The sequence below is a fragment of the Apium graveolens genome, chromosome 9, assembly GCF_009905375.1.
Source record: "Apium graveolens cultivar Ventura chromosome 9, ASM990537v1, whole genome shotgun sequence".
In the NCBI taxonomy this organism is placed as follows: domain Eukaryota; kingdom Viridiplantae; phylum Streptophyta; class Magnoliopsida; order Apiales; family Apiaceae; genus Apium; species Apium graveolens.
The window spans coordinates 119,552,356-119,624,444 of NC_133655.1; the positions used below are offsets into that span (position 1 = coordinate 119,552,356).

The following is a 72,089-nucleotide window of genomic DNA, read 5'->3' on the forward strand; positions in this document are numbered from 1 at the left end:
TTGGATCCTGCCTTGTTAGCTTTCTTCGTTTGTTTCTTAGGTTTGATCTCATTTAATTTGGGGATATTAGATTCATCCTTAGTCATCTGAGTTGGACCTTTGAAACCAGTCATTAAAACAGAATTATCATGCATATTTTGATTAACAGAAAAAGGTATGCTATTTGCAAACATGTTATTCCAGTAAGGCATGCTAAATGGCATTTGAGGCATACTAAATGCAGCATAATAAGGATTAGGTGAAAATGGCATATTAGCAAATTGTGCATTCATATTCTGTGCAGACATAGCATTCATAGGCATATAAAGCATGGCATTCATATCGGGAAAAGAATATGGTACAGATATAGGAGTAGGCATAGCAAGTTTGCAATTAACAGATAGATGATTAACACTACCACACTTAACACAAATTTTTCTTGGAGCATATTTATCAGGTGTGTAGTTGTTATGTTTGTTAATCCCTACTTTCCCATTTCTATTGTTTTTCTTTTTAGTTTCTGTTTTAACCTCAATCTTTTCTAATCTGTCATTCAATTGCTTGATGGACAGATGACCAACATTCACTTTCTTCTCCTTCTTCACTTGACTTGATTCTCCTGGAATAAAGTTTTTGAAAACTGATCCATATTTTTCATTTAACTTAGCCAGTTTGTGTCACATGTTTGCTTATAGCCGACGGATGAGGATTTGTGTCACTCGGCGGATAATCCTTTTATTTATCCGACGGATGACTCTCATCATCCGTCGAGTCAACATCTGTTAGAAATACTTCAACCAAATTGGAATCCAGCTTCTCCTTACTCTTTTTCCAGGCTGCATCACAAAAGGACTCAATATCTTAAACTTTGGTGATTTGAGCATGAACATCTCTAGATGATTTCCATGCCTTAATCACCTCATGTTCTCGTTCAAGTTGCTTCTTCAAAATCTCTTCTTTCTTCAAGGACTCAGTTAATTCATCTTTAGAAATCTTACATTCTATTCTCAATTTTTCAAATTCAATAAACTGAGACTCTAGCATATTATTCCTCTCACTTAAAAATAGATTGTTTTCTTTGATTTTAGCATTTTCCTTAGTGAGGGACTTAAGTGTAACATGCAAATGATATAGTTCTGTAGACATGTCATTAATTGCATCATTACACTCAGCTTTAGATAAATGTGATAGGTTAGTGGTGATTACCTGATTACTTGAAGAACTTGTTTTTGTTTCATCAGACTTGGCCATTAGGGCTAGATTGACATAGATGACATCTTCATCCTCATCTAGTCCATCTGCTGCCCAGTCATTTTCTTGTGTAATGAAAGCTCTTTTCTTTTGCTTGAGCAACTCAAAATACTTCTGTTTATAATCCACAGGCTCAAACTTCTTTTTGCTGGAATCTGACTTTCTACACTCACTGGAAAAATGCCCTGCCAAGCCACATTTGAAATATTTGAATTTTGATTTATCCACCATATTTCTAATTGGCTTAGCTGCTCCAAAGTTCTTCTTGAACTTGAGCTTGGAAAATCTTCTGAAAAGGAATGCAAGATGTTCATCAATATCATCCATATCATCTTGGCTCAAAGAATCTTCATTTTCAGCTACTAGCCCCTTGCCCTTGTTTTCACATACCTTTGTAGTAGGCTCAACCGTTTCTACCTTCTCCTTTTCCAACTCATCAACCAGTGCTATGAACCCTCCTTTCTTCTTTCCTTTCTCCATCCTCTCATCTTTCTCTATTTCAAGCTCATAAGTTTTCAGGATGCCATACAGTCTCTCCAAGGTAAACTCCTTGTAATCTTGAGAATTTCTCAGTGAGACTGTCATTGGTTTCCATTCCTTTGGAAGAGATCTAAGGAACTTGAGATTTGAGTCTTTTGTATGATAGACTCTTCCATGCAACTTTAGAGCATTTAGTAGCTTTTGAAACCTACTAAATATGTCAGTGAGAGTTTCACTGTTTTTACAATGAAAGTGCTCATATTGCTGAATTAGCAGATGCATCTTATTTTCTCTAACTTGCTCAGTACCATCACAGATAATTTGGATGGTGTCCCATGTGGCGCCCTCCAAACCCGGGTCAGAAGTTTGGGGTCCACACACATACCTTAATTATAACCTGCTTATAACAATAATAAAGATAATAATAATATATACAGTGACCCTACTTACCAACCACCACGGACCGCAACAGGTTAAAGTATGCACACAAGCCACACACACTAATATATTACAAACCGTTCAAATCCCAACTATTTCAAACTCAAACTGAGTATTAAACATTATTACAAACTTTTACAAACTTAAATTATTCCAAAAGAAACCTACTAGCTCAGTTTCCTCAACCTGAACCCCTAGCTCTCGCGCTGGACTGGGGATCCTCTTTACCAACTGGTTCCTTTTTAACTGGAAAGAATATAAACAACATCGCACAAATGAGCTACTAGCTCAGCAAGTCACAATGATAAAACTGAGAATAATGATCATCAGATGAATATGGTTATGATATCAAGTGAATAATGGATTATGATTTAGAATTGGATATTATACTTTTAATTTAAAAACCAAGGTTAGGCTGCTGATCAGTCATGCACTAACCCCGAGCAAGGCACACAGCATTGCTCTAACTACTGGATCCAAGGCACACATTGGCCTAACTTGACCATTATATGGTCTGACCACGAATCTGGTCCACAATTTTATAAAAACAATCCAATTCTAACATAATAACAGAATATGCAATAATAAACAATAACCGAAATCATTAACAACAATAAATGTTTAACAATGAAAGGGTTTAAATCCTTGTAAGGATCAACAAGGTACTTTCCTTATTAATCACCATAGTTTGTTGGGAAACTATGGTGTGGCTAGGCTTGGGTACACTTACTTCTCCATCCTTATTCTTGGGGTTTCTTTGATGTTCACCCTGTACCTCACCTACCTTACCACCCTTCACACTCCCCTCTTTAGTTTTGGTAGATTTTGCAACTGGTTTCTTTCGAGAGAAACCAGAGGGGGTTCTCTTTGTTTTGGATTTTGAAGTTTTTGTTTTGGTGGCTTGGGTAGGCATCTGTTGGGTCATTGACACAGATGTCATAACCACACTCAAAGGCAAAGAAATTTGGGAGGTTGGAATAGTAGAGACAGTGGTTCTTACCTCACTTACCTGAGGGCCCTCCATGATTGGAAAATAGAAAAGGGGCACCTCATTGTGATGACTTGCTCTGTTAAGATCTGCAAGCACTCTCCTTTCTTGAACCCAACAATCCAGTTTGTTGGTTGGGTTCTCAATAACAATATCCTCAATAAAATGGTTAGCAAGAATCATAAAGAATCTAGCATAATAGACATTTTTAGTTCTCTTTTTAATTTCCCCTAACTTGTAACCTAACTCAAACATGATCATGTCACTAAAATTATGGCACTTATCAGTAACTAGCATATAAAGCATGTTAAGCATGGCAGTGTTGACAGAATCAAAATTACTTATCTTACCAGAAAATACCTTGGTAACTACATCACACAAATAACTCCACTCTTTTATAAGACCTAGCCTTCTAATCTCACTTAACTTAGTGGTAGGAAGGGCATAACCAATAGAATTAAGCATGGTAACTAAATTAGCATATGTGTGTGGTTCAGTAGTAGTGTTCTCAGGAATCTTAAATCATGCTTGAATACATCACTATTAATGCAGAATTGCTTACCTTTAAGAGTAAAAGTTATGATTTTGTCAGTAGACTAGTACACAGCAGTTGTCCATATCTCCTCCACAACTTCACAGTAGATTGTGGGTGATTCCAACATGGCATAACTGATTTTGTATCCCTTCACAAAGTCCATCATTTTGTGAAAATCTTCAGATGTAGGAATTTCTTTGTTCACAAGAGCAGCGAAGTTATTTTCTCATAGATGAACCCTGAAAGAGACATGATTTTGACTACTGGAGCCATTTTTAAAGTGAGGAAATTTGCAGTGAGAAAGAAAGGATTTTGCTTTGAGGAAGAAGATAGCAGTTAGTTGCAATAGAGAATGATAAAAGTTAAAATAAACTTGAAGTGAGGCTTATATGTATTCTCAGATTAAAATGGAATAAAAATTAAAGTTAAAAATTAAAGACCCAATCAAAATTGCCCAAAATAGCCGTTTAAAAATAAAATAAAGTGTCAAAATTCTGTCAATCATCCGTCATGATATACTTACAGACTGTAAGTATATCCGATGGATAATGTTCAGTACTTTTAACGGCTAAGATGTAGACAATTCGACGGATGAGAATAAAGCAATTATCCGTCGGGTATAAAATAATCCAGAAAGGTAATTGATTTTTACCAAGCTATTCTAATTCGACGGATGATCAAACTCAATGGATAATGAGCATCCGTCGAGATGTAAATATATGATTTAGCCAAAATTTCATTTAAAACAGAAAAATCAATTAAGTTTTTAGCTGCATCACAACTTGCAAAATTATCAGAAATAATTTAAGAATAATTTAGCATACCTAACTCACTTACCAACCTAGTAATGGTGGATTCATCAAGTGGATTGGTAAAGATATCTGCAGGCTGCTTTTCACTTGGAACAAAATGAAGTTCCACAGTACCATTCATCACATGTTCCCTAATGAAGTGGTACTTAATGTCTATGTGCTTTGTTCTTGAATGCTGTACTGGATTTTCAATGATGGCAATTGCACTAGTGTTATCACAGAAAATGGGAATTATGTCCACTTGTAGACCATAGTCCAACAATTGGTTCTTGTTAGGTCACACAATACTGTAGAAGGGGGTTGAATACAGTGTTTATACAATCAAATCGATTTAACACAAGTATGTAACAAAGATCAAGTATATTTAATAAACTCTGTTACAATATGAACTGTTGTTCTCTCTCAGTGATGAACAAATATCACTAAGTGCTGCTAGGTTACAATATATAATCTTCTCGATAATGATAACACATATAGTGTAAACCCGAAGCTGTGTTTATATAGTAGATAGTTACAAGATAACTTCTAATTGATATGGAATATAATTCTGTCTCCTAAAATATAACAATCAGATATCTTCTACAATTCTTCTAGTCATCTAACTTTTTCCATGCATATCTTCTATTGTTTTAGTCTCGATCTTCTCCTGTAAATCAGCTTCATTCCTTAACTGAAAGTCTTCCTGCACTTAAGTTCTGATATGACCTTAAGTTCTGATATTAAGCTCTGAATTCAGTAAAACCTGATTTCAGTAAGTCCTGATATGTCCTTTTGTTAAGTTCTGAAAACTAAACACAAATCATATTATACATGACATCTAAAATATATCTAATAATCTCCCCCAACTTGTAAATTATGCAAAATATACAAGTTAATAGATTTGATGATGTCAAAAAACATTTAAAGTACAAATGCAATAAGAGTTTAATTAAATAACTAACTACAACTTACAGTCCTTGTAGCTTTTACCAATCTCACTGAGTCAATCTGAATCCAAAGTGATTCTTGACAAAGTTTGATATCAGCTTTTCTTCTTTATTCCTCTGGACTTGAGCTATTGTAGTCTTGAATTGCTTCATCTCTTCATCTTGACTTCCAATCTGGTAGATTGCTGTAATATCTGGGATATATCATATAATTATTTTTGCTAATAAATAAATATTATGTATGTTCAGTATTTATTCTGTGAATTATTTGTTAAGTGGTATATGTGTTTGGATATTTAAAAGTAATATAAATTGAGTATTTTAATTTTTATATGTCCAAAATAAAATATAGATAATTGTCATATCTTCCTATTTATTTTTATGTTGATTTATGATTTTATAGAAAATTTATGGATTTTATAAATTCTTTTTCGAGTATTTATAAACTATTTTATATAATCGGGAACCAACCGACTTCACCCGTTTTTACGTTTTTATAACCCGAAACTCTTCCGAGAACTCCTTCCTAACCTAATTGCAATATTCCGAGCATTTTCCATGTTTCGACTTTTTCGATCCGGCGTACGGTTTGTCCTGTGCGGGTCTCGGCGCAATATTTTCGATACAAAATTCGTTTCGGTAAATCAATAAAACTCGTATTTTCGATAAACGGGATATTTCATTAAATTATTATAATTATCACCTCGTAATATGTGTAACCAGGTGCTGAGACCAAGACCGCAGTACAAATTGTACATATTTGGATAATTATCCCGAAAACCGGTACCGTTTGGATCTGTTTTTATAAATAAATGTACTATTTTATATCCGGAATGATCCAGCGGGATACTATTTTCCGTAAATATAAATAGCCTTTACCGTAATTATTTCCGTACCGAAAATCATTTGCAAACCAGTAAATCTTTATAAAACGGAGAAAATACTATATTCATTTTCGTTCTTCATAATCAAACTCAAATCCGGAGGCGTTATCGATATCCAATTTTGGCGTACATATACTCAAAACGAAGCTACTGAAATCTAGAATCCAAAATCTTTCATCAATTTCAATCCAGAAATATCAGGTCATTTTCTATTTAATGGTTTTAATTCGAATTTCTTGATAATTAAATTATGAATTTTTGTTCGAGCTATTGTTTGTATGTTTTAATGCTTGCATGTTGTAGAGTTTTTGATGCTGATCATTTTGGTATATTATACTTCAAATTTGGAGTTCTATAATGTGTCCAATTTGTGGTTAGATTATCGAATTATTGAATTAGGGTTTTCTTGATTTGAATGTTTTCAATTCGATTTGAGGTTTTCTGTATCTGGGGTTATCTGTTAAATTTGATGATTGATATGTGTTCCTGGTTGAATATGGAATCGTTTCGTATATAGCATAGCAACTGACGATTCCCAGAAGTTTGTAAATCAAGCTCGCCGGCCCTTCGCCGGTTTTACTTCGATTTTCGATGGAAAATGAACTGAGATCATTGGTGGTGTTGTTTGTGACCTGATTTGTGATCCTGAAGCGATGTAGAATGAAAACCGTGCTTGAATCACATCAAACCGTCCCGTTTTGGTTAAAATTGGGGCTTCACCGGAGGATGTTCCGGTCACCGGAAACTAGGTTCTTCACGACTGGTTTCTGTTCTTGGTGACCTGGATTCCTGACCAGGTTTGACCCGGTTTTGATCCAAATTTTTGTAAAATCAATTTCTAATTCCTGTTTTTACAGTTTAGTCCCCCAGGGTTTCCCAGCTTTGCAAAAATTTGATTTCTGTTTCAAAAACTTTTAAAAATCAGATTTCTTTTATAAATTATTTTCCAAAATTGATTTTTATTTTCAAAAATTCCAAAAATCATTTATTTTAATTCCAAAATTTGTTTTTAATTTAAAAAATAAATCTAAATTACTTAGTTAATTAATTTTAATTAATAATTAATTGATTAATTAATCAATTAATTTAAATATTAATTGATTAATTAGTTTAATTATTTATTAATTGATTTTAATTAATTATTTAATTGGATTTAATTATTTATTATTGATTTAAAAATTCCAAAAAATAGGTTCGAGCTCTAAAATATTATTTTAAATTGTTTTCAAGGCTCGATAATTATTATAAAATTATTTTAAAGCCAGATTTGGCCAACCGGACCCTGTTATTGCTTTAAAACTTATCCAACGACCCGTTTTGACTCCGAAAAATGTTTTAAAAATCATATTAAATACCCAAAAGACTGTTTATGACCCGAGGCTTCCTTATAAATGAAATTTCATTGATTGTTTGACGTGTTATGTGTTATATGTGACTTGTTTGTTTGACTGTCGGTCTATATGATTAGTGTTTATTTGTTTTTAACATAACTTTCAATCTGTTAATCGGATTTGGGTAAAATGAATGGTAGATATAAGTATATACCGAATAGAATCGTATGAGCTGAGTATTGATAGATACTTATAATATGTGAGCAGAAGTGGAAAGGCATAGGAAAGGGAAGCAAATAGTCAAGGAATATGAGATTGTGATTGGAAGTTAGTGAAGTATAGCAAGCTAATATCAGGCAAGTGTTCTGAACCTTCTCGAGATATTTTGTAGATAATTGATAATCCAGTTTTATATTGCAAGTGCTTTGAAGCACTGAACCCTAAACCTTGATTCCAATTATTGATCTTTGAGCCGTAAACCTTATTCTTTCTGAACCATTGATTGTTGATTACCTAAATACAAACCACTGAGATACGATACTACTCCATAAATAAACACAAACTAAATACCAAACACTAAACCAAGATTGCTTATATACTCAAACCATTGTACCTTATGCATTGAAAGATCGAATCCTTATAACCTTGAAACTTTAATTCTTTTGTTATCCAATTCTTTCACCACCTGATAGCCATTCTTTGAAATTGCCATATTGTTCCTTTGTGAAGATTGAAAACATCTCATTATTAGACATCCAATATTGCTTATGATTCTGTTTATTGCTTTACATTATTTATTCTGTTATTATGATAGAATTGGATTGTTTTATAAAATTGTGGACCAGATTCATGGTCAGACCAGATTGGTGGTCAAGTTAGGCCAATGTGTGCCTTGGATCCAGTAATTAGAGCAGAGCTGTGTGCCTTGCTCGGGGTTAGTGCGTGACTGATCAGCAGCCTAACCTTGGTTTTTAAAATGAAAATATAATATCCAATTTTAAATCATTACCCATTGTTCACTTGATACCTTAACTTATTCCATTTGATCATTATTCTCAGTCTTGTCAAAGTGACTTGTTGAGCTAGTTAGCTCACTTGTGCGATATTATTTATGTTCTTTTCCAGTTAAGAAGGAAACTGTTGGTAGCGAGGATCCCCAATCCAGTACGAGAGCTAGGGGTCCAGGTTGATCGAGTTAAGCTAGCTGACAGCTTTTGAGATAGTTGAAGTTTGTAAAGTTTGTAATAATATTTAATATTCAGTTATAAGTTCGAATAGTTGGGATTAGAGCGTTTGTAATATAAGTGTGTGTGGGGGGGGGCTTGTGTGCATATTTTAACCTGTTGTGATCCGTGGTAGTTGGTAAGTAGGGTCACTACATATTATTATTATCTTTATTATTGTATAAGCAGGTTATAAATAAGGTATGTGTGTGTATGGACCCCAAACTTCTGACCCGGGTTTGGAGGGCGCCACAATTGCAGTCCTTAAAGCAGAAATATGGTTTCTTTCTAAACCATCATCCAGTCTTATTACCCTTGGATGAGAAGAATCTTCATTGTAGCATAGACATTTCTCTTTCAGTATCATTTCAAGTTTACCAGAATCCTTCTTCATTGGAATTTCACTTCGATCATCTTCAACAATATTAAGAATGAATTATGTAACCCTTGAACCAGAAAGTCTAGCTTTATCTCTTATGGTATTCATTATGAAAGTTGACCATCTCCTGGTAATATCAGACTTTATCTCTAGAAGATAATGAAAGAATTGAAGTTCTTTCAGAGATTTGTTTAGCATATCTGATTCTGACATCTGATATGTCCTTCCATCTTCCAATAGTCATCAAATCAAACAACAATTGGCTTTTCTTTGGATTTGATGGTTTGACATTTTTCCATAGAAGTTTCTTTTTATCAACTACTTTCAATTTGTCTAAATCAGCTTGAGCTATGTCAGAGGTTGATGTCTTGATAACTCTATCATAACTTGTTGTTTCTGTTGTAGCTTGCAGTTCTTCACTCTGAACAACTTGAGTACTGTCAGAGGTTGTCTTTGATTCTTTAGAAATCTTCCTTCTTTTCAGAGTTTGAACATCTTCATCTTCAGCAAGAGTATCATCAGTAACTTGAACCATTTTGCACACTGGTTTCATCAGTATTTGAGGAATTTTCATCTCCAGTGGCTTGGTTGGTTCATCAACTTTTCCCTTCCCTTTGTCTTTGGGATCAATCTCAGTATGTGATCTTGTTTTGGGCTTTGATGCCTCAGTATTTGATTTCTCCTTGATCACAATGCCTTTTTCCTTAGGCCTTGGAGGTTTCTTTGTAACAGAAGCTTTTGGCTTTAGATTTGTCTTTTCAGCTTTAAATCTAGCTTCTTCCTCCTTGAGATTTTCTAAATCCATTACAGGATTATGCTTCAGAAATAACCTTCTAGCAATTTCTTCATCAAGTGTCTGAATCTTAGGATCCTTGTAGTAGACAATAGTCTTCTTTCCCTTGAGCTTCAGAGTTTGCAGACACTTCTGAGAGTCTTGACTTCCACCTTGAATCAGAACATCAGGCTTTGTCATCAGACTTTGCTCATCAGAACTTGATATCAGATTTTGATTATTAGTACTTGCCATCAGATTTTAAGTTTGAGCAGCTTCAGAACTTTTCTTATTTTGAGTAGAAGATTTGCTTATCAGATTTTGAGTTTGAACAGCTTCAGAACTTGTCTTCTTTTGAGTAGAAGATTTGCTTGCATCAGAGATTAGTTTCTTAGAAGAAACCTTGCTGCTCTGCCCTTGACCTTGACCTCTACTCTTATCAGAGTTTTCCTGGTCATCACCTTTATCATCCTTCTTCTTCAGTATCTGAGTGATTGAGCATTTGGACTTACTTACCTTCTCCCCCTTTTTGGCATCATCAGGTAGTAGGAGAGAGAGAAGAAGTTCAACTAAATATTGGATTTCATCCAATTGAGCTTTTTGAGAAGCTTGATTCTGCAGGACCTCAGTGATTTGGGCCTGTTGTTGTTCTTGAATCTTCTCAATGGCTTCAACTTTCTTAGAAATAGGTTTGATAAACCTCTTTTTATCAAGCTTGGTCTCCATATCCAACTTTTTAGCCTTTTAAAGAAGTTTGTCAACCTTTTCATGAGTTGTAGAGTGTTGACCTTGAAGAGTCTTGACACTTAGAGTTATGACTTTGAGTTGAGTCTTAAAATCAGAACTTGGCATCTGCTCATCAGCCTTAGCAATATGCTCTGTCAGAACTTTAGAGCTTGGAATAAGATTAGTTTCATTCCACTTCTTGGTCCACTCCACACCTCTGTGAGTATCTTCCCAAGGAATATGAGCAGCTTGCTCAACAAACTTCTCAATAAGTGCCTCCTTTCCTAGAATGGGAGCTAGAGTATCAACAGAAACACTGTCTTCAGAACTTGAAGAAGACTCATTATCTTCTGACAGTACAAGAGTATGTGAGGCAACTGGAGATTCTGGAACAACTTCATCTAAATTCTGATCATCAGAATTTATCTCCAGAATAGGAGTTGTTGGTATCTCAGCCTGTAGAATAAGAGAATTGACTGTAGATGGCTGAGCTGTTGTGGTTGGAGCTTCCAGAAATAAAATAGTAGGAATAATCAGCCTTTGAAGGTCAATTTCAGGACTTAATCCTGAATCTTCAACTGTTGTTTCTCTGACTGGAGAAACAGTAGAAGTGATCACTATATCATTAGCAGTGTCTTTGGCTTTAGCTAGAGGTGGCAGAGATTCAATCACAATTGGCTTTGAGATCAGAGATTCCTGATCCCCTTCCTCAGCTTCAGTAGTATCCTCAGATGGAGGCTTAGCCATGTGCCTTTTTACCCTCAATTTATTTAATCTCCTTGATTGTGAAGGAGTTGCTTGATCTGCATCAGAACTTACAGTTTTCCTCTTTAAATTACCTGAACCCGCAGCTTCATCTAAATTCTGATGGGTTGACCCTTCAGCTTCTTCAGTCACAAGTTCTGATGCATGAACCTGTGCTTCTTCATCATCTGACCCATCCCTTAGAATCATCTTCCTTCTCTTTGGTGGAGGTTGTGAAACAGACTTTGCCCTCTTAGGCCTGGAAGATGAAGGTCTGATGGTAGGTGTTGATGGTTGTTGTTGTGAGGATTGAGCTTGTTGGAAGTATGTTCTGATGGTAGGTTGAGTTGGTTGAGGTTGAGAGGTGGTTGATTGTGTAGCGGTTGGAGGTGTTGATGGAGGTTGGGATGGTTGGACATCAGGATATATGGAGGTATAGGTGTTTGGGTCAGAGTTTACCAAAAACTGTTTGACTGATTGTGAAATTTGGAGGGGTCTTAGAACAATTTTCTTATTATCAGTTTATAATAAATCGGTAAAAGCTCTTTTAGCAAGTTTAAATGGTGAAATCAACTCACTTTCTAATTGGGGTGCATCAGAGCAACGGAAACTATAAATAAGTTGACAGAATCTAGCAAAATAGATTGTATTCCTATCTTCTGTCATCCTATCACCTATGAATCCTAGTACAACATTAGCATAATCAAAATGAGATTGAGTAATCAGGGCATACCCAATTTGCTGACTTGGGATAGGAATTGCATCAAAGTTTGAACACTTGTTTGCAAAGGTTCTTGTGATGCAGTCAAAGAAGAAGCTCCACTCCCTCCTGATGTAGGGTCTCTTCAACTGCCCAAGCTTTGACAAACTTTTCTCATAGCCCAGATTGGCTATTAGCTGTTGAAGAGCTGGCTCCTCAACTGTTGAATAAGTGCAGTTTTCTGGCAATTGGAGTGCTTGTCGAACTGTGGCCGAAGTCACCACATGTGCATCCTCCCCTGTTCTAAATATGATGCTTAGGGACCCATTAGCACCACCATCATCATAAACTCCTGACCTCTAGAACTCCAGCACCTGAGTCCCTGAGATTACTTCAGGTTGGGTCAAAGCATACCCAATCTCACTTCCAGATAGAAAATCTTGGATGAAGTGAAGTTCTGATGGGGCTTTATCCTTGCTCGGTATAGCCAAGTAGTTGTTAGGAACAAACTTAGCTCCATTGAAAATGATGTCTTTGGGTGCCATTTATGTGAAAAATAAGTGAGAAAATAGAGTGTACACAAGGTGTTTGATAAAAGGCCTGTAAGAAAATAGCTTCAAAGAATATTAGCGAGAGAGAGAATAAGAGAGATTAGAGAAAGAAAAGTAGGTAAAAGATTATAAAATCTTTTAACTCCCATATATATACTCTCTTTTTGACAACTATTATGATTGAAGCAGAACATACTTTAGACACATGGCAGCATATCATTAGTCAAAAAATTATTAGTGGGCACAGGTATTAAGCAATAATAAATATGCGCATGCAGTGTTTTAAGGAAAACACGCTTCCCACTTACTAAATGATTATGACTGTTTTTATCTAACCTAATTATATTCTGATAAAATATGACCGTTACAGTATTTACCACAAATAAGTCAAGTAAATAAATACTGCCACGTAAGCATCAGAGTTTGCATCAGGATTTAATATCAGAACTTGACTATTATCAGATTTTAACGGTCATCAGAACATGGCTTCTGTACTCAAAAAGTGAATGTTTGTATCTATGATTCTTCATACAAATACTGACTTGTTTCTTCAGAGTTTAATCATCAGAACTTCCATCAGAACTTGTCCTCCGAATTTATGCATATGACACTTAACTGTTTGTCAAAAACAACTTAATCACCACATTAATTTTCATCATTCATATGGAATAAAAGTGTGTGCATTAGCAAAATATCAGATAAAGATTAAAGTCTGATAAACTTCAGTACATCTTAGAAATAAGGCATAACTAAGAAAAGTGCTTAAAATATGTCATTAATAATGAAGTCTACTATAGGATAAATTTATGCAAGAATCCACCTCAACTGTTTGTGCTCATTTTATGCATCTTTTGTAATTCCTTTTTATAGTGGATTCTCAGTGTAAGTGAGTCACAACTGCTATCAGAATTTATGCTATTATCAGAGTATTTCTCCAGTAATCAGTGAATGTGAAAAGTCGCCAAGAAAAATTTATTTGCTTTTCTAATGCATATAACTTAATACTAGCAATGCACTAGGGTCTTCCCTTCCACATATTTACTCTAGATCTCAAAGGAGTACCTGACTTCAATTTTCTTTTCTTTTCTTTTCTTTAGATAAGTGAGGCTTATCAAGCATGTGGTTCATCCTTAAAATTTACTGACATCAGAATTTGACAGATAAGAAGCAAGAATCTAGTTTGTGACTTAGTAATAAGATACACAAAGTAAATTTGACTAAGCTCAACATCAGAATTTGCTTGTGTTAATGAATTTCCACATAAATAACTAATTCAAACCTGGGATTTCTAGTATGTTAAAGACTATCAGGTCAATATCTAGAACAGTTATCCTCATTGGATTGAATAGTCACAGAACATTCAAAACACTATCTGAGTATATAGATCCACATCAGATAACAATCAGTATTTAATGTATTACAATTAAAGCACATATTACATGAAGATAAGACAATCTGTAAAACACTGATCATAAAGTCTGATGCATGAGAACAAAAACTAAGCAGATTTAGAGAAAAAACCTGAAACCATTCCAAGTTCATTTACCAATCTTGTAAAAGTAGCTTCATATAGTGGTTTTGTGAAGATATCTGCTAGTTGTTGATCTGTTGGAACAAAATGCAATTCCAATGTACCTTCCATCACATGTTCCCTTATAAAATGGTACTTAATGCTGATGTGCTTTGTCATTGAGTGTTGAACTGGATTACCTGTCATAGCAATAGCACTTTGATTTTCACAGTAAATAGGTATTTTAGAAAATTCTAACCCATAGTCCAGTAACTGATTCTTCATCCAAAGAATCTGTGCACAACAGCTTCCTGCAGCAATATATTCTGCTTCTGCAGTTGATGTGGAAATTGATTTCTGTTTCTTGCTAAACCAAGAAACCAATTTGCCTCCAAGAAATTGACAGCTTCCACTAGTGATTTTCCTGTCTATTTTGCATCCCGTATAATCTGCATCTGAGTAACCTATTAGATTAAAATATGATTCTCTAGGATACCATAATCCTAGATCAGTTGTACCCTTGAGGTACTTGAAAATTCTTTTCACAGCTATTAGATGAGGTTCTCTTGGATCAGCCTGAAATCTTGCACAAAGACAGGTAGCTTACATGATATCAGGTCTACTTGCAGTTAAATAGAGTAAAGAGCCAATCATACCTCTGTAGTTAGTAATATCTATTGATGAACCAGTATCTTTATCTAACTTGATTACAGTGGCCATGGGAGTGGATGCAGTTGAACAGTCTAGCATTCCAAATTTCTTCAGTAAATTTCTGGTGTACTTGGATTGATTGATAAAAGTACCTTCTTCATTTTATTTGACTTGAAGTCCCAGAAAATAGCTAAGTTCTCCCATCATACTCATTTGATATCTTGACTACATTAGCTTTGCAAACCTTTCACATAGTTTGGCATTTGTAGAACCAAATATGATATCATCAACATATATCTGTACCAAAAGTAAGTCATTTTCATGGTTGAGGTAGAACAGTGTTTTATCAATTGTACCTCTGTGAAGTCCACTTTCCAGAAGAAATTGAGCTAAAGTCTCATACCATGCTCTTGGAGCTTGCTTAAGGCCATAAAGTGCTTTATCAAGCATGTAGACATGATTTGGAAATTTTGAATCTACAAAGCCTGGAGGTTGTTCAACATATACCTCTTCTTCCAATTCTCCATTGAGAAAAGCACTTTTCACATCCATTTGAAAGACTTTAAAGTTTTTATGAGCAACATAAGCCAAAAAGATTCTTATGGCTTCAATCTAGCAACTGGTGTAAATGTTTCATCATAGTCAATGCCCTCCTGTTGAGAGTAGCCTTTGGCAACCAGCCTTACTTTGTTTCTTTTAATTATGCCATCACTGTCAGTTTTGTTTTTGAACACCCATTTTTTGCCAACTATTGATCTGTTATTTGGTTTTGGCACTAGGGTCCAGACTTTATTTCTTTCAAATTCATTTAACTCTTCCTGCATTGCTTGCACCCAATCAGGATCTTGAAGAGCTTCTTCCACTTTCTTTGGTTCGGTCTGAGATAGAAAAGAATGATAGAGACATTTATTTGATATTGTAGTTCTAGTTCTGACACCTGCTTCAGGATCTCCAATTATTAAGTCAGGTGTATGTGATTTGGTCCACTTCCTTGCAAATGGAAGTTGATTTCTACAACTGGATCCTCCCCCATGATCCATGTTGTCTCCATCAGCATTTTATGATGCTCCCCCTATAGTTATGCTCTCTAAGACTTCAGAATTTGAGTTGGATTCTTTAGGATTTGAAGTATCAGAGTTTCCATAATTATTAAAATTTGGCTCATCAGAACTTGAAGAGCCAGTGACAGGTTCTGATGCTTCTTGAGAGTCTTGAGTTGTGGTAGGATCTGCAGCTTGCTCCCCCTGGACAGGTGCATTTTCCCTTAGAGTAGTTACCACAGTTTCAATGACATCAGAACTTAACCCGTCAGAACTTACAGGATCAGGATTTAAGTCATCAGAATTTACAGAATCAGAATTTAAATCTTCATTTTCAAATCTCAGCTGATCATGATTATTGAAATCTTCAAGTCCATTAATCTTCTTATCATCAAAAGATACATTGATAGAATCCATGACAACCCTTGTTCTTAAATTGTAGACTCTGAAGGCTTTTGTGAAAAGTGGATATCCAACAAAAATTCCTTCATCAGCTTTTAGATCAAATTTTGACAGCTGTTCAGGATGAGTCTTAAGAACAAAACACTTGCAACTAAATACATCAAAGTATTTCAGATTTGGCTTCTTTTTCTTCACCATCTCATATGGTGTTTTTCCATTCTTGTTTATGAGTGTAGCATTCTATGTAAAACAAGCAGTCTGCACAGCTTCAGCCCAAAAGTAGGTTGGTAGCTTTGCTTCATCAAGCATAGTTCGTGCAGCTTCAATGAGAGTCATGTTCTTTCTTTCTACAACTCCATTTTGCTGTGGAGTTCCAGGTGCAGAAAATTCCTGCTTTATTCCATGCTCTTTGCAGAACTCTTACATGATTGAATTCTTGAACTCAGTGTCATTATCACTTCTTATAATCTTGATAGAATCTTTGACCAATTTATCCAGCTGTCTGACATGATCAGTTAGAGTAGATGCAGTCTCATTTTTCTTGTGCAAGAAATACACTCAAGTGTACCTTGTGAACTCATCCACTGTAACCATAGCATATTTCTTCTTTGAAATAGACATGACATTGACTGGACCAAATAGATCAATATGCAGTAGGTCATAAGGCTCAAGAATTGAGGATTCAGTTTTGCTCTTGAATGAAGATTTTCTTTGTTTTGCCTTTTGACATGAATCACAAAGGCCATCAGGAGCAAATACTGATACCAATTGTTAGGTCACACAATACTGTAGAAGGGGGTTGAATACAGTGTTTATACAATCAAATCGATTTAACACAAGTATGTAACAAAGATCAAGTATATTTAATAAACTCTGTTACAATATGAACTGTTTTTCTCTCTCAGTGATGAACAAATATCACTAAGAGCTGATAGGTTACAATGTATAATTTTCTCGATAATGATAACACATATAGTGTAAACCCTAAGATATGTTTATATAGTACACAGTTACAAGATAACTTCTAATTGATATGAAATATAATTTTGTCTCCTAAAATATATCAATTAGATATCTTTTACAAGTTTTCTAGTCCTCTAACTCTTTCCATGCATATCTTCTATTATTTTAGTCTCGATCTTCTACTGTAAATCAGCTTCATTCCTTAACTGAAAGTCTTCCCGCACTTAAGTTTTGATATGACCTTAAGTTCTAATATTAAGCTTTGACTTCGGTAAGTCTTGATTTCAGTAAGTCCTGATATGTCATGTTGTTAAGTTCTGAAAACTAAACACAAATCATATTAGACATGACATCTCAAATATATCTAACAATTCTTCATCCATAAAATCTGTGCACAACAACTACCAGCAGCAATCTGTAGAAGTAGAAACTGAATTTTGCTTTTTACTGAACCAGGACACAAGCTTGTTCCCTAGAAATTGACAGGTTCATGTTGTACTTTTTCTATCAATTTTACAACCTGCATAATCTGCATCTGAATAACCAGTTAGATCAAAACCAGAATCTCTAAGATACCAAATGCCAAGTTTTGGTGTTCCCTTGAGATATCTGAAAATCCTCTTAATAGCTACTAAGTGAGATTATCTAGGATCAGCCTGAAATCTAGCACAATACAAGTAGCAAACATTATATCTGGCCTACTAGCTATTAAGTACAGAAGTGAGCCAACCATGCCTCTATAGCTTGAAATATCCACAGACTTTTCAATAATGATTAATTCAAATTTAGTTGCAGTGGTCATGGGAGTTTTTGCAGATGTGCAATCGATTAGATCAAACTTCTTTAAAAGATCATAAATATATTTGGTTTGACTAATGAATATTCCATCACTAACTTGCTTAACTTCTAAACCATGAAAGTAAGTTAGTTCTCCCATCATGCTCATTTCATACTTACTTTGCATCAATTTTGCAAACTTCTTGCAAAGTTTTTCATCTATAGAGCCAAATATAATATCATCTGCATAAATTTGAACAAGTATACTAGAGCTATTAACATTTCTAAAGAATAAAGTTTTGTCAACAATACCTCTTGTGAAGTGATTTTCTAAGAGAAACTTTGATAAAGTATCATACCAGGCTTTAGGTGCTTGCTTCAATCCATATAGTGCTTTCAAAAGATAGTAGACATATTCTGGGAAATTTGGATCTTCAAAACCAGGAGGCTGACTGACATAGACTTCCTCCTCCAAATCTCCATTCAGAAAGGCACTTTTGACATCCATTTGATAAACTTTGAAATTGGCATGGGCTGCATAGGCTAAGAAAATTCTGATGGCTTCAAGTCTTGCAACAGTAGCAAAAGTTTCATCAAAATCTATTCCTTCTTGTTGACAGTAGCCCTTAGCAACCAATCTAGCTTTGTTCCTGACAACTATGCCATTTTTATCCATCTTGTTTCTGAATACCCACTTGGTGTTAATTGGATTCTTTCCTTTAGGTTTGGGTACCAGCTTCCATACCTTGTTCCTTTCAAATTGGTTTAGCTCTTCCTGCATAGCTAAAACACAATCAGGATCCAATAGAGCTTCTTCTACCTTCTTTGGTTCTTCCTTATAAAGAAAGCTGATATATAGAAATTCTTCTTGAGTTGCTTTCCTTGTTTGAACTCTAGAAGATGCATCACCAATAATGAGCTCAAAAGGGTGATCTCTAGTCCATTTTCTCTGTTATGGTAGATTAGCTCTAGATGAAGAGGCCTCATTATTGTCTTGATGTGTGACTGAGTTTTGATTATAAGAAACTCCCCCTGAGTTTATGGATCTTTGACTTAAAGATGGGGTTCTTTCTGTAAGTGATCTTTTTTTACTCTCACCTTCTCTCATTGTTCCGACGGATGATGCACTTTGTATCTCGATGAATGAAGCTGATTGTCTACCGACGGATGAAGCATTATGTAATTCGACGGATGTTGAATTATGTGCTTCATTAGTTGTAGATTTTTCTGCATTGTCCTTAGCCACTATTTCTTGATCACTTTCATCATCACTGTCATCACTAACCATCTCAACATTATCGAATTTGAGGCTTTCATGGAAATCGCCATCTTGCAGTCCTTCAATCTTTTTATCATCAAACACGACATGTACAGATTCCATAACAATGTTGGTTCTTAGATTGTAGACTCCATATGCTTTTCCCACGGCATATCCAACAAAAAATCCTTCATCTTCTTTGGCATCAAACTTTCCATGTCGATCAGTTTGATTCCTTAAGATATAGCATTTGTAGCCAAAGACATGTAAGAAATTTAGAGTTAGCTTCCTATTCTTGAACAATTGGTAGGGTGTCATGCATTTTTCTTGACTAACCAAAGAAATATTCTGAGTGTAGCATGCAGTATTCACAGCTTCAGCCCAAAAATATGTCGGTAACTTTGATTCTTCTAGCATTGTTCTTGCAGCTTCAATAAGAGATCTGTTTTTTCTTTCCAACACTTCATTTTGTTATAGAGTTCTAGCTGTAGAAAACTCATGCATAATCCCATTCTCTTCACAAAATGATCTCATCACAGAATTCTTGAACTCAGTTCCATTGTCACTCCTGATTCTTCTTATTTTGAAATCAGGATGATTGTTGACTTGCCTTATGTGATTGATGATGATTTCACTAGCTTCATCTTTGGATTTTAGAAAAATGTCCAAGAGAACTTTGAGAAATCATCTACAATTACTAGGAAATATCTTTTCCTTGTGATGGATAACACATTGACTGGTCCAAACAGATCCATGTCCAACAGTTACAAAGGTTCTTCAATTGTTGAATCAAGCTTCTTTCTGAATGATGCTTTAATCTGTTTTCCTTTCTGGCAGGCATCACACAATCCATCCTTAGTAAACTCCACTTGAGGAATACCCCTAACCAATTATTTCTTGACTAACTCATTCATGGTCTAGAAGTTTAGATGGGACAGCTTTTTGTGCCATAGCCAACTTTCATCTTGACTTGCTTTCCTGAGAAGACAAGTTACTGATTCTGCATTTGATGAGTTGAAATCAGCTAGATACACATTTCCTTTTCTCACTCCAGTGAGAACCACTTTATTGCTCTTCTTGTTGGTCACAACACAGGCTTCAGAAATGAAATTGACTGAGTTGCCCATATCATAAAGCTGGCTGATACTCAACAAATTATGCTTGAGTCCATATACTAGGATATCCTCTTCAATGATGACATTATCCTTTGAAATCAAGCCATATCACACAGTATAACCCTTGATGTCATCTCCAAAAGTGATACTTGGGCCAGCTCTTTCCTTGAACTCAGTGAGTAAGGTAGAATCTCCAGTCATGTGCCTTGAGCAACCACTGTCTAGATACCAAAGATTCTTTTTATTTCCCTGCACACATCAAAACCAAATCAAGTTAATTTTGGTACCCAAGTTTCCTTGGTTCCTGCCTTGTTAGCATTTTTCTTTGATTTCTTAGGTTTAACCTCATTTGATTTGGGGATCTCAGATTCATCCTTAGTCATTTGAGTTGGACCTTTGAAACCAGTCATTGAAACAGAATTATCATGCACATTTTGGTTTACATGAAAAGGCATGCTATTTGCAAACATGTTATTCCAGTAAGGTATGCTAAATGGCATTTGAGGCATACTAAATGTAACATAATAAGGATTAGGTGAAAATGGCATATTAGCAAATTGTGCATTCATATTCTGAGCAGGCATAGCATTCATAGGCATTGTAGACATGGCAGTCATGTTGGAAAAAGAAGAAGGTGTAGACATGGGAGTAGGCATAGCAAGTTTGCAATTAACAGAAAAATGATTAACATTACCACACTTAACACAGATTTTTCTTAGAGCATATTTATCAGGTGTGTAGTTGTTGTATTTGTTAATCCCTACTTTCCCATTTTTATTGTTTTTCCTTTTTGATTCTGTCTTAACCTCAATCTTTTCCAGTCTGTCATTCAATTGCTTGATAGACATATGACCAACATTAGCTTTCTTTTCTTTTCTAACTTGACTTGTATCTCCTAGAACAAAGTTTTTAGAAACTGATCCATATTTCTCATTCAATTTAACTAACGTAGCTTTGCTAACTGGTTTACTCACAACCGACAGATGTGGCTCCTTGTCTCTCGACGGATAATCCTTTTCATCATCCGTCGAGTCCACATCTGTAAAGAGTCCTTCAACCAGATTGGAATCAAGATTCTCTTTGCTCTTTTTTCAGGCTGCATCACAAAAGGATTCTATACCTTGAACTTTAGTAATTTGATCATGAACATCTCTAGATGATTTCCATGCTTTAATTACTTCATGTTCTCACTCAAGCTGCTTCCTTAAAATCTCTTATTTCTTTAAGGATTCTGTTAGTTCATCCTTAGCAACCTTGCATTCTAATTTCAATTTTTCAAACTTAATAAATTGAGTCTCTAGCACATTGTTTCTTTCACTTAAAAACACATTATTCTCTTTGATATTATTATTTTCTTTAGTGAGAGACTTGAGTGTAACACGCAAGTGAATTATGCATCTTTCTTCTTTTGTCTTCATCTGTAATTTCTTGATTGATTTCCACCTACACTTCACTGAAATTTACTTCACAAGCTTAAAAAAAGGTGCATCTACTCTTTTCAGCATCACAGGAACATCCTGTATCTCAATTTCTTTTCCTTTTCCAGCTTCAGTTTTCTTGTGAGAGTTTATGACCTCATAGTCCAAACCAATAGCTATATTAACACACAGTTGTTTTTCTCATGATACTGACCAATCAACTGAGATGCATTCTTGAATGATTTGAGCTTCAAATAATTTTTCTCAATTATTTCTCTCGACACAGCCTCTACTTATCCAGCACACTTCAGCTTGTTCTTGAGGTACTCATTTTCCTGCTTGACTGTTTCAAGATCAAAAAACTGCAGTTCTAACTCTTATTTTTCAATCTCCAGCTTCTCATTAATTTTTGACAGCCTACTCACTTCCTCAGTAGTTGTCATCATGCTTGTGTGGATGTGAAACATCTATACATCATTTTCTCAACAGTTTCTTTATATTGAATGACATTTAATTCAATTGTGGTTAGAATTGGTACCTCTGATTTGGATGCAGTTGATTCTCCTTGCTCTAAAGCCATGAGAGCATAATTTCTATATTTTTCACAGTCATCCTCATCATCTGTATCATCCCAGCTTTTGCCTTCTGCAATATAGGCCTTTCCCTGTTGCTTTCTCAAGAGTGCTTCATACTTTGCTTCCAACTTCAAATAAGTTTTATCTTTCTTCACTTCATTTGGATTTCTACACTCAGTGGCAAAGTGACCTAGTCCATCACAGTTATAACACCTTATCTTTGATCTGTCAACAAACCCTGACTTGTAGCCACTTTTTCCAGCTGAGTTGAACTGAGTTTTTCCTTTCCAGTTGTTGTTGTTTTGGATGTCTGACCCTTACTCTTGAAGTACTTTGGCTTCTTAACCCTTATGTTAGAGAATTTCCTTGCAAGGTAAGCCATTGAATGGTCCATCTCATCCAGTTCATCAAGGATGTAGAATTCATCCTCCTCTAGCTCTAGTATGACTTGCTTCTGTAGTTCCTTATTTTTCTATCCAACAGCTTGAACAACTGGAGTCTGAGCTTCTAGTTCATCTTCAGATGTTTTACCGTCATTGGCAACCAAGGCACTAGTTCCATCAACAACATGTCAGTGACCAGCTCTCAATGACTTCATTTGTAATATTTCCAGCTCATAGGTCTTCAAGATCCCATACAAGACTTCCAGAGTCATTCTGCTTAAATCTCTTCCTTCTCTAATAGCATATATCTTTTGTTCCAAATGATCAGGAATGGTGAGCAAGAATTTAAGGTCGACCTCTTCAGCTTCATAATACTTGTCATGAAACTGCAAATCATTTATCAGCTTATTGAACCTTTCAAGAACTTCAGTTATACTTTCCTTAGGTTTAGCCATAAAACCCTCATACTGTGAAACCAAGATTTTTCTTTGATTTGATCTAACCTCTTTTGTTCCCTCACACAGTATTTCAATTTTCACCCAGATCTATTTAGCTTACTCACAGTTAATAATGTTATTGTACATTAAATTATCAAGAAACTCAATCAATATGAGTTGTAAATTGCTATCCAGTGAAACCTTTTTTTTTCAGGCTTTGTGTAGATTGAGGGATCTTTAGGTGCAAACTGTGCTGGTATGACCATGTCTCCATCTGTAGATTCATGAACCCTTTCCATAGGAATGAATGGTTCATTTTTTAGAATCTGAATGTACATTGTGTTGGCCATCCTTATGAACAACATCATTTTCTTCTTCCATAGTGTGTAGTTGATCTTGTCAAAGACAGATATCTTGATACCGCTTAATTTCGGAGTACTCATTCTTCCTAGATCTTTATCTGTTTTCTTTCAGATTTTTCTTTGATATCACTTGTTAGATATTGAGTGTAATGAAATATAACACAGAGGGGGGTGAATGTGTTTCTTGAATTTTAATTCTCTTTTGAAAGTGTATGGCTTAATTTGAACAAAGCAAATATAAATTTGTAGAGATAAATTATCTGACAATAAACACACAGAACAAGTTATCAAAAACTCCTTTACTCCAATTATATATAGGATATTGTTATACAAATTATTAGATATTATAGTAGAATAATATAATAAATGAAATAAATATAGTCTATATTATAGTTATACTTTAGCACGTGCAACCCACGTGTGTAACGACCAAACTGTACCACCAAAACCCCTGACTACAATTATATATAGGATATAATTTTTAATTTTTACTTCATATTTTTGTTTTTGTAATTTATTTATTAATAATCTCATTTTTAAGTTTTGTTTTTTTTTTAATTTTATACTGATATATTATTTTACTTTGATTTAATCATATAATTTTGTTTTAACCCGGGAGCATTATACCAACCAAATTAAATCAATCTAATTATATTTAATTAATTTTTTAGTCCGGATCAATAGTATAATTTTATTTTGATCGAGATGAATAGTGTATATTATATAACCTTATCCCGAGGTCATTATACTAATTTATTTTTTATTTTATAAATATGTATTGATATTATTAATTCATGTAACATGTAATTTGTATTTTATTTTAAATGGTAACCATTCCAAACAGAAGAAATTAATTTCATCCAAATTTGACCGAATGATAGTGGAGGATAAAGAAAGTAGATGCAACGTGGTGAAACAAGGCACAAGCACAATAACACCCCATCTACCATTGTTCAACTCTGTCATCTCCTCCTAGGAAAAATCAATTAATCATTGTTTCCAATTTCTAAGGAAAAAGTAACCAAGAAATGGAGATTCCTCCTCTCATCATATTCCTCTTTCTCCTCCTCTCAACACTCTCTTTCTCAGTCGCCTCCACTCAACAACCCCAATCATCATCCTACATAGTCCACGCCTCCAAATCAAGCAAACCACACATCTACACCTGCCACCACCACTGGTACTCTTCCATTCTCCAATCCCACCCCAACTCTCAACACCTCTACACTTACACCCACGCTCTCACCGGCTTCTCCGCTACTCTAACTAAATCTCAAGCCGATTCTATTCTTCGCATCCCCGGAATTCTATCAGTGCTTCCTGATCGTGTACAGCAACTCCATACTACTCACACTCCTACTTTCCTCGGCCTGGCTGATACTTTCGGTCTCTGGCCCAATGCTGATTATGCTGATGACGTTATTATCGGAGTTCTCGATACCGGTATTTGGCCTGAGCGTGATAGCTTTAGTGATGAAGGCTTGTCACCTGTTCCGGCTACCTGGAAAGGTGTATGTGATTCTACTCCTGATTTTCCTGCTACGCTCTGTAATAAGAAGATTATCGGTGCCAGGGCGTATTACAAAGGATATGTCAATAATAACAGATTGAATTCCAGTAATGATAAGCTTTCTGTGCGAGATACAGAAGGTCATGGAACTCATACTGCTTCTACTGCTGCCGGATCTGTTGTCAGGGATGCTGGTTTTTACGAGTACGCCAAAGGCGAAGCCAGAGGTATGGCGATCAAGGCCAGGATTGCTGCTTATAAGATCTGTTGGCCTGGCGGTTGTTATGATTCCGATATTTTAGCTGCTATGGATCAGGCTATTCAAGACGGCGTTCATATTATTTCTTTGTCTGTTGGAGCTACTGGTTATGCTCCGCAATATGATAGGGATTCGATTGCTATTGGTGCTTTTGGAGCTACTCAAAACGGTGTCGTTGTGTCGTGTTCTGCGGGTAATTCAGGTCCTGGTCCGTACACTGCTGTCAATATTGCGCCCTGGATTATTACTGTTGGTGCTTCCACGATTGATAGGGAGTTTCCTGCTGATGTCATTTTGGGGGACGGTAGGATCTACGGCGGAGTGTCGCTTTACTCTGGCGATCCTCTATCGGACACGCAGATTCCTTTGATTTATAGTGATGATTGTGGAAGTAGATATTGTTATAGTGGAAATCTAGATCCTGAGAAAGTCAAGGGCAAAATTGTCATTTGTGATCGCGGTGGTAATGCGAGAGTGGAGAAAGGAAGTGCTGTGAAAATTGCCGGTGGTGTTGGAATGATTCATGCTAATACTGATGAAAATGGCGAGGAACTTTTAGCTGATTCTCATTTGATTCCGGCAACTATGGTTGGTCAAGTTGCTGGAGATAAGATCAGAGCTTATTCTAGATCGGATAAGAATCCGACGGCTACGATTACTTTTAAAGGAACGGTTATTGGAAACTCACCTTCAGCGCCGCGTGTGGCATCGTTCTCCAGCCGCGGACCTAATCATTTGACAGCCGAGATTCTTAAGCCGGATGTGATTGGACCTGGTGTTAACATTTTGGCAGGATGGACTGGGTATACTAGTCCAACTGATTTGGATATTGATCCGAGACGAGTAGCGTTTAATATTATTTCAGGAACGTCTATGTCGTGTCCTCACGTGAGTGGATTGGCTGCTTTGCTTCGCAAGGCCTACCCGAAATGGAGCCCAGCTGCTATTAAATCAGCTTTGATGACAACTGCTTATAATGTGGATAATACTGGTGCGAATATCACTGATCTTGCCACTGGTGTGGAGTCAACTCCTTTTGTTCATGGAGCAGGACATGTGGAGCCAAACAGAGCTCTTGATCCAGGGCTGGTTTACGATATTGATGTTAGTCACTACGTGGCATTCTTGTGTTCTATTGGATATACTCCAAAGAGGATTGCAGTGTTTGTGGGTGATGATAAAGTGGATTGTAGTGTGGAGAATTTGGGTGGTAGTCCCGGGAACTTGAATTACCCATCATTTGCAGTGGTGTTTGATGATAGTAACGAAGTCAAGTACAAAAGAGCCGTGAAGAATGTAGGAAATAATGTAAATGGTGTTTATGAGGTGAAGGTGAGTGCTCCCCCTGGTGTGGGAGTGAGTGTGTTGCCTAGTAAGCTTGAGTTCAGTGCGACAAATGAAACACTTTCATATGAGGTTACTTTCACCAGCACAGTTGCAGCAGCAGTTGGCAAAAAGGCATTTGGTGCGATTGAGTGGACAGATGGGGTTCACCTTGTGAGGAGCCCTGTTGCTGTTTCTTGGAGCCTAAACTCCGCAGCATCAGTAGCTTCAATGTGATTGGTTTAATGACGATGTAGATCAGCATTACATTCATGTTTTGCAGCTGTGACAGATTGTGCTGCATAGGAGTTGAGATTGAAGATGAGATCAGTTACTTGTTGGAACAAGGCAATGAGGAAACTGGGTGGCCATATGGTGTTGTTACCTTAGTTAAAGCTTAATTTTCCTCAATCAACCTTCATTGCAACCTAATAATAAATCAAAAAACATTGTGAAATTATTTAAGAAAGATGTAGAGATGTTTTGCAAATTTCAATTTGTGGAAGCACCTCCTTAAGTAAGATTTGACAATCACTTTAATAGTGTGTACGTTGATTTGGTTTCCCTTTTGGATGAAGAGAAGAGAATACATGATCGATCTTAATTATGTTCTGTGTTGATAACCTGCTGACAGAAAGATAAATGTCATAAAATATGGTAAAATAGCGAGAATTCACATGTATTGGCCTTGTCATACTAGATACCTGTTGCAGGTATGAATTTACTATATTTACAAATTTGCTGGTAAAGAATTAGAAGTTAGAACACAACATGACATGTCACATGTCCTCTAAGCACTTATTATGCATGAATTTGGTTGAGAAAACTATCTAAAATCATTCCTGCTTCAGAGGGTCCATGTGAGAGAGTCAGAGACAGCAAGGCAGCCACTACGATCAATGGCGAATAAAATGATGAATGCCGTTTCTATTCGTTTTTCCAGGGGGACTAAAAGAACAATGATGATAATTAATGTTAACAATAAGTTTTTTTTGTTCGTTTTTACGGGAAATCAACAAAGACGCTTTGGCCGAGTGGTTAAGGCGTGTGCCTGCTAAGTACATGGGGTTTCCCCGCGAGAGTTCGAATCTCTCAGGCGTCGTGTTTTTTTTCCCATTTCGCTCCATAGTGATTCTCCTTTTCTCCCCAATAAAAAAAGGATATTTACCTTTTCCTATCAACTACCATCGACACACATTGGTGAACCAGAATTTTTTTAAAAAAAAAAACATTTCAGTCCAGACATTAAAGTGATTCCTTTTCACCTGCAAAAATTCAAAGGAACAAGATGATAGAGGATTCATAATAACGTATTAATTGTACACTACTGTTACTGTTTTTAAAATTATATATTATAGTATATATGTATATTTTAAGCAGAGTTAGCTGAAAATTCTCGTAATATCTTGCCATTTTAAATAAAATTTTCAACATGTCACTAAAAAAATTCATAAATTTTGCTAAAATTTCAGAAAATATAAAATACAATAATAAGAGCATATGCACCCACAAAATCCATTGATTCATCAATTCATGGATTCAATTGATGGAGTTGAATATTATTCACGATAAATCAATTATTTTTGTTGATTTTTATGCACCCATAAAACTCCATCAATTTATCGATTACTATTCATTAAATAAATAATTTAAACTTATATCATAAATTTAAGTTCATCTCCATTATTTAATGGTATCACAAATTATATCCAATAATAACATGATCTTCTGAGTATAGTAAGAAATTGGATGTTATAAAAATTTTGTGTGAAAAATGAGTACAAAACACTCTATATTTATAAAGAAAAATATGACCGTTGATAATTATTCTCGTTACTGGCATGTACATTATGTAAATACAGCCGTTGTAATGTATTAAAAGAAGAAAAAAGATGGAGCCCATTAGATTGTTGTCCCTTGACAAGTCCATCAAAAATCCATGGATCTATTCCTCAAGTGATGGAGCATCAATAAGTGATTGCCTCAATTTTTAAGCGTTGGATAGACATTTGGTTTTAATCCTTCAATTCAGCCACTGAATTCACTCTTATAGTCATGTCGTGCATATGCTGTAAATCTATCAAAGTCTATCCTTGTATCAAATATAAAAAAATCTATAAATTTTTTAACATCATCATATTTTAGTGATTTTTTTAATTTATATATTACCAGATTTTGATTTAACTTTTTAAAATCTAAATTGAGTACCACCAAGTTTAAAATAATTTTTTACAATCTTGATCGATTACAACCAGATTTTATAAAATTTATTAGAATCCAAATTGAATACACCACTATTTTAAAAATTCAAAAAAAAAACTCTTTAACATCCGGATCGAATATACATCTTAAGTTTAGGGTGGGATGATGGATTCCTAAGAAGTGTTACATGCCCTAAATTGGTTTTTAATTTTTTTTCCAAATAATGTGGTACCAAAATTAATATATTTTAATTTGTATGCGCATATATATATATATATATATATAGGGAAGTAAGCTCTAAACTTATTAACATAAAAATTATGTAACACGTTGGCATCAGCAAATGGTTCGGGGAGTTAATTGATTAGTGCATATATTATGTAGAGAAACACTAGATTTTTCGAAACGATTTCGAGACGTTGAGTTGTCAAATTACTACTGCTAGCTTACGGCCGGTATGATGCATGGGTCTTGGTTAATATTTATATATTTTTATTTTTATTTTCATTAATATTTTATATAAATAATTAAATACTAAATATTGATTATATAATTATAATTTTATTGTGTATAATTTCAAATTAAGTTCAAGAAAAATAAATATTATATGTCTAATGAGATCTTATTCATAAATAATAATGTAAATGTTTATTGTTGGTAAAATTTGAACATTTATATGTATCTTTCTAAATTATAATATAAATGTTTGTTGTTGACGGGATTCGAATCTGAGAACTTGTGGAGTGTATTTTTTAGTATATTAATCTAACGGCTCTGATTATTTGGTGAAAAAGATATAACGGTCGTGGTCGTGATGAAAAGGGATAAGCAAAATGAGGATCAACCAAACTACAAATTATAGGTCATTCCGATTATTATAATATAATATAGATTAGATACTTTTTCATAAAAATGAAATAATGTAATTCTTGTGCATATAGACATGAGTCTCACGAATAATAAAAAAAATAAAATAACACCATACAATATAATACATGTTATTTGGGAAAACTTTTGGAATCCGTGCAACATTTAGCACCGTTCATTATTTTATTATTATCTCTGACAATCATCGTTTTAAAAAAAAATATAATTTATTCACATCAATTTCATATGAACTAAATAGGACTGAAAAATTTAAAGAATATAAATTCAATCCTATATTATTCCTCAAAATAAAGTTTAATCTAAAATATTATAAAATTTTAAAAGAAGCAGTCCAACCCTAAACTTAATACTAAAAAGAGGAATATGGTAATTTGAAACATTACAATCCGTAAAATTAATTATGATAATATTATTATACGAGAATAATAATCCTCTTGTTTAATCTCCCAAAACAAACACAACTCGTATGTTCCAAATGATCAAAGTATGGATTACGGGAGAATAGGTCGAAAAGTGAATCATGAACGCCAATTTTCGAGATAATAATCTACATTAGTCGTTTAGATTTGTCAAAGTTGTGATAATATTGAGTTTGACGGAGAGTCGAGTCTTTTACAACCAGTACTCTAATATTATATTAAGTAAACAGCTCAATCAAAAATTGTACGGCGTTAAAAAGAAGGCTCCATTCGAATTTTATAATATATTCTAACACTTATTTTTTAAAGATATATACAAGACACAAAAAAGAAAAAAAAACTTATGTAAATCAGCTTATATAGTAATAAAAATATGAAACTACAAATAAACTCCAGAGGAATAAATGCAGAGTACACTGTAAACCGAAAAACCTAAAAGATTAGTCCTCCTTCTATTTGGTTGATATTTATAATGCTAGGTATAGTAGCTTAAAAAACTCCCAGAAGCTTATATTAATCCGTGGCCAGATCTGGCTCAAATATTGCCAAATTTAGGTTATGCTCAAAATATAAACTAAAAAACTTTTGTTTTTGCTAAGTAACTAAAAAACTTACCTGCACTATGTATCTTCTACAAAATGGATTCACTGTCGAAATAAAGGTGAACACTGATGCAAATTTCAGTGAATTTGTTTTTGCGACCTGTGTGAGAAACAAGATGATAAGATGCATAGGAGTTGCTTTCCTGCGTGGTTCTTGTGGTTACGGCGAAATTAATGGATTTTTAGAAAGAAAAAGAGCTTGACGAAATATTTTCTTAGGCTTGTTTACCGAGCTGTGGTTGATTATGGCATTTATACAAATAAAAAATTGTGGTATTTCTCCCTTAAATCGGTACTAAAGGCTGGATTGTTTTTGCTGCTATAGCGCTGGATTGGCGAGCAAGGGGAGATCCTCAGGTGGCTAAATGTAGAGCTTCCTTGTTCGGTCTAAGACAATCCAACACCCAAGAGCTTCTCAACGTGATAACTGAAGGGTGGCTGATTGTAGGGCTTCCTTGTATGGTCTCCGACTCTCCAGCAATCTAAATCTTATCAACATGATCACTGAATCATACTTGTAAATTCTGGTAAAGCGGATGAACAGAGCTCCTTGCAATCTCCCTAATGTTGATAACGTCCTAAAAGATCCATCTTCTTTTAGTAGTTTTTTGGCATCGAACGATGTTGAGAAAATCACTTGCCTAACAAGATTTCCCCATATGTACCATCTAGGCATCTGCCTCCTATCCTCTCCGAGAAAAGGGCTTACGATCTCTACCAACTACAGACAAACATTAAGTGCATATAATAACCACAGGAACTGTCCTGTTTGAGATCATATGCAACCAATAATATAATACAAGCAAATTACAATAAAAACACCAAATATTTGACAATCAAATAGTCTGTAATCATGAGCTTAACATATAGTCGAACAATCACAAAACCCAGAATTCCATAAACTGCATTTGTAAAATTTTGCATGTAGAGACTAATGCTTAACAATAGAAATCCAATAGAAGAGAAAGTTCCAAAAGCCTCGGTAACACTAGATAAGAGCAACAGAACCGAGATGTTCTAGGCTTTCCTAACTTCCAGAAATTGAGAAGCACTATTCCACTGCCAGCTGCTGTACCTCTAGTGTCCATACTTCTGGAACTCCCACTCGCTGTTGTCTTTATAAACATAAGATGTAGAATTAGTTATCTGTACCAGCAGCAAGTAGAGAAAGCAAAATAACAGAATTAAATAACACACCAAGTGGGCACACTTGACGGGTTTTGAGCCATCGGCTGATGCAATGGAAATGGAAGGCATGATTGCACACCCCTGCGGCAACATAATTTTTTTTTAGAATACACTTGGCTTGACAAAGACAAGGACTAACAATGTACCATGCTAATAATGAAAAAGCACAGCAAGACAGTAGAGACACCTGTGCCACACACAAGTCAATATTTGTTGTTTAAGGTGATTACTGAAACAGCTCAAAAACAGACCGCAAGTGGCAAAATAAAAATCCAGAAATATCTCACAAGGAGTCTAGAGTTAGAGATTGAAGATCACGGACATAAGGAATTGCTCAAAATTGCGCTATACATACTTCACTGCATATGACCAATACAATTGATGAAGATTGAAAGATAATTATATGATGATGCATACCCCGTTAAAATATAACAGCACAAACACCTCATGTGCAAACAGAGACAGAAAAGGGGAGGATACATTTGACAATACTTTTATGCTCCTCTATTAAAAAAACGACCCCTGTATTCTTCAGTTTCATACCATTCCTATACTACTTATTTACTAATAGATAAGATTATTTCATTAAAAAACCCAACTAATATAATTTAATATATTTCATATTCCTGTCTGACCTAGGTTTATTATGCTACGAGAAAAACGAACCGGTTCAGAAAATAATAGTTGTGATTTGTGAACTTTTATGTTTACCGAGTTTTGAGTTCAATCTAGTGATGCAATAACCATGCACTTAAATTTCATATCCTTTTAAGTATCTAAATGTTGGGTTACTGATATACAATTATACATAGACAAGATATTTAATGTTTACAAATCATGGATTCACATGTTAATATATCGCATTAATTTAGAGGTCAGTTTTGGGTTTCCAGGTGGTGTTTGTGTTCACGACAAGTCGGTCTAAAACTAATTAAAATTTAATGAAGACGAATATATAAATTTGAAAGGAATAAATTTATTAATTATAATGAACAGGTCCTCGAAGGTCATATTAGGGTCCCAACCCCCTCATTACAGTAACGAAGTTCAATAATTTAGTACATCTTCAATATTTGTGATCTAACTAAGCCTCATAGAAATGATTAAAATTTATATCACTTTAGCGAGTTTGTCGGACAAAATCAAAATTTTAAAGAGGCATAACTTAACATTTTACTCGTTGAAAGGAAAGAGGTAGATTTTAAAATGTATGCACTGTTTCTTTCTCTCCCATCCCTACTTGAAATACTAGGAAAGCAATCAAACACATGCTTAAAACCCGTCATATCTAATGTAGCACAAGCCTTGTAGACACTAAACATAATAAAGAGCACAAATCATATATAGCTATTATTAATTTGTTTATATTTGCGAAACAAATAAAAAATTATAGAATATAGCACAGGTGGAAACTACTACAAATGAGTCTCAATGGAAGAGGAAACGAGCGCAAGAGCTAACAGATACAGCACAACTATGCATGGAATTTTCTTCAAATTACCAGTATTTTCAATCCAAATGCATAGATATAAGAAATTAATCAATTACAGTTTACAACTTGGCCAAACACATAAATCGAAGAAGGTGACTTGGTAACAATGCTAGAGTAACATTGTAAATAGCCTTAAAATCATGCAACCCAGTTGTCATGTTCCTTTGGCATAATTGACCATATATATTTACTCATTAATGCAGCCACACGCCCTCATCAATTACCCGCTGTCATTTGTAATTTAATTTTTGAAAAACAAAAGACAAGTGTTTACACTTAAAATCCAAGCATATGCTCTCATTGAATTACTTTTACCACTGGACTCTTATTTTTCTCGATAAACAAAAGGTAAGTGTTCTTAAAATTCTAAATATAATTAAATCTTAATTAACAATGTATGGATGTGGAATTGACACAAAGGGTGATTTTAGAAATTACATAGCATGGTTATCACAATAGCAAGTCGAGTCAAGCCGGCGGACTAGTCGATAAATTTATAAAAAGTAAATTAAATAATAATGATATATCTTAAGTATGTACTCTCACAACAATAGCAAGTCGAGTCAAGCCGACGGACTAGTCGATAAATTTATAAAAAGTAAATTAAGTAATAATTATATATCTTAAGTATGTACTCTCACAACAAAACAAACATTTATTTTTCTACTTTCTAACCACCAATTTATGAACACACAAGCTGAAAAGCACATAGACGCATACAATACATACATATAGAGAATAAGGATCATGAGGTAAACTTTCCTGAGATAGTCACTGATTTTGTGTGCATATATTAAGTACCTAATTATCCACTTTCTTGATTAAAAAACAAAACAAAAAGAGAATAAGTAAATATTTAACAACAAATGTCTAGATTTGGTGGAGAACAAAAGCAAGAATAAGAAAAAATAGAAATTAGCATGTACATATTGTTTTTTGAGTAGGATTTTAGATAATATGTTTTTTTTTCATTTTATTCAGTTCTGACCGGATTCTACACCAGCCAATCGACTAGTGGACAAGCCACTCCAAGTAGTCACGTAAGCCTCTCAACTTTACAATTCACAAATCAACCTCTCCCAGTCAACCATTTGAATCCAGCTAATCGAAAACGATTAGTCAAGTGCCATGAAAACAATGCATGTAAATGCAGAACATATAGATAAAGTAGGTTCAGTATTCAGTCATAACAATTACATAACATGCTAGTTTGAGATTCTCCAAAGATTGTCAATAATATGCGAGTATTATGAAACAAAACAATAAAAAAACATATAGATTAAGCAGGTTTAGTATTCAGTAAGTAGTAACAATTAGTAAGTAATAAGTAAAAATATAGGTTCAGGTTCATTAATTATATCCGGAGGTTTGACCTAGTTTTGCACCAGTTGCGGGTGGTGACTACTCAACCTAGTTGAGTAATTGCTACAAATAGTAAGTCGGGGGTTAATAGTAACAAAGAGGATAGAAAATAGTAATACGAAAACAGTCTTATGTCCTTGTGATTAAAAAACAATCATTTCTGACCTCCCCGCTCGTATACTTAAAAACATACTTAAAAACATATTAGCTATCCTAAAGAGGAATAGACAAAGCGGTCCTTGAGAAAACATGTTAAAGCAACCACACTTACAAGTTACAAACAAGCAAGAAAATACATAAGATATATACATATTGAGAATAAAGATCATAAGGTAAACTTTCCTGAGATGGTCACTGATTTTGTGTGTATTATATTGAGTATCTAATTATCCACTTTCTTGATTAAAAAACAAAACAAAAAGAGAATAAGTAAATATTTGTTGTTTAACAACAAATGTCTAGATTCGGTGGAGAACAAAAGCAAGAATAAGAAAAATAGAAATTAGCATGAACATATTGTTTTTTGAGTAGGATCTTAGAAAATACATTTTCTCTTTTCATTTTATTCAGTTCTGACCGGATTCTACACCAGCCAATCGACTAGTGCACAAGTCACTCCAAGTAGTCATGCAAGCCGCTCGACTTTACAATTCACAAATCAACCTCTCCCAGTAAACCATTTGAATCCAACTAATCGAAAACGATTAGTCAAGTGCCATGAAAAAAATGCATGTAAATGCAGAACATATAGATAAAGTAGATTCAGTATTCAGTCATAACAATTACATAACATGCTAGTTTGAGATTCTCCAAAGATTGTCAATAATATGCGAGTATTATGAAACAAAACAATAAAAAACATATAGATTAAGCAGGTTTAGTATTCAGTAAGTAGTAACAATTAGTAAGTAATAAGTAAACATATAGGTTCAGGTTCATTAATTATATCCGGAGGTTTGACCTAGTTTTGCACCAGTTGCGGGTGGTGACTACTCAACCTAGTTGAGTAATTGCTACAAATAGTAAATTGGGGGTTAATAGTAACAAAGAGGATATAAAATAGTAATACGAAAACAGTCTTATGTCCTTGTGATTAAAAAAACAATCTATTCTGACCTCCCCGCTCATATACTTAAAAACATATCAGCTATCCAAGAGAGGAATAGACAAAGCGGTCCTTGCGAAAACATGTCAAAGCAACCACACTTACAAGTTACAAACAAGCAAGAATATACATCGAAACATACTCAGAAGCCAATCAACATTGACATTTTATCAAGCAGTTAAATAAAATACTAATTAACAATTAGGTTTACGACAACCTAATTAAAAAAATAAATGAATTACCAAACTTAAGCTAGGAAAATCGAGACAAACACATACTGCAATCATACAAAGCGATAGTATCTTCATACAGTCTTAACTACCGAATAATAATCAAACAGGAAACAGATCAATTCAACAACATCATTCAGTAACAATTAATAACAATACATCAAAATTACATACATATATAACATAATTGGCTTAATAAAATAGAAATCATACCCCAAGCAACCGTGCATTCCTCACTAGTAGCGCTAGCTTGATTAGCTTGACACTCGATACCTAATCAAATCATACATAAACCATAAGCGCTATTCTGATAAGAAAGCAATTGTATGTACTGTATGTACAAATCAACACACACAAAAAAGGAGACAAAATAAAAAAACTCACAGAGATCCATGATATGGTTCCTGCAAATCGCACAGTTATCGACAACAATATCTGCAGAAATCAATTAGAAGAAATTAAATAGATTAATTATCGATTAATAAAAGAGGGGGGAGAGCTAGGGTTTGAGAAAGGACTGACTGACCCCAAGCCCAGAGAGAAACAGCGTTCCACTTTTTGATTTCGAAGCGCTTAGGAGGTTTTTTTGTTGTAGAAGGACCGGCTCCGCTGCTAGATCCGACTTCTTCCGCTGGTACCATCGTAACGTCTGTGTCCATCTCTTCGATTAGCTTTACTATGACTCCTCCCCCTACCAAGACGCCTCGATATTTATACTACCCTTTCTGTTTGATTGGCCTTTATACACTAGCATATGCTAGCCGAGCCGAATCATTTTCTAGAATTTTTTTATGCATCATGCAATTATAATGTTTTTAATTATTTTTTAATCGTAAATGTTGTACAATGTCTAACGTATATCAAATATAAGTTGATTGTTTTTCAATGCATATTATTTTCATAAATAACAATACGAAATTACACAACGTTTCAAATATAATCATTAAGCAATATATATATATATATATATATTCTTGTTTGTGTTGTATAATTTGTATTTAATGAATGAATATAAATAGGGTAGTCAGTGTACGTTTAACGAAACGATTATACTTAATCTGTAAAATGATGTTAGTATGTTTACAAATAAAAAATTAAAAAATAACATTTATATTGAATACATAGTTAACCAAAAACTTTGAATTTTATTTAAATAAACTATAAGTACTGGTCTGTATTATTACTGAGTTCATTACTAACTTACAATTAACTTACTCAATTTAAAAAGATAAAAAATGCATAATTGAAGTCAGGATGACTTGCAATCATATTATACAATAATGTAAAATTTACACTATAATTAATATAAAAGTTGATTTTAATGAAAAATGTTAGTTTTTGAAATTCAACGTATGTATGCATGGAAAAATGTTAGTTTTTTTTATTTACACTACGATTACCAAAGTAACATTAAGTTATGTGTGTGTAAATTGTCGTATGTTACATTTCTTAATAAATTACTATAGTTTCAATTATTTATATGTTAAATATCTTATTTATGTACATGTATAATCGCTATTAAGATAAATGATTACTTAAATAACATGCATTTAAAATTATTCAAAAATTAAAATTATGTAATAAATAAATTACAATAATTTAAATATGGTATTCATATTATCACTGACAAACAATCTATATCTAGTTTTTACGCAACTTAGTATCAATCATTGTTCTAACATAAAAATAAATTATATATTATAAAGACTTATTATTGATATTCATAATTTTTTGTCAAGGATTCGAAGGAAAAATTATAATTATATCTTTATTTAAACCGTTTTTAAGTTCCTTTCTTTACTACTCTAATATTTCTTCATCTAATAATTTGATAACATTGTATACTATTCTCCTAAAATTAAATATTTTTTCAATTTGATAAAGTTTTATAAATATCAGTTGAACTGGTTAATTCATTCAGATATTGAACAATATATATATATATATATATATATTTCTTTAAATAGTATAAAATGCATTGAATCCAATGTTACAATATATTATAGATATAACTTTTATTTAAATAATTCAAAATATTTGTACAATATTATCTTGATTAATGAATATTATTTATCTAGAAGAATTCTTTTTAAAAAGCTAGTTTTTTTTAAAGTGAAAAATGAAGAATATATCGATTTAATATATCATCGTACTTTTAAAAAATCTCGTGAGATCTCATATCAATTTTCGAATATTTTTAAAATCGGGACAAGTCTCAAAAATAATAATGTGTTATCAGTGAAGTTAGTAATTTTAATATAAATAATCAATTGACTTGATTTTTAAACACCTCAAACACATTAATTTATATTAACGTAAGATATTAAAAAAATTCACATTATTGGTAAGATATTCTCGCCGAACTTCTAATTTAAATTTACTAAACGTCGAATGTGACAATGTTTTCCGGCCGGGTCATATAGTCAAATTTCGAGTATTTTAATTACTTTTTATAATAATAAAATATGTTAAAAATATATGAGATACATTTTCAAACTAAAAAAAGATTAATAAATAAGATAATAATTCATTTATGTACTATGTTTAATTTTGTATCCAAATTTTAATTCTTTAAAATTAACTGTACAACTGTTCAAGTAACTATCTTTTTTTTTACGAAATTCAAGTAACTATCTTTAAAGTTAAATAAAATATTCATTTAACACACTTACATATTATGTGTATGATAACAAACACATTTGACATTATGGTGTAGTGGTACGAGGTTGTACAAGTGAATGAAATATCTCGAGTTCGATTCCCACAAACCACATCTTTTATATTAATATTAAAAACAGTGGTAATTTAGTCTTTTCAATGAGACTTTTTAATCTCACTAATTATCCCCTTGTTCTCCTATTATATATAGAAGAAATAATTGTTCTATTTTGTTTTTATAAATTATTGAAAATAAAACAAAAAAGGTTATATGTATCGACCCATAATGTTTTGAATGTTTATAAATAAATCAAATCAAACATATTTTTTATATCTATTATCTATTTATTATCTATCTATTATATTATTAATAGGCCAGCATGGGGCAACCTAAGACTTTTTATTATCATCTAGTTATAAAGACATTTTAATAGGTTAAAAGACGTATTTGCCCCTGTAAAATAGTGAGCAAGTTTATTAGTTATGGGAAAACACAATTGCTTCATTGCTCCTGGTTAATTTTAACATGTCGGATCGCTGCTGGTCTATGCATAAGCATGTGGTTCTCTGTTGCTTATGGTGGTTTGTTAAGCAAGGGATTGGGATTCAAGAGCCACAATTGCAGTCCGGTTATGTTTGAAGGGGCCCCTGAATTCATACTACGATTTTAATTATAAGATATGTGCTTTGTCTTCTTGTTTCAAATCTTAAAATCTTAATTGAAAGGTAATTGCGACAATTAGGGTATGTGCTTGGTATCTGAGCATTTCGTGGCTTTTGTTATTTACCCTCCCTGACAGGGATTACCCATTTCCCATGCCTACTTGCTTGCATTTGCCTAAACCCAGTCAGTGCTCAGATTTTTGCCCCGTCTCTTAGAGGGTTTGGAGACTAAGACGGCCGATATGGGCGACACAGGTGGTGAGTATCAATCCAAAATAATGTTTAGGTTATCTTTGTGTATTTGGGCTGCCCTGTGTATTTGTGTGTATGCAATTGTGTGTTGTCAGGGGCACTTGATTCGTAAGGTTTTCAGGTCAATTTAAGGATATTGTTATTCTAAAGGCATCAAAAACAAAAACATGTGTGTGATTCTTCAAGATAAATGTGTCAAAGTGCAAAACAAATTAAGCTTGGTGTAATAAAGGTTTTTCCAAAAACAAATGCTATCGACATTTACTAGATCTGGTGGCACCAAAAGCTTATTTAACTATTTAATGATCTTTTATTGTTCGTCGAGTGTTTTAAAAATCAGTCTTCATTGAATGTGTGAGCTTGCAAGTTAAAAGATTTGAGTTAGATCACGGAATTCTGATGTTGTCTAGCAGCACTACCATTCAATTACTTGTGTCAGTGAACTTATTTCGATTAAAAAATATAGAGTCGTGAACATTTATTTTTTGTTATAATGAGCTTATCAAGATCTTAGACACCGCGTCTAATATATTAGTACAATATGGGTTGTGCAGCAAGCATGATGTTAAGAAATGAAGGGAACCGCTTCAGATTTTGAAAAACGAGATAAATATTAACTATTTTCCGTACAGTATGAACATTTTGTTTAACGGTATAGATTCTGATATGTTTGAATGTGTCATGAATAGCTCTACAATTAAGGATATTTGAGATACTATTCAAACTCTATATGAAGCATCTGAACAAGTCAGAGAGAAAAATATGCAAATTCTAATACAACAATATGAGTATTTTCACTATATTCCTAGAGAAGGATTGAGTGAAACATTCAACAGATTTCAAAAAATGTTGAATGAGTTAATGTTGCATGGAAAAGTCTATCAGGTCAAAGACTCAAATATGAAGTTCTTACGATCTCTTTCAAAGAAATGGAAGTCAAGAACGGTCCCTGTTAGAAACTCATATGAATACAGGAAATGCACTATTGACAGATTGTATGGAGTCTTGGAGAATTATGAGCTGGAAATGCAACAGGATGAAGAAATTGAAAAGGGCTAAAGAAAATATAGATCTGTAGCTCTTGTTGCATCTATTCACTATGAGGAGCAAGTGGATGCCATAGTGGAATCTGCAACCAATTATGATGAAGAAACAAGATCAAAATCATCAAAAGGAAAAGCTAAAGTTGTTGAAACTGAGAGTGACTCATCTTCAGCATATAAGCTAGAAGGGTTGGATGAACATGTGGCTTTTCTGTCAAAAAGATTTTCTAACTTGAAATTCAAAAGAAAATATTTCTTCAAGCCATTCAACAAAGAGTCCAGTACTAACATGAATTTGGTTGATATATTCAAACTCAGATGCTACAATTATGAAGCAGATGGACACTTTGCAAATAAATGCAGAATGTCAAAGAATTTTAGAGGTGGTGAAGTTGTTGATTACAAGAAGAAATATCTTGATCTCTTGAGACAAAAAGAGAAAGCTTTCATTACTAAGGAAAAGGAACGGGCTGATAGAGATGACTCTGATGAAGAAGCTGAATACGTGAATCTGGCACTAGTGGTTAATGATGATGGTCTTGAAGCTAGCCCATCAAACAATCGGGTAATCAATATTGATCTATCTAATCTGAGTAAGGGTGAATGTAAAGAAACCATTAAATATATGTCTTTTGAATTGTATAATTTGCATGTTACTTTAAAATCTCTCAAAAAGAAAAGTGCTAGAGTTAAAGAATCTAATGTTTTGCTTCTTGAGAAAAATACTCTGTTAGAAACTCAGTTGCATGACTTTGTGAAATTGAAAAAAGATTTCTTGGTAGTTAAAGATGATTTTCTTGATGTGCTAAAAAGGGAAGAAACTCGGAAAAATCAACTTGAACTTGAACAAATTGTTATTGCTAAATGGAAAGAATCCATGAATGTAGCCAACAAGATCATGTAAGTTCAAGGCATTGAATCTTTTTATGATATTATTGGAAACAGGGATAAAATGAACCTGAAAAGGATGTGAGTCAACGGATAGTGATTATCCATTGAAGGTGAAGTATAAAACTATCTATTGAAGGACCCGTTAGTTCTTCTAAATGGGAGAAACAGAATGAGAAGTATGGTCCAGTTAGCAAGAACTTTATGACCGATGAGAGCAGCAAAACCAAGCAGGTTAAGCAACTGAACATAGGCCACTTATCCAACAAGGATTTGAAGGATAATATTGAGACAAGTATAGGCACCAAAAAAAAAACAATAGAAATGGCAAGATAGGAATTAACAAACACAACAACTACACTCCGGATAAATACGCTCCTAGAAAGTCTTGTGCTGAGTGTGGTAGTGTTAATCATCTATCTGTTAATTAAAAATTTATGTATATGCATGCTATGTCCGTGCCTAAAGTTTTCATGCCTGCAATGCATTATTTTCCTATTCCAAATGTGTTTAATCAGAATATCAATAATACGCCATTCATTCTTAGTTCCTATTTTTCTAAATATAACATGCCATGGAACATGTCTAAAATGAATAACTTGTTTACTCCTTACATGAATTTTATGCATCCACAAAACTTTGCATCTAGTTTAAATATAAATAACTTTGTATAAAGACCAAAGGCAAAAGTGGATATAGATCCTACAAAGCCTAAAGTAAAGAATAGTCAAAAGGCAAAGAAAACATCTGACAAAATAGGACCCGAGAACACCTGGTAGCAAAGTCGAATTGAGTTGATTTTAATTGTGTGCAAGGAAAGAAGAAAAATCTCTGGTATGTGGATAGCGGTTGTTCAAGACACGTGACTGGTGATTCATCCCTACTTATAGAGTTGGAGGAGAAAGATGGCCCAAACATTACCTTTGAAGATGACATCAAAGGATATATTGTGGGATATAACTTGATTTTATGGGAATATCATCATTGATCAAGTAGCACTAGTTAAATGACTGAAGCATAACTTGCTTAGTGTCAGTCAATTTTGTGATAAAGTTTTTAAAGTAAACTTTGATCTTGAAGCCTGTGTTATTACAAAAAACAAAAACAACAAGAAAGGCAATGTCTATATTGATAACTTCAGCTCAACAGAAGCTGACTCTATCACTTGTCTTCTCTGTAAGGCAAGTATGAAGGTTGAATGTGGCACAAGAAGCTGTATCACTTAAACTTTTCAACAATGAATGATTTGGTCAAGAAGGATACGGTAAGAGGAATGCCTGAAAGGAATATGTCCTAAGTCCAATCATGAATTAGGATTTAGGAATAACTCTTTATGTAATCTGTTTTGATTTCATTGATATTAATAAAAGACTTGTTTTGTTTTTATTACGGGCTTTATCTATTTAAGTGTTTAAATAAGATATACCATAGTTTAGAGTAAAGCTTTTTATGGATTATGATGAGATCATAATAGTGAGACCTAAAAAGATGATAACTCTAAACTTAAATAGTTCCTGGTCATAGGATTACTAACTGGTAATTAATAATCCGCAAAGATTGGTACATACTATGTTTGCTTCATTATGAAGGATGTCTGTTCTCATAGACATTTGTGTGGTGACACTATAGCTAGTATGTAGGTGCTTATTATAGAATAAGTTCACTGAACATGACTCGCACAACTGAACAACTGATGGAGTTCACTCACGTGTCAGCAGTTGTTCACATAGTGATTGTTGTACAAGTATCCTTAGACTTGAGGTCATCATAGTCATCTTGTGTACACTGAACTATGCTTTGATTTAGTTCTTAGTCTCCAGGGACAATTATTAGGACTCTTCTGGGTATAGGAATTTGTACACGAAGATAGTGTATGATCAATAAAGGATCTACCCCTTCTAGTGAAGGAAGCGAATGTTCAAGGCTAATCCACTTATGCAAGTTCAGGAATCTCTGGCCAGAGTGAATGAAATTAGAAAGGAGTTTCTAATTTGCATAGAACTACGCATAGTAAATGGTAAGCAAGTGATTAAATTAGATAGACTTGACACGAGATCCATGCCTTGTATTTAATCGGGACATTGTAGGGTAGAAGGAGTTTATTGTACGGTAACTATTCACTGAATAGGTTCTTGGTATTCTAAGCAGTGAATTCATATTATCCGGATAGTCGCGATATGCTGAGAAGTATCCCTCACGATGTAGAATAAATGTGATTAATTAATTAATCATATTTAATAAATTAGAGAATTTATATAAATAATGATAAAATAGTTTTATTATTATTTATTTCTACTACCGGCTTAATATTGAACTTACAGGGTCACACCATAAAAAGAGAATGATTTAATGGTGGAGGAATTAATTAATAATGGCTAAATAATTATTTATTTGTGAAATAAATAATTAATTGGCAAATTTAATAATTGATTAAATGAGATTTAATTGATTATAAATTAATTAAGAAAAGTTCTTAATATTATTAATTAAAGGATTTAATTTTTGGAAATTAAATCAAGAGAGAGAATTATTTCTAAAGTGTTTAGAAAAAGGATTAATAATTAAAAGGTGTTTTAATTATTAATGAGAATAATAAATGGGATAATAATAATATTATTTATGGGAAAATTTCAGCTGAAAATTTTGCCTATAAATACACTATTATAGACCCTAATTTGATTCTAACCCGAAAACCCAAAAAGTTTGGAAAACCCAATTCTCTCCACCTCCTTCCTCCTCCTTAACATCGTTTTCTTGGTGGATACTGGTGGAGTGCTTCACACTTGAGGAGCAACTGCTAAGGATCTCTGATCGTTGTCTCCGAATTATTTTTAAAGGTTAGATTCGATCCCTCGAATTTTTATTCACGATTTATATGCTTTTATTTGGATTTTGTATGTGTAAAAGTGTTTTGCCATGACCCCGCCGTGTTAAAATCCAACAATGGTATCAGAGCATAGGTTGTATGCATATAGATCTGTGGTAAAAATTTCAGAATTTTATGTGCTTGTATGAATTAATTATGATTTTTACAAGTTATATTATGGATTAATTTTGTCTGATGAGAAATCGTTTCTCAGAATAATTTTGAATGTTGATCTGGGTTCTACAAGTGTTGTAGATCGTCTGGGTATTTTTTTCATAATTTTATGATGTATAGATTTTTTATTATGAATTTTTGAAGTTCTTGTAATTAAATTCGTAATTAAATTAGTATAAATATATGTATATAAAGTATATATATATATATATATGTTTGTATATATCTGTACTGTTATCTGTGCATCTGCTGTACGGAGAAGAACAGAAAGAAGACAGGTGATGTCAGGCGCGCAAATCGAAAAAGACTGTCAGGTAGCGGCGGCTGCTGAAAAGCAAAAAAATAAATAAATTAGGGGTGTAACGCATTCCGGGAATGCGTTACACACCTGTGGCGCATTCACGGAATGCGTTACACCCTTTAATGGCTGAAAAGGGGTGTAAAGCATCACCGGAATGCGTTACAGGTCCTGTAACGCGTTCCTGTAATGCGTTACAGCCCTTCTGTTGATTTTAAAATTGATTTTCTGGGAGTTTAGTAACTCCGTTTTAGGCGTGCAATATACCGTTGGATTCGTTTTTTCGAGACGGATCTAATGGAGTGATCAATTTTAGATTATATAAAAGTTTTGAACTGTTTATATTTCCATGAAGTGTTTTAAAGCTATTTTATTTGTTTTAGTTGCTTTTAAATGCTTCATGTGATACATAGAGATGTATAATGCTTAGACCTATATGCTAGATGATGTAACATGCCTACCTTGATATTTATTCATGTTTATATATGTGATATATACTTAGTTTATCATGTGATGATAGATTTAGGTGAACTTAAATGAATATAAGGCGTTTGTTAGACAACCTAGTATAGTGAAATTGTTTCATAACCTTAAGAACAATATTATGAATACAATCATGAGATTCTTGTGTTTATGAAACACGTAATTGAATATGAATTTTCGATATGAGAGAAAGGATGATTCTGTCAACAACAGATTTCTATCTGTAAGAAAGGGTTATTAAGTGACGCCTCTTGACAATGCTCCACCCGATCTGGGAATCATCTGATTATTGATTATTGATTTGAAATATTTAATTTAAAAGGAAGAATTTCTTTATAATATAATTATGATTGTAACGTAATATAATCCCTCTAAAATTAAATAATATCAAGTAGTAATTGGCCAATGATACAACGGGCTTGTGTCGGTCATAGCCTTCCAACATGATAGAATAGTAGTTCTTATTTTTGAATCATTGTCGTTTCGTGCCATAGCCGAGGGCTTTGATTTCAAAATAAGAAATACTTGTCTATTACATTGAGATGTGTACATTGAATAAGAATCTAAAGGTCGTTACGTGCCACAGCCGTGGGCCTTTGGGGACTGATTCAATTGTACGGAATGTTGGGTTAGACTTGACTTAAAATATTGAGTTTGTCGTGCCACAACCGTGACTCAATTATTCAAGAGGCTAAAGTTTGATTAGGGAATAACATTAGATGTAATTGACAAGAGTTGTCTGCCTATTGAACATTACATGGCGTTTCGTGCCATAGCCGGGGTTATGTAATGGAATGTAGGATCCCTATTCCCACTAGCATTATGAATGCTTAATTTTTCACGTAGGGGGTTGAATAAATTAGATAAACTAGTGGGAGCCACTTATGAATAAAGACCCGATTCATATAGTGTTTTGAAATGAAATCAAATATTTGCTAAGTGTTGTTATGTGTTTATCATTTACAGATTTACTTTGTACATTATGTCTTCTGCACTATCACTCAGGAGCATACTAGATGCTCACAAATTGACTGGTCCTAATTATGCTGACTGGCTTCGAAACTTGAGAATTGTTCTCAGGATTGAGAGGCTGGAATACGTGATTGACTCACCTAAGCCTACTGAACCTGCTAGTGATGCATATAATGATGAACATGTTGTGTATCGTAAGTGGATAGATGATGTAAATGTTGCTCAATGCATCATGCTAGCTTTCATGAACATTGAGCTACATAAGCAACATGAGCATATGGATGCTCACACTATCCTCATGCATCTACAAGAGTTGTATGATATGGCAGGGAGGACAGCTCGATATGAGATATCGAAGGAGCTGTTCGGGTGTAGGATGTCTGAGGGATCATCTGTGAATGACCATGTACTTAAGATGATCAATTTGATTGAACATCTTGGACAACTTGGTTTTGCCATGGATGGGGAGCTGAGCCAAGACTTGGTCTTGCAATCATTTCCGAGTTCGTTCTCGCAGTTTGTTGTGAACTTTCACATGAATAAGTTGGATGTCAGTGTTAGGGCGAAATCACGCACTAATATTCACGCAAGTATACGCGTTCGCAAGTAATATAGAATACTTTCTAGTTCGTTCCCTCAGAGACTCAGACTAAGTTATTGTCTAATTTAACTCACTCACCAATGTATGATTACTTCTCAATGTTAAGATAGTAACACTTAAAATTGTTGATTAAATATTAACTATAATTAACTACTTAATTAACCACTTAACTAACACTGTAATTTATCAATAATAAAACACTCATGAGATCACAACTTCATTATTACTTCCTTCTATAGCCATAGATATTACCTTTAGCATGTGACAGTGATGATATTAATCGAATAACACAAAACTGATAAAAGCCAACTTTCATTGTACTAATACCATTCTACCAAACATCCATAATTAAGATAGAAATTGAATAGTCATCAATTATGTTGAGTTCCTATATATCTACAGAAATTGACAACACAACGATTTAAGCACAAGTTATTCCTTTTGATTACATAGGGCAAATAAAACTGTTAGAGTTACCCACTAATCATGCACAACGTACATGAACCTATGCTAGCATGGCAAGTTCTAAATCTCAAGATCCACTGTCGCTTCACAAGAGATTAACACCCTATCTTATATGTTCGCGACGCACATAAGACGAATACGCACAACCAATACTAGATATCATGCAATCATCACACACTAAAGTATTAAACAATTAACTAAAGAATTCCATAATAAATCCGTTGCAACCCCATGATCACGATTAGCCCATAATAGAACTTATCGCCATCATGGGTTCATATGAAATCATGATAAACGAACACAAGAAAATAACAACTAAACTAATTATATTAAAACATAGTACGTCACAAGAGTAAATAAGTCAAAGCAAGAAAACTAGCATCCAACGTTACAACGAAACAAGAATCACAAGAATATATGCTTCCTCTTCGTTGTTGTGTGCTAAATCGGTCTTCTTCCTTATCTCCTTTGCTTCTTGCAAAACACAATCTAAAACATAATCCCCTCTTAATACTCTGTGAAAAACGTCTCAAATCTACTTATATAATAGTCCCATAAAACTCAGATTACATAGAAGTTGGAAGCCAAACAGAAGTAGAAGTCTAAAATAATATATTATTTTCCCCGACCCTGCGCGGCCGCTCAGCATTGCTGCGCGGGCGCGCAGGACCCTACTGGAAAATTTCCAGGTTTGCTCCGTTTCTTCTCCGTAATCTGCCCGTTCTTTTCCTCTCGCAATGGTGAACACATGCCAAGGCTTATTCTTGATGATTCCTCCTCCGAAATGCAACTAATACCCTGAAATGCATAAACACTAGAAAAACGCATCAAATACACAAAATACTTGATTTCAAGACACCAATTTAAGCCATTTTAAGACGTTCTAAGTGGTATAAAATGCCACTTATCACACCCCCAAACTTAAATCGATGCTTGTCCTCAAGCGTCACAGACTCAAAAACAAATAAAAATGTGCATGAATGCAATCTATATGAAAATGCAACGATCCCCCTTACTACAATTAACCAACCAAATTGTCACGTCTCAACGAATGCAGTTAGACACTAAAGATCAAGAAACTCATGCAAACGGACATACCGCCAGAAACGTGGTGTGTGCAAATGCTTAACAGATATGCTTCGGAACTAGACCAATTACTATGACTAGACTTTAGAGCTTACTACGGAATCGTGCTTTTTATTTACAACGCAAATGCTTATTTGACCGTGTAGTGAGTGAGGTCCACAAACGACTTATACAATGGTATCCATGTAACGAGCGTTAGGTTAGCGGATCCCAGACTCTAAAAGCCTTAGGTCACTAGGCACAAAGTCCCCTAAGAACTTAATAACTCGAATACCAAAGAGCCCACTCTTGATCAATTACGCAATTTTTTTTTTTTTTTTTAACTCTGAGCAAGTGCGTTTCGCTCCATCTTGCTCAACCCTAGACTACTCGCATAACATGCGAGCCGACTACTAGCCATTTGACGCCTAGCCACAACTAGCAACAAATTCCATTTTTACTCCATTTTTTTTCTTTTTCATGCCTTTACCACTAAGAACCTATTATCAAATTCTAAGCATAATAAATAGATTATCCTCGAAAATAATCAAATCATAACAACAATCAAGTCCTTCAGCATTCTCTAAGACTTAGTGACAATACAAGTGCTTCTAGCATGCATATCAACCTACACAACTTAATATCACTTTAATGCTATCACTACACTCGCATCAATATCACAATTCAGTCGATAAATTATTGCAAAAGGGATCATGGTATATGCATGAGCTATATGATATGACAATAAATAAAGCTATATAAAAAAAACTATATGGCAAAAATTATGCAACTATATGAACTAACTATCATGAATATGCAACTATATGACACACACAAAATATTCCTTAACTACCACCCCCAAACTTAAAATCTTCACTGTCCCCAGTGAAGGTAGTAGAAAGGAACACAGGGTATACCTACTCGGAGTCATCATCATCATCACCCTCAGTGGGTGGAGTATCAGGCGGCGGGTATGCAGAGTCCTCACCAAAAACTGGCCACTGGATATCAGCTCCAAGGCCTCGAAAAGCAGTCCCTAACGCAAGGGTGAGCTCCTGAGCAAACCTGCTCTGCGTCTCATACATGGCATCCATCCGCCGTGAAAGCCTCCTATACTGGGCATCACCCATCCCAGCACCCTCCTGAGCTCTCGAAGAACTAGCCTCACCACGCCCTGGCCTGGCCATAGTAGCACCTCGTGCTGGACGCCCTCCTGGAAGATGATAACCCAGCCCATGCTCCTCAGGCTCACCACCGGTCCACTCCTGCATCCCATTCAGAGTGCCAGAATCTATAGGAGCTGCTGGCAACTGCAACTGCTCATGAGCCGACCAGTTCACTCCTACTGCACGGCATAGCTTTGTAACCGTGGATGCATAAGGGATGTTCATATGCTTTGCTCCCCTCAAAAACTTTAGAATTCCTTGGTAGATAAACTCACCAAGGTCCACATCCTCATTCAGAATTCCCCACAACAACTGTGCTCTCTCAACTGTGACCTCGTGTGTATGTGAAGAAGGCAAAATATTAGCACATATAAATGCGTTCCATGCACGGGCATACCTGTTCATGGCGATCGCCGGAAAGTGACGATACTCATTATTGGCTGGACTGCGGTTCCAAACTGTGCCCGGTCGACAGAGAGTCGCACAAATCAAATCCAAGTCAAAATCCTCAGCAGTCTTTTCATTCTAGTTCTCCTCCTTGGGCTTCCTCTCTCGCTGTCCAATCACTCGGCGAATCGCCGCAGAATGATAATCAACCGTCAGCCCCTGAACTACAGAAAACCCATTCTTTTCAGCCTTCGCGTTCGCGTAGAACTCGCGAACAACACTCATCGGTACTGCTTCGGGTGACTCACAAAAAGCTATCCACCCCTTCTCTGCAATCATGGGCAACAACTCACCATCCCTCCCTGATGGTAAAAACCCCCTCTCCTTCAGAATCGGCTTCCCCAACAGCCTAGTGTACTCCTCCTCCGCGGCTCTGTCAGTTAACCGAGGCCTCGCAGCAGTACCCCTTGATGAATCAGCAGTAGGAACTGTGCTGCTGCCAATAGTGCGTGCTCTCTTGGGTACCATTGATTTGTGAATAAAAGTGTGTAAGAACTGATTTTTGATGTTTATGAGAGGGTTTAAGTGTAGGAAGTTGTGGGAGATATGTAGGATAGGTGTATGTATATATAGGGTGTGGAGTAGGTTAAATTAGATTAGGAGTGGGGTTGAGGGATAAAATCATGGGGTAATGGGAAAAGAATTCGTGGGTTTATGGGCTGTAATGGGTTTTTGTGTGTTTTTTTTTTTTTTTTTCTGAACTGTAAAAAAAATTTCTGGAACTCGACCCCTGCGCGGCCGCTCAGCATTTCTGCGCGGGCGCGCAGAGGGTCTCTGGAAAAAAAAATTTTCAGCCCCTGTTTTCTGATTTTTTTGTGTTTTTGGATAGGTTATTAACTTCTAAGGGTTCCTGTAACAACAATTCATGGGTTGCCTCCCACGCAGCGCTTCTTTTTCGTCATTAGCTTGACGTTCCGTTCCTTTCTCACGTAGTCAACAAAATGGCACTAACCACCTCTCGGTTTGCCATGTCCCCATAGTAGTGCTTCAACCGCTGACCGTTAACCTTGAATGCTTGGTCCGAATCATTCTCAAAAATTTCCACCGCTCCATGTGGAAACACAGTTTTGACAATAAAAGGTCCAGACCACCTTGATTTCAACTTCCCAGGAAAAAGTCAGAGCCGAGAGTTGAATAACAGAACTTGTTGCCCTGGCACAAACAACTTAGGATGTAGCTTCCTATCGTGCCACATTTTCACCTTTTCCTTATACATTTTGTTATTCTCGTATGCTTGAAGTCGAAATTCATCAAGTTCATTAAGCTGAAGCATTCTTTTCTTACCAGCTGCATCTAAATCCAGGTTCAATTTCTTCAATGCCCAGTAGGCCTTATGCTCAAGCTCCGCCGGTAGATGACATCCCTTACCGTACACCAACTGAAACGGTGACATCCCAAGTGGAGTTTTGTATGTTGTTCTGTAAGCCCAAACAGCTTCATCGAGCTTTAAAGACCAATCCTTCCTTGATGGACAAACAACCTTCTCTAGAATGCGCTTTATCTCTCTGTTAGACACTTCCGCTTGACCATTTGTTTGCGGATGATAGGCAGTAGCTACTCGATGATTCACATTATAACGCTGCATCATAGAAGTGAACTTACGGTTGCAAAAATGCGATCCTTCATCACTTATGATTACCCGAGGTGTTCCAAACCTTGTGAAAATTTGCTTATGAAGAAAATTTAGCACTGCCTTTGCATCATTTGTTGGTAAAGCTTTAACTTCGACCCATTTTGAGACATAATCGACTGCCAGCAAAATGTACTGATTATTACAAGATGAGATAAAAGGCCCCATGAAATCGATTCCCCATACATCAAAGACCTCGACTTCAAGCATCACATTTAATGACATCTCATCCTTCCTTGACAAATTTCCCACTCTTTGGCAACGATCACACCTTAAAACAAACTGATGAGCATCCTTGAACAAGGTGGGCCAGAAAAAACCTGCTTGCAGAATACGAGCTGCCGTTTTCTCACCTCCATAGTGTCCACCATAAACTGTGGAATGGCAGTCTCGTAATATTCCCTCCGTCTCACAGAACGGGATACATCTCCTGATGATCTGGTCAGCTCCCTGTCTAAACAAATATGGTTCATCCCACATATACCACTTCACCTCATGCAGAAACTTCTTCTTTTGCGCGAATGTCAAATTGGGAGGCATTATATTGCTGACAAGATAGTTTACAATATCTGCAAACCATGGTTCTTCCTCCTGAATTGCAAACAACTGCTCATCCGGAAAAGATTCATTGATTAACGTCCTATCTTGTGAAGTAGAATCGGGATTCTCCAACCTAGAGAGATGGTCAGCTACTTGATTCTCGGTACCTTTTCTATCTTTGATCTCTAACTCAAATTCCTGAAGTAAAAGCACCCAACGAATGAGTCTCGGCTTCGAATCCTTCTTAGAAACCAGATAGCGAATAGCTGCATGATCAGTGAATACTGTCACTTTCGTACCAAGCAGATAAGATCGAAATTTCTCAAAGCCAAAGACTATAGCCAAAAGCTCCTTCTCAGTAGTGGTGTAGTTCAATTGGGCCCCATTTAAAGTCTTACTCGCATAGTAGACCACATGGAAGAGATTTTTCTTGCGCTGTCCCAGAACTGCACCTACCGCATAGTCACTCGCATCACACATCATCTCAAACGGTTCTGTCTAATCTGGTGCTGTAATAACTGGCGCAGTGATCAAACTCTCCTTGAGAGTCTCGAATGCTGCCAAGCATTCATCATCAAATTTGAAAGGCACATCTTTCTCAAGTAAATTGCACAACGGCTTAGATATCTTTGAAAAATCCTTGATGAATCGCCGATAAAAACCCGCATGACCGAGAAAACTACGGATTCCTTTCACTGAATTAGGCGGGGGAAGATTTTCAATGACTCCCACCTTGGCCTTGTCCACCTCCAGACCTTTGCTAGAGACCTTATGCCCAAGGATAATGCCTTCACGCACCATAAAATGACATTTCTCCCAATTAAGCACCAAATTAGTTTCCACGCATCTTTTGAGTACGGCGCGCAGATTATTCAAGCATTCATCATATGAGTGTCCAAAGACGGAGAAGTAATCCATGAACACTTCGACGTTATTTCCAATCATGTCAGAGAATATAGCCATCATACATCTCTAAAAGGTGGCCGGGGCGCCACATAACCCAAACGAAACTCTACGAAAAGCAAATGTGCCAAATGGACAAGTGAAGGTAGTCTTTTCCTGATCCTCTGGTGCAATACAAATCTGATTATACCCGGCATACCCATCCAGAAGACAAAAATACTCATGTCCCGCCAATCTGTCAAGCATTTGATCAATGAATGGGAGAGGGAAGTGATCCTTTCTTGTGGCTTTGTTCAATTTTCTATAATCCATGCATACTCTCCATCTTGTAACTGTTCGAGTAGGGATGAGCTCATTCTTTTCATTTACGACCACAGTGATACCTCCCTTCTTAGGAACACATTGTACAGGGCTCACCCACGAGCTGTCAGAAATAGGATAAATGATGCCTGCATCTAGCCATTTCAGAATTTCTTTCTTCACCACCTCCTTCATGATTGGGTTCAGTCTTCGCTGCTGTTCCACAGTTGGCTTACTACCTTCCTCTAACAGAATTTTATGCATACAATATGAGGGACTTATCCCCTTGATGTCTGCTATAGTCCATCCTATAGCCGATTTGAATTCTCTCAAAATCCTTAAGAGCTTGTCTTCCTCACTACCTGAAAGGTCAGCTGAAATAATAACAGGTAACGTAGATGAATCACCTAAAAAGGCATACCTCAAGTGTTCAGGTAATGGTTTGAGCTCTAAGGTAGGCGCTTCCTCTATTGACGGTTTGAGCTTCCCTTCAGCGTTCTTGAAGTCAGAAGTACCAAGAGATTCAAATGGTATATCTAGTTTTCGCTTCCAGGGAGAAGCGTTCAGATATTGTAATTGCTCGTTGCTATCTTCATCATCACTGTCAAATTCCCCCACTAAGGCCTTTTCCAATGCATCAGACATTAGCATGTGATCGAGTTCCGAAGTAACCGCAGAATCAATCACATCCACTTTTAAGCACTCCTCATCTTCTGTAGGGAATTTCATTGCCTTAAATACGTTGAAGGTCACATCCTGATCTTGAACCCGCATAGTAAGTTCTCCTTTTTGCACATCTATCAAGGTACGGCCAGTTGCCAGGAAAGGCCTCCCCAAGATTATGGGAATCTTTTTATCTTCCTCAAAATCCAGAATAACAAAATCAGCAGGAAAGAAGAGCTTATCCACCTTGACGAGCACATCCTCAACTATGCCCCTTGGGTAAGTAATGGAACGGTCCGCCAATTATAGCGACATGTATGTGGGTTTTGGATCAGGTAGGTCCAGCTTTTTAAAGATCGACAACGGTATTAGATTAATGCTTGCTCCCAAATCACAAAGGCACTTGTCAAAAGTTAGATTGCCAATGGTGCAAGGAATGGTGAAGCTTCCTGGATCTTTCAGTTTTGGTGGTAACTTTTGTTGCAGAACCGCGCTGCATTCTTCCGTGAGAGCAACGGTTTCAAGGTCATCCAGTTTCACCTTCCTTGAAAGAATAGTCTTCATAAACTTCGCATAACTAGGCATTTGTTCCAGAGCCTCAGCGAAAGGTATATTGATGTGAAGTTTCTTGAACACCTCCAGAAACTTCCCGAACTGTCTATCCAGCTTTTGTTGCTGCAATCTCTTAGGAAAAGGTGGTGGAGGATAGAGCTGTTTCTCCCCTGTATTAGCCTCAGGCAGAGTGTGTTCAATAGTAGTCTTCCTTGGTTTCGCCGCTTTCTCCCTTTGCTTAGATTCTTCATCTCGAACTTCAGCTTCGACTTCTTTTGCCTTTTCAGCATCAGCTACTTTTCCAGACCTTAAGGTAATAGCCTTGACTTGCTCTTTAGCTTCCTTCCTACCTGGTACTTCCGTGTCACTGGGAAGAGTGCCAGGTTGACGATTGAGCACTGCATTGGCTAATTGACCGATTTGATTTTCCAAGGTCTTGATAGAAACCGCCTGACTCTTGCACAACAGCTTAAGTTCCTCAAAATCAGCACTAGTAGGTGCAGCTGCACTTCCCTGTTGAGGATATGATTGTCTTGTAGCATACTGCTGTGGTTGCTGGAATCCAGGTGGGTTAAACTGTTTACTCACTCCTTGCTGATATGGTGGCTGAATAGCATTCTGATTATTTCCCCAGCTGAAATTTGGATGATTTCTGTTGTTAGGATGATAGGTCGCTGGCACAGGCTGCTGTTGTCGCTGATAATTATTCACATACTGAACAGATTCGTTGACAAGAGAACACTGATCCGTAGCATGAGAACCTGCATAAAGCTCACAAACCATAGCTATTTGATTAACTCCATCAACTTCCAGAATACCTGCTACCTTGCCTGATGTCATCCTCTGAGTTGGGTTTTGATGCTCATTTGCAGCCATCGTCTCAATAAGATTGTACGCCTCAGTATAGCTTTTAGCCCATAAGGCGCCTCCACCTGCTGCATCGAGCATGGGCCGAGATTGAGCCCCCAAACCATTATAAAAACCAGTGATTACCATCCAATCCGGCATTCCATGATGTGGACATTTTCTCAACATTTCCTTGTAGCGTTCCCAAGCCTCGCACATAGATTCTGTAGGTTGCTGCGCAAACTGAGTGAGAGCACTCCTCATAGCAGCAGTCTTTGCCATTGGATAAAACTTCACCAGAAACTTTTGCACAAGATCTTGCCACGTAGTGATTGACCCAGCTGGTTCAGAATGTAACCAGTCTTTAGCCTTATCCCTCAGTGAGAATGGGAAAAGCCTCAACTTGATAGCCTCATCAGTCACGCCATTATACTTAAAAGTGCTGCAGATCTCGACAAAATTCCTTATGTGCATGTTGGGGTCTTCAGTTGCCGCTCCTCCAAAAGAAACAGAATTCTGCACCATCTGTATAGTGCCCGGCTTGATTTCAAAGGTGTTAGCTTGAATAGCCGGATGAAGGATGCTTGACTGAATGTCATCAATTTTAGGCCGAGAAAAATCCATAAGAGCTGGATCAGCTTGAACAATATGATCTCCCATGTTTACTGGTTCTTTCTGCTCAGTTCCTGAATCCGAATCCTCAAAATCTAACTTCTCCGGTGTATCAAGAACTTCGTCTTTCTCCTCAGCTGTATCTAAGGTCCTCTTGCGAGCACGAGAACGAGTTTGCATAAACGCACTAAAGTACCTGAAACACAACCGAAAAGAGTAATTAACTACTACGTCATAATCACTGAGTCCTAAGACCAATGATGGTAAGTACATAAACTAAACAAATACGCCGAGTCCCCGGCAGCGGCGCCAAAAACTTGTTAGGGCGAAATCACGCACTAATATTCACGCAAGTATACGCGTTCGCAAGTAATATAGAATACTTTCTAGTTCATTCCCTCAGAGACTCAGACTAAGTTATTGTCTAATTTAACTCACTCACCAATGTATGATTACTTCTCAATGTTAAGATAGTAACACTTAAAATTGTTGATTAAATATTAACTATAATTAACTACTTAATTAACCACTTAACTAACACTACAATTTATCAATAATAAAACACTCATGAGATCACAACTTCATTATTACTTCCTTCTATAGCCATAGATATTACCTTTAGCATGTGACAGTGATGATATTAATCGAATAACACAAAACTGATAAAAGCCAACTTTCATTGTACTAATACCATTCTACCAAACATCCACAATTAAGATAGAAATTGAATAGTCATCAATTATGTTGAGTTCCTATATGTCTACAGAAATTGACAACACAACGATTTAAGCACAAGTTATTCCTTTTGATTACATAGGGCAAATAAAACTGTTAGAGTTACCCACTAATCATGCACAACGTACATGAACCTATGCTAGCATGGCAAGTTCTAAATCTCAAGATCCACTGTCGCTTCACAAGAGATTAACACCCTATCTTATATGTTCGCGACGCACATAAGACGAATACGCACAACCAATACTAGATATCATGCAATCATCACACACTAAAGTATTAAACAATTAACTAAAGAATTCCATAATAAATCCGTTGCAACCCCATGATCACGATTAGCCCATAATAGAACTTATCGCCATCATGGGTTCATATGAAATCATGATAAACGAACACAAGAAAATAACAACTAAACTAATTATATTAAAACAGAGTACGTCACAAGAGTAAATAAGTCAAAGCAAGAAAACTAGCATCCAACGTTACAACGAAACAAGAATCACAAGAATATATGCTTCCTCTTCGTTGTTGTGTGCTAAATCGGTCTTCTTCCTTATCTCCTTTGCTTCTTGCAAAACACAATCTAAAACATAATCCCCTCTTAATACTCTGTGAAAAACGTCTCAAATCTACTTATATAATAGTCCCATAAAACTCAGATTACATAGAAGTTGGAAGCCAAACAGAAGTAGAAGTCTAAAGCAATATATTATTTTCCCCGACCCTGCGCGGCCGCTCAGCATTTCTGCGCGGGCGCGCAAGGCTGCTGCGCGGCCGCTCAGCATTGCTGCGCGGGCGCGCAGGACCCTACTGGAAAATTTCCAGGTTTTCTCCGTTTCTTCGCCGTAATCTGCCCGTTCTTTTCCTCTCGCAATGGTGAACACATGCCAAGGCCTATTCTTGATGATTCCTCCTCCGAAATGCAACTAATACCCTGAAATGCATAAACACTAGAAAAACGCATCAAATACACAAAATACTTGATTTCAAGACACCAATTTAAGCCATTTTAAGACGTTCTAAGTGGTATAAAATGCCACTTATCAGTCAGCCTGCCTGAACTCCACAACATGTTGAAGACTGCGGAATCAAATTTTCCCCCTAAGAAGAGTTCTGTTCTTCTAATTGGTGAAGGTTCCAATCCTAAGAAAAGGAAGAGAAACTCTTCCAAGAAGAAGAAAGTAGGTGAGAAAACGCCGGTTCCACCAAAAGTTGAAGACCCCAAGAGCAAAGTTGTTTGCTTTCACCGTAACAAGGTGGGGCACTGGAAGAGGAACTGCAAGGTTTACCTTGCAGAATTGAAGAAGAGGAAGGGTAGTGAGACTACCGCTTCTGATTCAGGTATGTTCATGATAGAAGTGAATATGTCATTAAATCAAATTTCTACTTGGGTATTAGATACCGCCTGTGGTTCTCATATCTGCAATTGTTGCAGGGACCAAGGAGAAGTAGGACTCTTGAGGAAGAGGAGGTGATTCTACTGATGGGAAATGGAGCAAGAGTTGCTGCTGAAGATGTAGAATCATTTCATTTACATAGGCCTACGGGCAAGACTATTGTTTGAAATAATTGTTATTTTGTTCCCTCGATTATGAGGAATATTATTCCCATGTTAGACTTGGATGGATTTTCATTTATTATTGAGAATAATGAATGTTCTATTCTTATAGATAATATTCTTTATGGACGTGGTACTTTAAATAATGGTCTGTATATATGTGACATAATTTACTTCAGATTGAACAAACTAATAAAAGAAAAGGGATGATGAAAATCTCACTTTATAGTGGCATTGCAGTCTCCATTTAGTAGACATGGAGAGAGGGCTGCAAATTTGCTAGGAATGGTACACACAGATGTATGTGGACCAATTTCTATGCAAGCCATGGGTGGATTTTTATACTTCATTACTTTCATAGATGATAGATCTGGATTCGGATATGTGTTTGATGAAACACAAGTCTGAGGCCTTTGAAAAGTTCAAAGAATATAAGTATGAAGTGGAGAAACAACCAAACATAGTATTATAACTCTTCGATCAGATCGAGGTGGTGAATACTTTAATGGAGTGTTTCTAGATTATCTCAAAATAAATGGTATAGTCTCCCAGTGGACTCCTCCAGATTGGTATCTGAAAGGAGAAATTGAACTTTGTTAGACATAGTTCGGTCCATGATGAGCTATGCAAATCTTCCAGTATTCCTATGGGGTTATGCATTGGAAACCTCAGCATTTACTGAATAAGATGCCTTCCAAATCTGTTCCTCAAACTCCGTATGAGATATGGAAAGTAAGGAAACCGAGTCTTAAACACGTTAAGATTTGGGGATGTCTAGCTTATGTCAAGAAAGTTGACCCAGATAAGCTGGAATATCGATCCGTAAAATGTAGTTTTGTGGGATATCCTAAAGAGACTTTAGGGTATTACTTTTACACCGATCATCGGGTGTTTGTCTCCAGACATGCTACCTTCTTGGAAAAGGAGTTTATCCTTGAAAGAAACAGTGGGAGCAAAATTGAACTTGATGAAGTTCAAGAAGCACAAACTACTACGGATTAAGTGGAAACACATGTTCTGACTGAACAACCTTTTGTGGAACAGCCCATTCATAGGTCAGGGAGAGTGTCTCGCCATATTTGTCGATCATTGATGATGACGACCCTGTGACCTATAATGAGGCTATGAGTAGTGTTGACTCAGAGAAATGGCAAAGTGCCATGAAATCCGGAATGAAATCTATGTATACGATATACGAAAGAATGATTAGAGCAGATGGCCAGGTGGAGACCTTTAAGGCCAGGCTTGTGGCAAAAGGATTCAAACAAAGGCAATGGATTGACTTTGATGAAACCTTTTACCTATAGCCCTGTTATAATCATTTCGGATTTTGCTTGCGATTGCTGCTTACTACGACTATGAGATCTGGCAAATAGCTAGATGGTTTTCTTTCCAAGAGAAATGAAAACCTAGTGTGTAAGATACTGCGAACCATATATGGTTTAAAGCAAGCTTCTCGAAAGATGGAACATTCGTTTTGATGAAACAATCAAAGAGTTTAATTTTATCAAAAACGAAGATGAACCATGCGTCTACAAAAGGGTTAGTGGGAGCGCGGTAACATTTCTTGTATTGTATTGAATTAGAGTTGACACACATAACAACATAGCAGATCCACTCACAAAGCTACTTTCTGAAAGTCACTTTGATCGTCATAAAGACTAGATGGGTATTAGATACCAGAGTGATTGGCTTTAGTACAAGTGAGAGATTGAAAGGAATATGTCCTAAGTCCAATCATGAATTAGGATTTAGGAATAACTCTTTATGTAATCTGTTTTGATTTTATTGATATTAATAAAAGACTTGTTTTGTTTTTATTACGGGCTTTATCTATTTAAGTGTTTAAATAAGATATACCATAGTTTAGAGTAAAGCTTTTTATGGATTATGATGAGATCATAATAGTGAGACCTAAAAAGATGATAACTCTAAACTTAAATAGTTCTTGGTCATAGGATTACTAACTGGTAATTAATAATCCGCAAAGATCGGTACATACTATGTTTGCTTCATTATGAAGGATGTCTGTTCTCATAGACATTTGTGTGGTGACACTATAGCTAGTATGTAGGTGCTTATTATAGAATAAGTTCACTGAACATGACTCGCACAGCTGAACAACTGATGGAGTTCATTCACGTGTCAGCAGTTGTTCACATAGTGATAGTTGTACAAGTATCCTTAGACTTGAGGTCATCATAGTCATCTTGTGTACACTGAACTATGCTTTGGTTTAGTTCTTAGTCTCCAGGGACAATTATTAGGACTTTTCTGGGTATAGGAATTTGTACACGAAGATAGTGTATGATCAATAAAGGATCTACCCCTTCCAGTGAAGGAAGCGAATGTTCAAGGCTAATCCACTTATGCAAGTTCAGGAATCTCTGGCCAGAGTGAATGAAATTAGAAAGGAGTTTCTAATTTGCATAAAACTACGCATAGTAAATGGTAAGCAAGTGATTAAATTAGATAGGCTTGACACGAGATCCATGCCTTGTATTTAATCGGGACATTGTAGGGTAGAAGGAGTTTATTGTACGGTAACTATTCACTGAATAGGTTCTTGGTATTCTAAGCAGTGAATTCATATTATCCGGATAGTCGCGATATGCTGAGAAGTATCCCTCACATTGTAGAATAAATGTGATTAATTAATTAATCATATTTAATAAATTAGAGAATTTATATAAATAATGATAAAATAGTTTTATTATTATTTATTTCTACTACCGGCTTAATATTGAACCTACAGGGTCACACCATAAAAAGAGAATGATTTAATGGTGGAGGAATTAATTAATAATGGCTAAATAATTATTTATTTGTGAAATAAATAATTAATTGGCAAATTTAATAATTGATTAAATGAGATTTAATTGATTATAAATTAATTAAGAAAAGTTCTTAATATTATTAATTAAAGGATTTAATTTTTGGAAATTAAATCAAGAGAGAGAATTATTTCTAAAGTGTTTAGAAAAAGGATTAATAATTAAAAGGTGTTTTAATTATTAATGAGAATAATAAATGGGATAATAATAATATTATTTATGGGAAAATTTCAGCTGAAAATTTTGCCTATAAATACACTATTATAGACCCTAATTTGATTCTAACCCGAAAACCCAAAAAGTTTGGAAAACCCAATTCTCTCCACCTCCTTCCTCCTCCTTAACATCATTTTCTTGGTGGATATCGGTGGAGTGCTTCACACTTGAGGAGCAACTGCTAAGGATCTCTGATCATTGTCTCCGAATTATTTTTAAAGGTTAGATTCGATCCCTCGAATTTTTATTCACGATTTATATGCTTTTATTTGGATTTTGTATGTGTAAAAGTGTTTTGCCATGACCCCGCCGTGTTAAAATCCAACAATGCCATGGTTGGAATTTGCTAAGGATGGTCTCTGTGATGCTTGTCAACTTGGTAAGCAAAAGAGAGCCTCTTTTAAAAGCAAGACAATCTCCTTAATCGACAAACCCTTGCAACTTCTTTACATAAATTTATTTGGACCTGTCAATATCATGTCTATCTCCAAGAAGAAATATTGTCTTGTGATTATTGATGATTTATCTTTATCTCTTAGACCTTATTCTTCCATTCAAAGAATGAGTCAAGTCAAATCATTATTAATCACATCAAGATAGTCAACAATAATTCAGACTTGAAAGTGAGAAAAATCAGAAGTGACAATGGCATCCATCATGAGTTTTTTGCACCAAGAACTCTCCAATAAGATGGAGTTGTTGAAAGGAAAAACATAACTCTCATTTAAGCTGCAAGGATAATGCTTGGAAAATCTAAATTACCCACCTACTTCTGGGCTGAAGCCATTAACACTGCATATTATACTCATAATATCTATTTGTTAAATCAAGCTCATGGTATGACTCCATATCAGCTATTAAAAGAGAAGAAACCAACCTTGAATTTCTGCATGTGTTTGAATTTAATTTTTTTATGAGAAATCAAGGAGGAAATATTGGCAAGTTTGAAGTCAAGGAAGATAAAGGAATTTTTGTGGGGAATGCATCTGGCAAGATCTACAGAGTGTACGATATGAGAATCAACATTATTATGGAATCAGTTCATGTGGTTTATGATGACAAAGAGATTCAAATATTGATAGACAAGGACTACAATGATGCTCTTATATTTGATGATGAATTGGATGACTGGCAAGATGAAGATGATGATGTTCCCAGAAAATTAACGTAGGGTCTGCTAATCCAAATAATGTGGAAATGGCAGTTGATCAACAAAATGAAGCAGTTGTTGAACAACTTAATAGGACAATCTTCGATCATAATGAGCCATCCATCGATGCTCAAAATGATCCATCAGTTGATAAAGATCCTAGAACTCCATCAACTGCTAATGAAGCCTCAAACTCAGGGGGAGGTTCAAGGAACAAAACTTCAAATTATGTGCAACAGAATGAAGATAAATAGGTCACATCATCAAGGTCAAATCTACCTTCATAAAGAAAATGGACAAGAAGTCATCCATTTGAATTAATCATAGGAGATGCATATGCCGGAGTTAAAATTAGAAGATCAACTCAATAAGAATATCTATACAGCAGCTTTCTCTCATAAGAAGAGCCGAATCGAGCTGAGAAAGCTCTACTAGATTCAGATTTGATTGTGTCTATGCAGGAAAAGCTAAACCAATTTGAAAGAAACAAAATATGGAAGCTGGTGCCTAGGTCAAAAGATAGATCAGTCATTGGAACCAAATGGGTATTCAGAAATAAGATGGATGAGAATGGAATAGTTACAAGGAACAAAGCCAGGTTAGTTGCTAAAGGCTACTCATAAAAGGAAGGAATTGATTTTGATGAAACTTTTTCTCCTATAGCAAGACTAGAAGCAATCAAGATCTTTTTGGCCTATGCAGCTCAAGCCAATTTCAAAGTCTATCAGATGGATGTGAAGAGTGCTTTTCTGAATGGGGAACTTGAAGAAGAAGTATATGTATTCCCACCACCTAGTTTTGAAGATTCAAAATTTCCAAAGTTCATATATATTCTTTTAAAAGTAGTATATGGTCTGAAGTAAGCACCTAGAGCTTAGTATGACACTCTTTCTCAATTTTTACTTGAAAATCATTTTACCAGAGGTACAGTGGATAAAACCCTCTTTTTTAGAAATGTCAATGGTTCTAGTATTTTTGTACATATTTATGTAGGTGACATAATTTTTGGATATTCCGACGAGAAACTTTTCCAAAAGTTTGCCAAAATTATGCAAAGCAAGTATGAGATGAGTTTGATGGGTGAACTAACTTATTTTCTTGGCTTACAAGTTAAAAAGGTGAAAGAAGGAATTTTTATAAGTCAAACTAAATATATGAATGATCTTTTAAAGAAGCTTGACTTATCAAATTGTTCACCTGCGATGATTTTAATGCCAACTAGTACTAAACTAGAAATTAAAACCTTTGAAAAAAGTGGATATTACTAGTTATAGTTCATGGTTGGATCTCTTTTATATTTAACAGCCAGTAGACCCGATATTATGTTTGTCACTTATCTATGTACTAGGTTTCAATCTGATCCTAGAGAGTCCCATTTAGTATCTATAAAAAGAATCTTCAGATATCTTAAAGGGACGCCAAACCTTGGCATTTGGTACCCTAGAGAATCTGGATTTGATCTAATTGGTTATTCAGATGCAGACTATGCAGATTATAGAATTGACAGGAAAATCCCAACTAGAAGCTGTCAATTTCTAGGAAATAAGCTGGTTTCATGGTTTAGCAAAAAGAAGAATTCAGTATCAACCTCTATAGCTTAAGATGACCACTCGTGCAAGACACGGTATATTTAAACCAAAACCTATTTCTGACTTCTCAGTCACCACTCATATTTCTCCTCTACCTAAAAACCCAATCGCTGCACTCCAAGAACAAAACTGGAAACACGCCATGACCGATGAATTTGATGCTCTTATTAACAATAAGACATAGGTCGTGGTTCCTCGCCCCCAATACTAATATAACATGGTGTATTTGGTTGTTCAAACATAAGTTTAAATCTAACGGTGATTTAGAGCGACACAAAGCTCGTCTTGTTGTCGGTGACAAGTCTCAACAGGTGGGCATCGACTGTGGTGAAACCTTCAGTCCCGTAGTCAAACCATCTACAATTCGTACGGTGTTAAGCATTGGTGTATCCAAGAACTGGGTCATTCACCAACTTGATGTTAAAAATGCTTTTCTTCACGGGAACCTCTCTGAAACTGTATATATGCAGCAACCTCCGGGGTTCTGAGATTGTCAGCACTCTGACTACGTCTGTCTTCTCAGAAAATCTATTTATGTCTTAAAACAGACCCCGCGAGATTGGTACAAAAGGTTTGATCAGTTCATCTCCATCATTGGGTTTATCCACAGTACATGCAACAATTCTCTCTTCATATACACAAATGGTGCCGACACTGCTTACATTTTACTCTACGTTAATGACATTATTCTCACTGTGTCCTCTCCTGCCCTACGGGACACCATCATAGCTTCTCTTCGGTCTGAATTCCCTATAATAGATCTCGGGCCCCTAAACTACTTCCCCGGTGTTTCTGCATTTTGTCATTCAAATGGGTTATTCCTCCATCAATCCAAGTATGCCTCCGACGTCATTGCTCAAGCCAAAATGACTAACTACAAACCGACTCAAACCCCAGTTGATACTAAATCTAAATTAAGTGCTAAATCCGGTGAAAAATTTGACGATCCCACTCTGTATCGTTCTCTTGCGGTGCATTACAATACCTCACATTTACTCGGCTAGACATATCTTATGCAGTTCAGCAAGTGTGTGTCTATATGCATGACCCTCGCACCTCCCACTATGCTGCTCTAAAAAGGATCATCCGTTGCATTTAATGTACAAAAGATCTTGGCCTCCATCTCTCTTCATCATCTGTTACCATCCTTATTACTTATAGTGACGCTGATTGGGGTGATTGTCCCGACACATGACGATCTACTTCTGGATACTGTGTCTATTTAGGTGACAATCTTATATCTTGGTCTGCTAAACAACAAGCTACTTTATCATGCTCAAGCGCGGAGACCGAGTACCGTGGTGCAGCAAATGTCGTGGCCGAGTGTTCTTGGCTTCGGAACTTACTACTTGAGCTCCACTGCCCCATCAAGAAAGCCACAGTTGTATATTATGACAACGTGAGTGCTATATACCTCTCGGGAAATCCTGTCCATCACCAACGAACCAAGCACATTGAGATAGATATACACTTTGTTCGTGAAAAGGTTGCTCTCGGTCAGGTTCGAGTTCTTCACGTGCCTTCACAGTATCAATATGTCAATATATTTTCCTTGAAATTGACAATACATTGACTGGTCCAAAAAGATCCATGTGTAGCAGTTGTAATGGTTCATCAATTGCAGATTCAAGTTTCTTACTGAATGATGCTTTCTTTTGCTTTCCTTTCTGACAGGCATCACACAATCCATCCCTTGTGAATTCCACTAGAGGGATTCCTTTAACTAAGTCCTTTTTGACTAGATCATTCATTGTCTTGAAATTCAAATGGGACAGCTTCTTGTGCCATAGCCAACTTTCATCTGGACTTGCTTTGCTGAGAAGACAAGTAATTGATTCTGAATCTGTAGAGTTGAAGTCAGCTAAGTACACATTCCCTTTTCTAACTCCAGTTAGAACCATTTGTTGTCCTTCTTACTTGTGACAACACAGGCTTCAGAATTGAAGGAAACAGTATTCCCTCTGTCACATAGTTGACTGATGCTCAATAGATTGTGTTTGAGACCATCAACTAATGCAACTTCATTAATGATGACATTTTCTTTTGAAATCAAGCCATATCCCATAGTGAACCCTTTGCTGTCATCTTCAAAGGTTATGCTAGGGCCAACTCTCTCTTTGAACTCTGTGAGCAGGGTGAAATCTCCTGTCATGTGTCTTGAACAACCACTGTCCAAGTACCATAGATTCCTTCTTTTTCCCTGCACACAACAAAATCAATCAAGTTGATTTTGGTACCCAAGTTTCCTTGGGTCCAGCCTTGTTAGTCTTTTTCCTAGACTTCATTCCTCCTGCATCTTTTGACTTAGGTAACTTTGGGTCAACCTTGGTCTCAGATGTAGTTGGTTGAAGTGTAGGGTTAGTCACAGAATCATTTAGCACATTTGATTGAATTTGATAAGGCATGGATTGTGCAAACATATTATTCCACATAGGCATGTTGTATGTCATCTGAGGCATACTGAATGCAGTAAAATAAGGATTATTAACATATGGCATGTTTGCAAAATTTGCATGAGGATTCTGATGAGACATAACAGGCATAGCATGCAGAGGTGACATAGACATGTTAGGCATGGAGGGAGTTAAAGGTATGGGAGCATTCTTAACAGATTTGCAGTTATCAGATAGATGATTAACACTTTTACAATGCACACAGCTTTTTCTAGGAGCATATTTATCAGGTATGTAATTGTTGTGTTTATTAATCCCTACCTTCCCATTTCTATTAGATTTTCTTTTAGTTTCCTTTTTGTCCTCAACCAATTTAAGCCTATTTTTCAACTGATCTAAAGTCATGTGTCCTATATTCACCTTACTGGCATCTTTGGATGTGCTAGCTCCTTCTTTGACAAAGTTCTTGAAAGTTGAACCAACCTTCTTATTGAGATTTTTCTTTTTAGAATCACTTGCCTGTTTTAATTGATGAGCTTTCAACGGATGCTCTTTTTCTTCCTTCAACGGATAACTTTCATCATCCGTTGATTCCACATCCGTTGACAATCCATCAATTAATTCTAACTCCTTTTTGTTTTTCTTCCAGGCATTCTCACAGAATGATTCAATTCCCTGAACCTTGACAATCTGAGCACTAACATCCCTAGATGTTTTCCAGGCCTTGATTACCTCTTGCTCACTTTCTAACTGTTTAGAAAGTATTTCTACTTTCTTAACAGCTTCTTCTAGTTCACTTTCAACAGTCAAGCATTTAATTTTAATCTTTTCAAGCTCAATTACCTGATTCTCTAACACAACATTCCTATCACTTAAAAACAAATTATTCTCTTTGATTCTTGTGTTTTCTTTAGCTAGTAATTTAAGGGAAACACGCAAATGATATAATTCATTGGACATATCATTTATGGCTTCATTGCATTCAATCTTAGAAAGTTGAGAGAGATCAGTAGTAATTACCTGGTTGCTTGATGAACTAGTTTCATTTTAATCAGAATTAGCCATAAGGGCTAGGTTGACATATTCCATATCATCATCTTCATTGACTCCATCTGCTGCCCAATCATCTTGAGTCAAAAAAGCTCTTTCCTTTTATTTGAGCAAATCAAAATACTTCTTTTTGTAATCAACTTGCTCAAATTTCTTCTTATCAGAGGTTGGCTTCCTGCATTCATTGGCAAAGTGTCCACTAATGCCACAATTATAACATTTGAACTTAGATTTGTCCACCATGTTTTTGTTTGACTTAGTGAATTTTGTATTTTTCCTGAATTTCATCTTTGCAAACCTCCTGGACAAGAAAGCCAGATGTTCATCAACATCATCAGAGTCATCTTGACTGGAATTGTCTTCATCCTCAGCTACTTGCTCCTTTTCCTTGCTTGATTCTGATTTACTTGTGCCAATTTTGAGACTTGGTATTGTCTTTTCCTCATTCCTGGCTTCAATCTTCCTATTGTCAGCTACAAGTGCAACTGATCCTCCTTTTCTCTTTCCCTTTTCCAACAGCTCATCTTGCTCCATCTCAAGTTCATATGTCTTCAAAATTCCATATAATCTTTCAAGTGTGAAGTCCTTATAATCTTGAGAATTTCTTAGAGAAACAGTCATAGGCTTCCATTCCTTTGGTAGAGACCTCATAAATTTTAAATTGGAGTCCTTACTTTGGTACACTCTGCCATACAGCTTCAATCCATTCAACAGTTTCTGAAATCTGTTGAAGGTGTCATTCAATGATTCTCCTTCTTCAAAATGAAAATATTCATACTGTTGAATGAGAAGCTGCATTTTGTTTTCTCTAACTTGCTCAGTACCTTCATAGATAAGTTGCACAGTATCCCAAATTTCCTTAGCAGTTTGGCTGTTAATGACATTGTCAAACATATCTTGATCTAGGCCATTAAACAGAATGTTCATGGCTTTCTTGTCCTTGTGAACCTCTTCAATATCTTCAACAGTCCATTCTGCTTTTGGCTTGGGAATAGACTGTCCAACAACAACTGTTGCAGTAGCAGCTGTGGCCACCTTGTGAGGGATGTGAGGACCATTTTCAATGCAGTTGATGTAGCTTTCATCTTGAGAGAGAAGGTGTAAATGCATCTTCACTTTCCAGTGATGATAGTTATCTCTTTCCAGGATTGGAATCTTTACACCAATATCCTTCTTACTCATGATGTTAGCAGAATAGATCTTTAAACTCTTTGTATGTTAAGAGCTTGCTCTGATACCAATTGTTATTCCCAGTGAACTAACAATGAGATTTACAGAAGGGGGTTGAATGTAAATCTCAAAACTTTTTCAAGTTTTGAGCAGTTTCTAGGCTATGTGTTTTAATGAACAAGTGTGTGTGAATTGCTTTCAGCTAATGCAGACAGATATATATTCAAACACAAATGTAAAGAACACAACAGACTTAAAAACTTTTCTGGTGGATTTTTTGTTCCACCAGAGATGTGTTATTTCAGAAAATCTGTGATTCAAAGAATTAAATCACAGCTGCGTCCTAGTACAAACTAGATAATTTTCTCTCTGGATTTTTCTAAACAGCTCTGGAAAATTCACACTCTAATTACTAGCTGCTACTTGGTTTATATAACACCAAGTTTACAAGTGAAGACAAAACTGTAAAATATAATTAAAAGATTCTTCACATGTTTCTTCTTCATTTCTCTATCCAATGCAATTTAAGTTTAGCTGTGAATCTTTGAATACTTCCTTGTTTGCACCAGAATGGAAATGCTGCATTTTCTTGATTCCTCCTAGAGGCTGCCACATTCCAGTTTGTCTCTGTCAACCCATGTGCCTCTGTCAGCTTATGAATTGTCACTATCAACTGCTAATTGAACAAAGCATCCGTTGAAGCTTTCATCCGTTGATGCTTTATCCGTTGAATCTTTATCCGTTGAAGCTTTATCCGTTGATGCATTAGCAGTTGAAGCTTTATCTGTTGGAGCACTCATCCGTTAATGGATGTTATCCGTTGAAGCTTTAGAGACATCCGTTGATGCTTTGTTTCTCATCTGTTGAAGGCCTTTAATATCAGTTGATACAACTTCAATTATACAAAATTACAAGGCATGAAATATTTACAATTAGCCCTCCTATTTGCATATCCACTAGTAGTCAACATGACTGATAATTTCCCACAACATCTAAGAATTACAACTTAAATACAGAGAATGAAATGTGCTACAATACTAAACTTATTTCTAAGTAAAGCTACTCCTTCAACGGATAGCCAAAATGGTCTTATCTATTGAGGCTACAAACACTAGATTTCTACTTAAGTGTTTTGTTTAACTTATCATCAAACTAATACACATATTCCTAACACAACTCGACGGATGTTGAGTTTTGTGCTTCATTGGTGGTAGATTTGTCTGCATTATCCTTAGACACTGTTTCTTGATCACTTTCATCATCATTTTCATCACTTACCATCTCAACATTGTCGAATTTGAGACTCTCATGGTGATCTCCATCTTCCAGTCCTTCAATCTTTTTATCATCAAACACAACATGTATAGATTCCACAACAATGTTGGTTCTTAGATTGTAGACTCTATATGCTTTACCAATAGCATATCCAACAAAGATTCCTTCATCTGCTTTAGCATCAAACTTCCCATTTTGATCAGTTTGATTTCTCTGAATATAGCATTTACAACCAAAGACATGAAGAAAGTTTAGAGTTGGCTTCTTGTTCTTGAACAATTGATAGGGAGTCATGCATCTTGCTTGATTAATCAGAGAAATGTTCTGAGTGTAGTATGCAGTATTTACAGCTTCAGCCCAGAAATATGTTGGTAGTTTAGATTCATTAAGCATTGTCCTTGAAGCTTCAACAAGTGATCTGTTCTTCCTTTCCACTACTCCATTCTGTTGTGGAGTCCTTGCTGCTGAAAACTCATGCAGAATCCCATTTTCCTCACAAAATGCTCTCATGACAGAATTCTTGAACTCAATTCCATTGTCACTCCTGATTCTTCTAACTTTGAAATCAGGATGATTGTTGACTTGCCTTATGTGATTGATGACGATTTCACTAGCCTCATCTTTAGACTTTAAGAAATATGTCCAAGAGAACTTTGAGAAATCATTTACAATTACTAGGAAAAATCTTTTCCTTGAGATTGACAATACATTGACTGGTCCAAATAGATCCATGTGAAGCAGTTGCAAAGGCTCTTCAATTGCTGAATCAAGTTTCATCCTGAATGATGCTTTAATCTGCTTCCCTTTTTGGCAGACATCACACAGTCCATCCTTTGTAAACTCCACTAGAGGAATGCCTCTTACTAGTTCTTTCTTTACCAGCTCATTCATGGTCTTGAAGTTTAAATGGGATAGCTTCTTGTTCCATAGCCAACTTTCATCTTGACTTGCTTTACTGAGAAGACAAGTTACAGATTCAGCTTTAGTTGAGTTGAAATCAGCTAGGTACATATTTCCTCTTCTCACACCAGTGAGAATCACTTTGTTGCTTTGATTATTAGTCACAACACAGGCTTCTTTGTTTAAGGTTACTGAATTGCCTTTGTCACAAAGCTGGCTGATACTCAACAGATTGTGTTTAAGACCATCCACTAAGGCAACCTCCTCTATGATGACATTATCCTTTGAAATCAAGCCATATCCCACAGTATAACCCTTGTTGTCATCTCCAAAAGTAATACTTGGGCCAGCTCTCTCCTTAAACTCTGTGAGCAGGGTAGAATCACCAGTCATGTGTCTTGAACAACCACTATCCAAGTACCAAAGATTCCTTCTATTTTCCTGCACACATCAAAATCAAATTAAGTTGATTTTGGTACCCAAGTTTCCTTGGGTCCTGCCTTGTTAGCTTTCTTCTTCTGTTTCTTAGGTCTTAACTCATTTGACTTAGGAATTTCAGATTCTTCCTTAGTCATTTGGGTTGGGCCTTTGAAACCATTTAATGCAACAAAATTATCATGCATATTATAGCTACCAGGAAATGGCATGTTTGGTGTAAACATGTTATTCCAGTAGGGCATGCTAAATGGCATTTGAGGCATACTGTATGCAGCATAATATGGATTAGGTGCAAATGGCATATTAGCAAACTGTACATTCATGTTATATGTAGGCATAACATTAATAGGCATGGGAGGCATTGCATTCATGTTAGGAAATTGAGACTGAACAGATATGGGAGTAGGCATGGCAGATTTGCAATTAACAGACAAATGATTTACACTACCACACTTGACACAGATTTTTCTAGGAGCATATTTATCAGGTGTGTAGTTATTGTGT

The 72,089-nt window shown here is 35.6% G+C and overlaps 2 protein-coding genes and 2 non-coding genes across 4 annotated transcripts; 3 read left to right on the forward strand and 1 right to left on the reverse strand.

The window, feature by feature from the left end:
• Positions 1 to 24,512: 24,512 nt before the first annotated feature.
• On the forward strand, positions 24,513 to 27,309 carry LOC141687394 (subtilisin-like protease SBT1.4). Its single transcript, XM_074492646.1, has one exon. It carries the CDS (start codon positions 24,639 to 24,641, stop codon positions 26,937 to 26,939), a length of 2,301 nt encoding a protein of 766 aa, XP_074348747.1. The 5' UTR covers positions 24,513 to 24,638; the 3' UTR covers positions 26,940 to 27,309.
• Positions 27,310 to 27,722: 413 nt separating this feature from the next.
• On the forward strand, positions 27,723 to 27,804 carry TRNAS-GCU (transfer RNA serine (anticodon GCU)). The gene has a single exon. It is a non-coding gene; the product is annotated as a tRNA-Ser (tRNA).
• A 3,803-nt stretch (positions 27,805 to 31,607) lies between these two features.
• Positions 31,608 to 36,903, reverse strand: LOC141686708 (RING-box protein 1a). Its single transcript, XM_074491758.1, has 5 exons — positions 36,717 to 36,903; positions 36,575 to 36,625; positions 36,404 to 36,463; positions 32,011 to 32,082; positions 31,608 to 31,928 (listed from the first exon to the last, which is right to left on the reverse strand). Exons 1-5 carry the CDS (start codon positions 36,847 to 36,849, stop codon positions 31,891 to 31,893), a joined length of 354 nt encoding a protein of 117 aa, XP_074347859.1. The 5' UTR covers positions 36,850 to 36,903; the 3' UTR covers positions 31,608 to 31,890.
• Positions 36,904 to 55,825: 18,922 nt separating this feature from the next.
• On the forward strand, positions 55,826 to 55,932 carry LOC141687926 (small nucleolar RNA R71). The gene has a single exon (XR_012561404.1). It is a non-coding gene; the product is annotated as a small nucleolar RNA R71 (small nucleolar RNA).
• Positions 55,933 to 72,089: the final 16,157 nt, after the last annotated feature.

Bases quoted from the DNA above. Each gene is read 5' to 3' on its own strand.
- LOC141687394 (XM_074492646.1), top strand. From the start codon at position 24,639: ATGGAGATTCCTCCTCTCATCATATTCCTCTTTCTCCTCCTCTCAACA.
- LOC141686708 (XM_074491758.1), bottom strand. From the start codon at position 36,849: ATGGACACAGACGTTACGATGGTACCAGCGGAAGAAGTCGGATCTAGC. The intron at 32,083-36,403 runs GTATGATTTCTA...ATGTTGCCGCAG, and splicing joins GGAATGCACGGTTGCTTGGG to GGGTGTGCAATCATGCCTTC. The intron at 31,929-32,010 runs GTGTGTTATTTA...ATGTTTATAAAG, and splicing joins CCGTCAAGTGTGCCCACTTG to ACAACAGCGAGTGGGAGTTC.